Here is a 72,089-nt window from a genome sequence, read left to right as displayed (position 1 = left end):
AGAATTTACACATACCACTTTCCAGATTATGCTCAGCAAGTACTACGTGTAAATTCTAATTAATGCCAATTAATGCTGATAGCTGGTTTCTAACATCAAATTATCAGCACTGATTAGCTTGTTAACAAATTAGGTTATGCGCATTGTTATGGAACGTACTTCAATTTCCACATGGAAATCCTGGCATGATATATAGAACCCTGTGCTTAGTGTGTAACCTACCCCACAATAAATGGTCTGCCCATACTCCAACCTTGTCTCTGCCCCTTTAAACGTATGCATCATGCCACTTACCCAAGAGCTTAACCAATTGCACAAGAGCTTAACCCATAGTGTTTAATGCATTTATATGCATTGGCGCTAATTTTCTCAGCACTAATGCATATAAACAGTGCATTAGTCCTGGAGTCTTGTTATAGAATTTTATAGAATTACATCCTACATGCATAAGTAGGAGACATGTCTATGTCCCACCCATGCTCAACTAATGAGTGTGCCCCCTTGCATACCCCTGCCCTCTTGCATTCATGCATTATTCCAATTAAACACTGTTAAAGAAAAGAATTTAGGTGCCCTATGGGCACTGTCCTGTGCTAGGATTCTGCACATTTACATATACAAGGGTCTGAAAAGGTGGGGTCTTAGTTACAGAATGCCCCTGTATGTGTTAGATGTGATTGCTCCATTATTAGTCCTTGACTGCTTGGATATTTAGTTCCAGAATGGAGATAGGTGCTGGCATTGAAATTCTGGGCATAATTCAGCCTACAATATTCTCATACATTTTCTGCCTTATTCAATCTTGTGAACATGTGAGTCTAACTGGCAGTTCTCTGATCTCACTTCTAAATAAGCCCAACAACCCCACCACCATCCAACTGCCTCCCCCCTCCCAAAAAAAAACCCTTTCTTTGTAAGAAAATTCAGACTTACCTCCAGCAGCCTCACATCAAATGTTGCTGTTGACCTAATGATGAAATACTGCAGAAATGATCTACATCCAGTAGGTTATATATCCTTCAGCCTTATCTCACACTAATGAACAACAGAGCAAGCACATTGACCAACACAGCCTTTGCAATCTGTGTCTAAGGAATTATCACACTGGGGAATATCAACACAAGATCTAATCATTCATTTTCCTGAACAAGGGTTTCTGCGTCTGTACAAGAATCTCCTGATGAGCTGTGGGTCATCGAACTCTGAGACAGGTCTATTGGGATCTGGTCCCTGGGCAGATAAACTACAAAATATTGTTCAGAATCTTAAAAAATTATAATATTTTATGTCAAAATACATAAATACTAATAAAATAAGTATAATAAATTATAATATCCCTGTAACTCTTGTAGATTTCATAAAGTTTTATTACCAATTAATTACCAAATATGTTTAATGTAGTGTGTCGCTCGCACATAACAAAATAACAGTGGAAACAAATAAAGAATGATCAAATGATCTCAAACTCAGAAATTATAAACTGATCCCCTCTCCCCCCCTCCCCCCTGAGGACCAGGCAGCATGCTTGCCTGCCCTCTCAACAACATTTGTTTTCACCGTTGTCCGTATCACCATGGGATATTTGCTTTGTCACAGTTTCAGGGGTATTATTATTATTATTATTTATTGCATTTATATCCCACATTCCCCCACCTATTTGCAGGCTCAATGTGGCTTACATAGATTTGTTAACATAATACAATGAATATGCATGAGATAAATTTACATACAATGGAGGTAGTGCATGAAAATTTATCTCATGCATGTTCATTTCGGACAGCCAGAAAACTTGACTGGCTGGGTGTTTCCCGAGGACTGGGTTCAGAACACAGGCTGTAAAGTAATAAGTCAAGAGGAACTGAATCGATAATTCCAAAGCCTATGTTTATTTAAAGAAAGTTAAATTACAAAATCAAATGATTCAAATAGCAACTGAACATACAGAAGACATTTCTAAGATAACTTTTCAGTTTCATTACGTGCTGAGCACAGAGTTAACAGCATTCTTAGTAACCTGGCCACACACACACACACACACACACATATCCCATCAAAGCAGTGTGACACCCTAGGGGCCACTGCAGTGGACTTCATTTAAAAGGTCCCAGGTACACATCTTACACTTATCCCCTTATATTTTAAGGTGAGCCCTCCAAAGCCTACCAAAAACCCACTGTACACCACTACAATAACCCACCTATAGGTGGGTACAGCAGGTTTTTTGGGGGGATTTGGAGGGCTCACACTTTCCACCACTAATGTAACAGTTAGAATAGGTTATGGTCCTGGGTTCCCTTTTGCACAGTGAATGGAGCACTATGCTTCTCCAGGGACCTACTTGCTGTTCTAATAGGACTGGCCATAACATCTGAAGCTGTCATGGAGGCTGGTATGTACTGTTTCATTCACATCTTTGAGGGGGTGGGAGGGGGTCAGAGACCACTGGCTGAGTATGGGGGTCATACCTTATTCCGTCTAGTGGTCATCTGGTGATTCAGGGCACTTTTTCATGACATACTTATTCTGAAAACAGGTCTAGCCCCAAACGTCTTACAGTCCTGGGTGTTTTTATTTTGTTTCATTCTGGCAGTAAAACATCCTAAATTGTTGATGAGTCATGGTGAGTGAGGGGATTAGGAATAACAACAATAGTACTTGAGAGCACCTGCTATCATGGTCAGGGCAAGATACATACGTCTTTAGTGGGTCTTCACAAGGGCTTTTTTCAGGGCCACCTTTAACTCTCTGCTTCTCAAACTATAAATCAGAGGGTTTAGCAGTGGGAGAGTGACTATGTACATTGCAATAGGCAACTTGTTTGGTTCTGCAGTATCCATTGACCCAGGGTGTATATACACTTCTATCATAGTCCCATATGCCATAAGAATGACTGTAAGGTGGGAAGAACAGGTGGAGAAGGCCTTGCTTTTGCCCTTTGAAGAGCGGATTTTCAGGATGGTGGAAATGATAAACACGTAGGATGTCAGGGTTAAGAGAAATGGAATTAAGGCTGCAAATAAACCTAGTATATAATTCATCATTTCCATTATTGAGGTATCTGAGCAAGAAAGTTTCACCACTGCTGCAATTTCACAGAAGAAATGATTTATTACATTGGAGTCACAAAAAGGAAACTGGGATATAACAATATGGTGTGGCAGTGGATCTAACAAACCTACTACCCATGAGGCAGCTGCCAGAACAGCACATGCCCTCTTATTCATGATGTTGAGGTAATGCAAGGGGTTGCATATTGCAATGTAACGGTCATATGACATGGACGTGAGAATTGCAAATTCTATACATACACATATTGAATAGCAGTACATCTGTAGAAAGCATCCCGCAAAAGATATATTACAGTCATTTGCCAGGAGGATTGTCAGCATTTTTGGCACAATGGAAGTCAAAGAGCAGATGTCTAAGACAGACAGGTTGGTCAAGAAGAAATACATGGGGATGTGAAGATGTCGATCAGCACATACTATGCAGATAACGAGGAGGTTCCCCAGCATAGCCATCAGGTAGAGGAGTGAGAAGAGAAAGAAGAAGGGGAGCTGCAGATCTGGAAACTCTGGGAATCCAAGAATCAGGAATTCTGTCACTCTGGTATGATTCACCATTTCATTGCTTTAAAGCTTCAAGGAAGAAGAAGAGAAAGAATGAAGGAAAACAGATAGAAATTAGGAAACAATAATGTGACCAAACATACTCCAAAAACAGAGAAGCAATAAACCAGATGAACTAAGAACAGATGCAAGTAAAACATGAGTTTTATACTTTTATAGAAATCAGCATTGATAGTGTCACAGAGCTGACTGGGTTCTGATTGAACATGAATACAGGCTTCAATCTTGTTGTCTTTCTCATACCATCTAGGTTTAAACCACCTACTATCCAACAGACTGTGCACTGTCAACTTGATCTCCTCTCATGTCCATCAGTATTTTAAGCAACTAATAGCTTGTTACTGAGATTCTCTATTTAGGTGCCCCAATACCATTCAGTGAATGTCTACTCTACAATACCAGATTCCATTGTGTAATACTAGGATAACTCAGTGTCGATGTGCCTTACATAAGTACATTAGTAATGCCACACTGGGAAAAGACCAAGGGTCCATCGAGCCCAGAATCCTGTCCACAACAGCGGTCAATCCAGGCCAAGGGCACCTGGCAAGCTTCCCAAACGTACATTCTATACATGTATGTGTCAACAATTCAACCAGCAATAGATCTGGCAGAACTGTGATGGTTTGGTTTGAAAATGGTAGGGATGTGTGTGACTGACAGCTACAGGGGAAATTTAATAACTTGGCACCATCTGTAAGGCATTGTATTGGCAAACATTGATCGCCAATTCTATAATGGGATCTTGATGACAAAACACAATTATAGACTGTTATTGTAATGCACATTTTTTATGTTAAACATTCATAACGTTTGGACTAGATTCTATTTATGGTGCCTGAAAAATCATCGCTGGAATGATTTCTGCTTAAGCTTAGTCTATAAACCGTGCCTAGAATTAGGTGTGGTTTATATTACACACCTAAGCAGGTTTATAGAATATGCCTTTGGTCCATGCCAGAATCTAACTCTAAGTGCATTCATTCACACCAAGGAAATCTTGGTGTAAATACGGGTGCCCAAGTTAGGCACCAAGAAGATGTATTCTGTAACCCTGCCCATAAACCACATTGATTACTGAAATGGAATCTATGCGGGATGCAAACTACACACCTTAAATAAACTTCAAACTGCTCAAAACATGGCAGCTAGGCTTATATTTGGAAAAACGCGGTTTGAAAGCCCAAAACCCCTCAACGAAAAGCTACACTGCCTCCCAATCAAATAACACATTGCATTCAAAATCTGCACCTGGGTTCACAAAATTATCTATGGGGAAGCCCCGGGATACATGACAGATTTAATCGGCCTACCAACTAGAAACACATTCAAATCATCACGAACCTATCTAAATCTGCACTACCCAAGCTGCAAAGGCCTTAAATACAAATCAACTTATGCATCCAGTTTTTCCTTCATCAGCACACATCTATAAAACACATTACCAAAAGCCTTAAAAATGATGTACAACCACCTAAACTTCCGGAAAACTATAAAAACTAACCTGTTTAAAAAGGCATACCCTACTGATCCAACTTAACTGCCTCAAATCGGCAACACAACGAACTGAAGTAATCTATGGACCCAATACAACTCTACCGCCATATGATTCCCTAATGTGACTATGCCACATGAAAACTTTATCTTACCCGTACTCACTGTGTATTTGTTCACATCGGAGTCAGCAAACGCTTTTCCGGTACTTTGTAAGCCACATTGATCCTGCAAATAGGTAGGAAAATGTGGGATATAAATGTAACAAATAAATAAATAAACCACCCATCTATCCCAATGGATATGTTCCCTTTTGGTAGCCCATATTAGAATTTACAACTTTCCAGATTATGCTCAGCAACTGCTACATGTAAATTCTAATTAATGCTGATAGCTAGTTACAAACATGCAATTAACAGCACTGATTAGCTTTTCAACAAAATTAGGCTATGCACATTATTATGATTCAATTTCCACACGGAAATCCTGGTGTGAATTATAGAATCCTGTGCTTAGTGTGTAACTTACCCCACAATAAATGGTCTGCCCATACTTCAACCTTGTCTATACCCTCTTACACTTATGCATGATGCCACTTACACCAGAGCTTAACCCATAGTGTTTAATGCATTTATACGCATTGGCGCTACTTTTCTCAGCATTAATGCATATAAACAGTGCATTAGTCCTGGTGTCTTGTTACAGAATTTTATAGAATTACATCCTACATGCATAAGTAGGAGACATGTCTATGTCCCACCCATGCTCAACTAATGAGTCTGCCCCCTTGCATACCCCTGCCCTCTTGCATTCATGCATTATTCCAATTATACACACTGTTAAAGAATAGCATTTAGGTGCCCTATGGGCACTTTCCTGTGCTAGGATTCTGCAAATTTATTTATTTATTAAATTTATATCCCACATTTTTCCACCTATTTGCAGGCTCAATGTGGCTTACAACTTTCTGTCATGACTTCTGCCATTTCAGAATAAAGATGCAATTGGTAATAAATATATAACATGGATGACAAAGTGAACAGTCAAGTAACAAAGGGAAAAACATACAATAGGTATCACATATTGAACATGAATGACATACTAAAATTAACCAATACGGTATAGGGAGAAAATGCTCCGATTGTTAAGTAAATGATAGTGAATTATGGTTCAACCATGAGTCTTTATGGTATATCATGTTAAAGAGATGTGTCTTCAGTGCTTTGCGGAAGTTAATTATGTTGTGAATTATTTTCAGGTTAAGTGGTAGAGCATTCCACATTTGCGAACTCAAGTATGAAAAGCTTGACGCGTGTATTAATCTGTATTTTAGAACCTTTACAGCTGGGGAAGTTAAGATTTAGGAATGTGAATGCTGTTCTTTTAGCATTCCTAGGTGGTAAATCAATAAGGTCTAAGATGTAGGTCGGGTCATCACCGTGAATTATTTTATGCACCAGAGTGCAAATTTACATATTAAAGGGTCTGTAAAGATGGGGTCTTAGTTACAGAATGCCCCTGTATGTGTTAGATGTGATTGTTTCATTATTAGTCCTTGACTGCTTGGATATTTAGTTCCAGTATGGAGATAGGTGCTGGCATTGAAATTCTGGGCACAATTTAACCTACAATATTCTCATACATTTTCTGACTTATTCAATCTTGTGAACATGTGATTCTAACTGGCAGTTCTCTGATCTCACTTCTAAATAAGCCAAACAACCCCACCACCATCCAACTGCCTCCCCCCCCCCCCCCCCCCCCAAAAAAAAAAAACCCTCTCTTTTCAAGATAAGTCAGGCTTACCTCCAGCAGCCTCACATCAAATGTTGCTGTTGACCTAATGATGAAATACTGCAGAAATGATCAACATCCAGCACGTTATTTATCCTTCAGCCTTATGTCACACCAATGAACAACAGAGAAAGTACATTGACCAACACAGCCTTTGCAATCTGTGTCTGAGGAATTACCACACTGGGGAATATCAACACAAGATCTAATCATTCATTTTCCTCAACAAGGGTTTCTGCATCTGTACAAGAATATCCTGATGAGCTGTGGGTCATCAAACTCTGAGACAGGTCTACTGGGATCTGGTCCCTGGGCAGATAAACTACAAAATATTGTTCAGAATCTTAAAAATTATATAACATTTTATTATTCTGTTAAAATCCATAAATACTAATAAAGAAAATAAATTATAATATCCCTGCGACTCTTATAGAATTCATAAAGTTTTATTACCAATTACCAAATATGATTATTGTAATGTATCACTGGCATATAACAAAACAACAGTGGAAACAAATAAAGAACTATCAAATAATCTCAAACTCAGAAATTATAAACTGATCTGTATATAGATCAGTAGCAACTATTTAGACTTGTATCTCAATTCCTATTCGATAAGTGTGGTAGGGGTAAAAATATCTAGGGCACAAAGTTACTCTGCACATCACACCACACTTTACAAAGTAAAATGTACAGTATGTCATCTGCATAATTACAAACACTTTAAATTTAATTCATGAATAAGTGTGGCCAAAGGACTGAGAAATATATTGAAAAGAGGAAACCCTACCGCATACCACATTGAAGAGGAATTGCATCAGATGAGGTAGTAGGACTAGAAGCTGTATAGCAATGGTCAACAAGATAGAAAGAAAACCATGACGACACTGTGCCCACAAGACCTTGGTCCTTCAAACTTCAAAGTAAGAGATCATGTTAGACAATGCTGAGGACATATCCAAAGAGACCGGGATGGTGATGGGACCTGCGTCCAAAGAAGAGTGTAGTTCACCTAGGAGAGCTGTTATATTGTGGATCCAGTACTATGATGTGTTCTAAAACCAGTTTGACAAGGATGAAGTGCAGAAATCTAGGTGACACGTTGCAGAAGCTGATAAAAACTATTCTCTAAGCTATCTTAGAAATGATACGCAGATGTGATACCAGACAACAGTTCCCAGGAAGAGAGGGGTCTTAAAGTAGGTTTTTCAAAAGAGGCCTAACCAATGCATGTTTCCATGATGAAGGAACACTTTGATGAATCATAGGTTAAAGCAAAGGGGCAAGGACAAGTCTGGGAAAGCGGAGCCAACTGGAAGGTAAAGGATCCAGCTGGCAAGTAGTAAGTCGCATAGAGAACATAATCTGAATAGCTGAGTTAGATAGAAGCATGAATGCTGACCATGTGGATGAGGAGACAGGCTCAATGGGCAAAAGGGAAGAAGGGGAAGGACAGGAAGAGTTTGAAACCAACAGAGTACCTCATAGTTGGTCTACCTTAATAGAGCAATAAAAAGCTAAGGACGCCCCATTAAGTAGGCGACTACTTGAGCTACTTTTCACAAAGGGCACCAAGAATGACGGATGTGTACAGTTTGCGTTTTTAGCAAACACAACCTGTTCATTATAAAGTTTATTTACAAACATTAAGCAGAGGTGATGTTTACACCATTGTCATTCGGCAAAACAAAGTTGACATCACAGCAGTTACAGGCCACCGTGAAACCAGGGTTTCTTGCATGTATTTGGAGATGATTTCCTAGATAGATAAGCTGGATGAGAAAAATAAGAAGAATATCCAGCTTATAATCGAAAGAGAAAAACGCCTATATTTCGACCCAAATCGGGAGATGGGCGTTTTTCTTGCAAAGGCGCCCAAATCGGTATAAATCGAAAGCCGATTTGGGCGTTTCCAACTGCACTCCGTCGCAGAAACAAATAATGTTGACAGAGGCGTGTCAGAGGCAAGACTGGGGCGTGGTTATCAGCCAAGGAGAGATGGGCGTCTGTAGCTGATAATCAAAAAAAATGCGTTTTTACCGCGATTTTGGGTCACTTTTTTTGGACCCTTTTTTTTCACGAACAGGTCCCAAAAAATTGCCCCAACTGCCCAGATGACCACTGGAGGGAATCGGGGATGACCTCCCCGGACTCCCCCAGTGGTCACTAGCCCCCTCCCACCCAAAAAAAAACCACTTTAAAAACTTTTTTCCCAGCCTGTATGCAAGCCTCAAATGCCGTACCCACCTCCATGACAGCAGAATGTGTTTGATCCTCTCACAGCCTTTCCCTGGGTCAGATGTGGCTCTCGGGTGCACTACAGGGTCACATCAGCATTGCATTGTGGTGGGTGTAGGGTATTGGGCTCCGTGATTTCATTAGCTTGTGTTACAGTCTCACAATGTTGGTAGCTGGTAGGCTCTTCTCCCATGGTGCTTTTCCCCCTGCCTACTGGGTCAGAGTGTGCCCTGTTGTGTTTCCTGATGTAGTCCATGCGGTAGTGGCCATTTTTGTAAGCCAGTTTTAGTTCCCTTTCCTGTGTTAGCCACGTTAGACAACTTAGTTCTTCCCTTGAATGTGGCTGAAAGAGGGCATTGTACAGCATTCTGCCAGCTCTGACCTACTGCTAATCTCAGTACCAGGGAGACTCGTTGCCAGTGGGGCACAACCTCTGATCTGCAGTTAAATGTGAGTAAACATGCTTATTCCAATAAAGGACGTTTTCGGAGAGATTAGTCTTCAGGTGTCAACTGGTGTGCCAAGGTTATACAGCAGCAACAAGTCCTAGAGGCCTGCGTGTATGCAGGTCCCTGGAGCACTTTTAGTGGGTACCGCAGTGCACTTCAGACAGGTGGACCCAGGCCCATCCCCCCCACCTGCAACACTTGTGCTGATAAATGGGAGGCCTCCAAAACCCACTGTACCCACATGTAGGTGCCCCCTTCACCCGTAAGAGCTATGGTAGTGTTGTACATTTGTGGGTAGTGGGTTTTCGGGGAGGGGGGTTGGGAGCTCAGCACCCTTGGTAAAGGAGCTATGCATGTAGGAGCTTTTTCTGAAGTCCACCGCACTGACCTAGGGTGCCCAGTTGGTGTCCTGGCATATCAGGGGGGCCAGTGTACTACCAATCCTGGCCCCTCCCATGACCAAATGGCTTGGATTAGGACATTTTTGAGCTGGGCGTTTTTAGTTTCCATTATCGCTAAAAAAAAAAAAAACGCCCAGCTCAAAAACGTCCATTTTTTCAAAAATACGGTTCGGCCCACCCCTTCACAGACCCGTTCTCAGAGATAAACGCCCATGGAGATAGGCGTTTACGTTCGATTATGTCCCTCCACATCTTATTCCAATAGAGATGCATCTCCTGAAGTTTAAAAGCAATTTCCCAGCAAATAACTTACCAATGAAGTTGGTTCGGTTGAAGTGAAGGGAATGGGCTTTGAATTGGGTGGTGCTTCATGAAGGGATTTGTCTTCAGAGGGACAGGTTTCTAGGGGGTATTAAGACAGGTAGTGGTCTACTAGGAAGGGGACCGAATTAGGTAGGATCTTCTGGGGGGGGGGGGGGAAACGGAAGGTTACTGTTTGGTTGTAGCAAGCATTTACTGTTGCAGAGACTTCATATTAGGTGGAAGGAAAGGGTAGCTGTAGTATTGGACTTCCAGTAGAGCAGCTGCAATTAACACAACCTACCAGCAGTCATGACAGGTAACCTACAATACTGACCCATGTGTTTGTCATCACAGTTATTCACCTGCCCTATTAGATCTGCGAACCATCCCCCTACCCAAGTTAAACAGCTGGCATGGTTCTTATTACAGCATTGACTCTATTTAACTCATGGTAATCATCAGAAAGGGTCTCTGCTGATGTCTACAACAAAATAAAACCAATGTTTTAGCTGTTTTAAACACCTAAGTAAATGAGTCTCTGAATCTCTACTCTGCTATAAAGCAGCTCAACCCAGTCCTTGGAACATACTCAGTCATTCAGGTTTTCAGGATGCTTACAATGAATATGCATGAGATAAATTTACATACAATGGAGATAGTGCATGAAAATTTATCTCATGCATGTTCAATTCGGACAGCCAAAGAACTTGACTGGCTGGGTGTTTCCCGAGGACTGGGTTCAGAACCCAGGCTGTAAAGTAATAAGTCAAGAGGAACTGAATCGATAATTCAAAAGCCTATGTTTATTTACAGAAAGTTAAATTACAAAATCAAATGATTCAAATAGCAACTGAACAAACAGAAAACATTTCTAAGATAACTTTTCAGTTTCATTACGTGCTGAGCACAGAGGTAAGATAACTGGTTAACTATATAGTTTTTTTTCCAGATCAGTAATGGCAGAGGCCCAAAACAAGCCCAGCTTTTACCACATAAAAGACAATCATTTCATAAAGCAAATTGCACAATTAAAGCACATTTACAATTGGAAAATCACTGATATAGGTGCTCATTTTCAAAGCACAGAGACTTACAAAGTTACATGGATTGGCATTTTAGCTATGATGCCCCAATCCGACTTTGGATGCTTTGCAGAAAACCTGAAAAAGATCCATCTTTTGCTTCAGAAAATTCCTAGACACATTCTGTTTAGTGGGTCTATCTTTTTAGACCATTTTGGAAAAAAGGAAATGTCCAAATGAAAAAAACGCACAAAATCAAGCTATTGGAAAATAGGAGGAGCCAGCAATCTTAGTAACCTGGCCACACACACACACACACACACACACACATATCCCAGCAAAGCAGTGTGACACCCTAGGGGTCACTGCAGTGGACTTCACATAAAAGGACCCAGGTACACATCTTACCATTATCCCCATATATTTTAAGGTGAGCCCTCCAAAGCCTACCAAAAACCCACTGTATAACACTACAATAGCCCTTAATGATTGTAGTTGTCACCTATAGGTGGGTACAGCAGGTTTTTTGGGGGGATTTGGAGGGCTCACACTTTCCACCACTAATGTAACAGTTAGAATGGGTTATGGTCCAAGGTTCCCTTTTGCACAGTGAACTGGGCACTACTTGCTGCTCTAGTAGGACTGGCCATAACACCTGAAACTGTTATAGAGGCTGGTATATATTGTTTCATTCACATCTTTGAGGGAGTGGGAAGGGGTCAGAGACCACTGGGTGAGTATGGGGGGGGGGGGTCTTACCTAAATCCCTCCAGTGGTCATCTGGTGATTCAGGGCACCTTTTTATGACATAGTCATTCTGTAGCCCAAAAAGTCTTAGTTACAGTCCTAAGTATTTTTAGTTTGTTTCATTCTGGCAGTAAAACATCTAAAATGGTTGATGAGTCATTGTGAGCAGACCAGTGAGGGGATTAGGAATAACAATAGTATTTAAGAGCACCTGCTATCATGGTCAGGAAAAGATACATTTGTCTTTAGTGGGTCTTCGTGAGAGCTTTTTTCAGGGCCACTTTTAACTCTCTGCTTCTCAAACTATAAATCAGAGGGTTTAGCAGTGGGAGAGTGACTATATACATTGCAATAGGTAACTTGTTTGGATCTGCGGTATCCATTGCCCCAGGGTGTATATACAGTCCTATCATAGTCCCATATGCCATAAGAATGACTGTAAGGTGGGATGAACAGGTGGAGAAGGCCTTGCTTTTGCCCTTTGACGAGCGGATTTTCAGGATGGTGGAAATGATAAACACGTAGGATGTCAGGGTTAGGAGATATGGAATGAAGACTGCAAATAACCCTAGTATATAATTCATAGTTTGAATTATTGAGGTATCTGAGCAAGAAAGTTTCACCACTGCTGCAATTTCACAAAAGAAGTGATTTATTACATTGGAGTCACAAAAAGGAAACTGGGATATAACAATATGGTGTGGCAATGGTTCTAATAAACCTACTACCCATGAGGCAGCTGCCAGAACAGCACACGCCCTCTTATTCATAATGATGAGGTAACGCAAGGGGTTGCATATTGCAATGTAACGGTCATATGACATGGCAGTGAGAAGAGCAAATTCTATACATACACATATCGTATAGCAATACATCTGTAGAAAGCATCCCGCAAAAGATACATTACAGTCATTTGCCAGGAGGATTGTCAGCATTTTTGGCACAATGGAAGTCAGAGAGCAAATGTCTAAGACAGACAGGTTGGCCAGGAAGAAATACATAGGGACGTGGAGGTGTTGATCAGCACATACTATACAGATAACGAGGAGGTTCCCTAGCACAGCCATCAGGTAGAGGAGTGAGAAGAGAAAGAAGAAGGGGAGCTGTAGCTCTGGAAACTCTGGGAATCCAAGAATCAGGAATTCTGTCACTTTGGTATGATTCATCATTTCACTGCTTTAAGGAAGAAGAAGAGAATGAAGGAAAACAGATAGAAATTACGAAACAATGTGACCAAACATATCACAAAATTCTCCAAAAACACTGAGGTAATAAACTACATCAATTAACAACACATGGAAATAAAACATGTCTTTTATAATTCTGTAGAGATCAGCTTTGATAGTGTCACTGAGCTGGCTGGGTTCTGATTGAACATGAATACCACCTAGGTTTTAACCCATCTATTATCTCATCAGACTGTGCACGGTCAACCTGATCTTACCTCATGTCCATCAATATTTTAAGCGACTAATACAATGGTTCCCAAACCTGGTCCTGGAGGCACCCCAGCCAGTCAGGTTTTCGGGGCGTCCACAATGAATAATCATGAGAGATATTTGCATGCACTGCTTCCATTACATGCAAATCTCTCTCATGAATATTCATCGTGGATATCCCAACTACCTGACTGGCTGAGGTGCCTCCAAGATCAGGTGGGGGAACCACTGGACTAATAGCGAGTTACTGAGCGATCAATTCCTTAAGGAAGCATCTCTATTTATGTGCCCCAATGTCATACAGTGACTGTCTATTCTACAATACCAGATTATATTGTGTAATACTAGGATTAAGCCAGCATTGATGAGCCTTGCATGTATTTGCCCACATTTGCACTAGTAGAAGTGCAATGTTTTGAAAATGGAAGGGACATTTGTAACTGACAGCTAAAGGAGTAATTTTATAACTTGGTACCATCTGTTAGGCATTCGATTGACACATACTGATCGCCAATTCTATAATGGTATCGTGTTGTGATAAATATTTATGAATTTTTGACTAGATTCTATTTATGGGGCCTGAAAGATCATCACTGAAAAAAATTTATCTATAAACTGCGCCTAGATTTTGGTGTGGTTTATAGAACATGCCTATGGGCCATGCCAGAACCTTAATCTAAGCACATTCATTACTGGAAGGCATATTCTATAACCCTGCATGTAAATTTTTAGAATGCCCATGGCCATGTCCCTTTTCGGTAGAGCGTATTAGAATTTACACATACCACTTTCCAGATTATGCTCAGCAAGTACTATGTGTAAATTGTAATTAATGCCAATTAATGCTGATAGCTGGTTACAAACATCAAATTATCAGCACTGATTAGCTTTTTAACAAATTAGGTTATGCGCATTGTTATGGAACGTGATTCAATTTCCATAAGGAAATCCTGGCGTAAATTATAGAATCCTGTGCATAGTGTGTAACTTACCTCAGAATAAATGGTCTACCCATACTCCAACCTTGTCTCTGCCCTCTTAAACTTATGCATCATGACACTTAAGGAAGAGCTTAACCCATAGTGTTTAATGCATTTATACGCATTGGCGCTAATTTTCTCAGCATTGTATATAAACAGTGCATTAGTCCTGGTGTCTTGTTACAGAATTTTATAGAATTACATCCTACATGCATAAGTAGGAGACATGTCTATGTCCCACCCATGCTCAACTAATGAGAATGACCCTTGCATACCCCTGCCCTCTTGCATTCATGCATTATTCCAATTATACACACTGTTAAAGAAAAGAATTTAGGTGCCCTATGGACACTTTCCTGTGCTAGGATTCTGCAAATGTACATATACAAGGGTCTGTAAAGGTGGGGTCTTAGTTACAGAATGACCCTGAATGTGTTAGAGGTGATAGCTCCATTATTAGTCCTTGACTGCTTGGATCTTTAGTTCCAGTATGGAGTTAGGTGCTGGCATTGAAATTCTGGGCTCAATTCAGCCTACAATATTCTCATACATTTTCTGACTTATTCAATCTTGTGAACATGTGATTCTAACTGGCAGTTCTCTGATCTCACTTCTAAATAAGCCCAACAACCCCACCACCATCCAACTGCCACCCCACCCCCTCCAAAAAACCCCTTTCTTTGCAAGAAAATTCAGGCTTACCTCCAGCAGCCTCACATCAAATGTTGCTGTTGACCTAATGATGAAATACTGCAGAAAAGATCTACATCCAGCAGGTTATATATCCTTCAGCCTTATCTCACACCAATGAACAACAGAGCAAGTACATTGACCAACACAGCCTTTGCAATCTGTGTCTAAGGAATTATCACACTGGGGGATATCAACACAAGATCTAATCATTCATTTTCCTGAACAAGGGTTTCTGCGTCTGTACAAGAATATTCTGATGAGCTGTGGGTCATCGAACTCTGAGACAGGTCTATTGGGATCTGGTCCCTGGGCAGATAAACTACAAAATATTTATTTATTTATTGCATTTGTATCCCACATTTTCCCACCTCTTTGCAGGCTCAATGTGGCTTACAATACATCATGAATGGTGGAAATATAATTAGAAAATATACATTTAGTGTTACAGAAAGATCTTAGGTAACATGATAGTGAAAAAACATGTTAGTAATATAACAAGCAGGTATTGTGAGACCGTTCTGAATATATATATATATATATATATATATATATATATATATATTAAAAGTAACATCCATCTAAATGCATTATAAAGTACAAAGTAACTGGCATTCCATAAGAAGAACCATAAGACATCAAACATAGAAAGACAATACTAGTACAGATCATAAAATCAAATTAAGTATACAACGGGTATACAAAAATGGAAGAGGCATAAAAATAAACACACAAAATCAAGCTACTGGAAAGAAGGAGGAGCCAGCATTCTTAGTAACCTGGCCACACAGACACACATCCATCCCTGCAAAGCAGTGTGAGACCCTAGGGTCCACTGCAGTGGACTTCACATAAAAGGACCTAGGTACACATCTAACCATTAACCCCTTATATTTTATGGTGAGCCCTCCAAAACCTACCAGAAACCCACTGTACACCACTACAATAGCCCTTATGACTGCAGTTGTCACCTATAGGTGGGTACAGTAGGCTTTGGGTGGGATGTGGAGGGCTCACACTTTCCACCACTAATGTAACAGTTAGAATAGGTTATGGTCCTGGGTTCCCTTTTGCACAGTGAACTGGGCACTATGCTACTCCAGGGACCTACCTGCTGGCCATAACATCTGAAGCTGTCATAGAGGCTGGTATGTACTGTTTCATTCACATCTTTGAGGGAGTGGGAGGGGTCAGAGACCACTGGCTGAGTATGGGGGTCATACCTTAATCCGTCCAGTGGTCATCTAGTGATTCAGGGCACCTTTTTATGACATAGTCAATCTGAAAACAGGTCTAGCCCCAAAAGTCTTACAGTCCTGGGTGTTTTCATTTTGTTTCATTCTGGCAGTAAAACATCCAAAATGGTTGAGGAGTCATTGTGATCAGACCAGTGAGGGGATTAGGAATAACAACAATAGTACTTTAGAGCACCTGCTATCATGGTCAGGGCAAGATACATATGTCTTTCTTTAGTGGGTCTTCATGAGGGCTTTTTTCAGGGCCACTTTTAACTCTCTGCTTCTCAAACTATAAATCAGAGGGTTTAGCAGTGGGAGAGTGACTATATACATTGCGATAGGCAACTTGTTTGGTTCTGCGGTATCCATTGCCCCAGGGTACATATACACTCCTATCATAGTACCATATGCCAGAAGGATGACTGTAAGGTGGGATGAACAGGTGGAGAAGGCCTTGCTTTTGCCCTTTGAAGAGCGGATTTTCAGGATGGTGGAAATGATAAACACGTAGGATGTCAGGGTTAGGAGAAATGGCATGAAGACTGCAAATAACCCTAGTGTATAATTCATAGTTTGAATTATTGAGGTATCTGAGCAAGAAAGTTTCACCACTACCGCGAGTTCACAGAAGAAGTGATTTATTACGTTAGAATTACAAAAAGGCAACTGGGATATAACAATATTGTGTGGCAATGGATCTAAGAAACCTACTACCCATGAGGCAGCTACTAGAAGGGCACATGCCCTCTTATTCATGATGTTGAGATAACGCAAGGGGTTGCATATTGCAATGTAACGGTCATATGACATGGCAGTGAGAAGAGCAAATTCTGTAGCAACACATATCATATAGCAGTACATCTGTAGAATGCATCCCCAAAACGATATGTCATAGTTCTTAGCCAACAGAATTGTCAACATTTTTGGCACAATGGTAGTCAAAGAGCAGATATCTACGATAGAAAGGTTGGCCAGGAAGAAATACATGGGGATGTGGAGGTGTCGATCAGCACACACTATGTAGATAACGAGGAGGTTACCCAACACAGCCATCATGTAGAGGAATGAGAAGAGAATGAAGAGGGGGAGCTGCAGCTCTGGAAACTCTGGGAACCCAAGAATCAGGAATTCTGTCACACTGGAATGATTTACCATTTCACTGTTTTAGAGCTTCAAGGAAGAAGAAGAGACAGAATGAAGGAAAACAGATAGAAATTAGGAATCAATGTGACCAAACATATCACTAAATACTCCAAAAACACAGTTGATCTAGTAATCCAAATCAACTAAGAACAAATGTAAGTAAAACATGTCTTTGATAATTCTGTACAGGTCAACTTTGATAGTGTCACTGAGCTGTCTGGGTTGTGAATGTACATGAACTCAGGCTTCGATCTTGATATATTTGCTATACCATCAAGGTTTAAACCATCTATTATCTCAGCAGAATGTGCAGTGTCATCCTGATCTCCCTTCATGTCCATCAATATTTAAAGCAACTAACAGCTTGTTACTGAGCGAGCAATTCTTTAAGGGAACATCTGTATTTACGTGCCCCAATGCCATTCAATGAATGTCTATTCTACAATACCAGATTCCAATGTTTAATACTAGGATAACCCAGTATCGATGTGCCTTACATTTAAGTGTCCACAATTACACCAGCAATAGATCTGGCTGATCTGTGATGATTTGAAAATGGTAAGGACGTGTGTAACTGGGCACCACGTATTAGGCATTCTGCTTGCACACAATGACCACCAATTCTTGGTACCAAAATGCTCTTATAGAATACATGCCAAGTCAGTCATGAAAATATATATCAGATGCCTAAGGAAGATCCACTACAAGTATTAAAGTTTCTAAAAGGGGGGACAAAAGAGAGTTGATTATAGGCTGAACATACAGCCGAGTTAAATTTCAGTGAGACTAACCACAACAGTGGCTCTATACATCATGGATACTCTCTATGAATGCACCCACTAATTTAATTATATTTTATTTTTCTTCACTTCTTAATAGAAAATAATTTAAAGGAAAACAAAAGGATGTTCAATAGGGATCCATATACTCAACATTACTCACTAATCAAAGGAAAATGCTTGTCTTCTTGAAGGCTTGATACCAACAATGCATAAGTTCATACACGTAACCAGAGCACTGGAATAAGGAGCAAACAAGAGCGGACTTACCCTAAATCAATGAGTCGCTATTCCATTGAATGTTCCAAACCTTAACTCATTCATTCAACACTCACACACACTCCTTACTACCTAACCACGTTGTGCTCTGTTGTCTCGTTTTTGCATGCTTACCACAATGGTTCTAATTTACAACATAATCATATATAGTCTGACGAGATTATAACAGATCAGTTCATTAACAACTTCTTTACAATTTTGTTCTTTTCCCTTTAGATATTAAGGACTTTGAATGTCTTCAATTACATAAGTACTGTTGTTCCCCTTGTCAGTTGTGACTACAACTGACTATAGCTCATCCTTCCTCAATTCTCTAACGTTAATATGAACATTCAATTTCAGTCACAACTTTTTCAATGTAATGTTAGCTTCCTCTTCCATAGGAATTCATTAACTCTTATATCTTATCTGTTCTTTCTTTTGTCTTCCAATTATACTCCTCAAGTCACCTCTCTTTCACATTGCGTCTCTCCTCTCGCTTGAGGTATATTGTATAAGAAGAAGACATGTCTATGTCCCACCTATGCTCCACTAATGAGTTTGCCCCCTTCCATACACCCCCTTGCATTAATGCATTATTCCACTTATGTACACTGGTACAGAATAGGATTTAGGTTTCCCTACTGACATCTTCCCATGCTAGAATTCAGCAAACTTAGGTGTAAAAAGGTCTGTAAAGGAGGGATCTCAGTTACAGAATGGTCCTATATGTGCTAAATGATTGTCCCATTATTAGTCCTTGACTGCTTGGATATTTAGTTCCAGTATGGAGATAGGTGCTGGCATTGAAATTCTGGGCACAATTCAGCCTACTAAATATTTTCATGCATTTTCTTACTTCCTCAGTCTTGTAAGCATGTGAGTCTACCTGGCTGATCTCACCTCTAATTAAGCACAACATTCCCACCATCATCTAATCCTTCCCCCTCCCCATCAAAACTGTCTTTGAAAGAAAATTCAAGCTTACCTCTTGTAGGCTCATATGAAGTGTTTTTCAGGACCCGATGATGAATTAGCGCAGAAATTATCCAAATCTAGTAGGTTATATATCCTTCGGCCTTACATCATACCAAGAATACAAGTACATTGACCAACACAACATTTTCAATCTGTGTCTGAGGAATTATCACACTGGAGAGTATCAGCAGAGGGTCCAATCTTACACTTTCCTGAACAAGGGTTTCTGCATCTGTGCAAGAATATCCTGATACGCTGTGAAGTCATCACAGTCCTAAACAGGTCTATTGGGATCTGCTCCCTGGGCAGGTAGACCATGACGTTTTGTTCAGAGTCTTAAAAATTATAATGTTTTTATTATTCTGTTAAAATACACAAACACTAGTAAAAATAAAGATTAAAAACAAATTATAATATCCCTCTGATTCCTGTAGAGTTCATTAGGTTAAACCAATTTGCTTTACCAAAAACTATAAAAGCGTTCAAAAACCATCTAAATTTCAGGAAATCTCTTAAGACCATCTTATTTGGAAAGGCCTACCCCCCTGGACTCAGCCTGTGTCTCCACTGCATGATACACATCAATTTTATGTCAATTTTGGGCACGTCCACCCTTCCCTTCTCTTCCTGCTCCTTTCATTCCTTCCCCTTGCCTTTCCGGTGTAATGTAAGCCACATTGAGCCTGACGCAGTTGGGAAAATGTGAGGTATAAGTGTAATAAAAAATAAATATGTGGCTAGAACTCATTGTTATGTGTCACTGGCACGTAGCAAAATAATAAGAGGAAAAAAGTAAAAAAACTATCAAATGATTTCTAACTCAAAAGTTATAAACTGATCTCTATGTATAGATCAGTGAGAACTAATGAGACTTACATCTCAACTGCCATTCAATGAGTGCAAAAAGGGTAACAACAGCCAGAACTTTACACATTAATTTGTTGGTCTTCCAGAACACGAGTCCATCTGGCATTGCTCTGACCTCTGGTGAATCAAGAGGCCGGTGCCAACATAGTGCATGGATCAGTTCTAATCCACAGGGTGCAGGGAGGGTTGTATTCCACAATGCTCTGCGCTTCTCCCAAAATCCTCGGCGCCTTGCAGTCTTTTACTCAGGCAACACCCGGGGGTCAAATATGCCTCCTCTCCTTCCTTGGCTTTAGCCCCCATAAAACACCCAGCTCCAACCTAGGCAGCTGCCTGGTCCTGCTGCTCAGGTATCCATCTCTCCCGGGAACCCTCCCCAGCTGCCCTCCCCTAGATTTTGCCCACTGCCTGTGACAATAGTTCCACAAGGGGGTGAGTCTCTCAGCGTTTCCCCAAGTCCTCACTAGATTCCAAACTGTATCAAACTTATAGTCTGAAGCAGTCCCTTCTCCCAATCTGCCTTTCTCTTCCCTCCCTCCCTTCCTCCCCTGTAAGGGAAACAGAGTAGCTGTGCTCTTTCACCCCCCTTTCTTCCAGGTTCCTCCACCTTGGCCCAGTTAAAGAGCACACTTGCTTCTAAACAGAAATGAAATAGTCCTCTGGTTTTCCCTTATTTTCCTTTAACACAGTCACAATCTACAGAATCCAGCTTCAACCTTTGCTTCACTCCCCTCCTACTAGCAGGTTAGGGAAAGTAAGGGTCTCACCCTTTCTCTGTCAGCACCAACACCTGACCACCTCCCACTTGACCCAGGTTGAAACCTTCATTTATTAATTCACTGCTCACATAGCCACCTTTTCCCTCCCTTCATTAGGCCGGAGAACCAAGCTGCTGTCAGCCATTTTAGCTCTCTACCTTTAACTCTAGCCAAAGTAGAAATGTCCAAAGGCTCCTCTCCCATGCTCCCCTCTCTCTCCCCACCGGTTGCCAATCCATAGGCTTGTCTACAATCTCTCCTCCAGCTGCCCATCATCCACTTGATTAATCCTTCCAAGATCCTCCTCCCTCCCCTTAGCATTCTGGGACTGGTAGTGTGGATAACTCTTCCTGGCTCTACCCTGTATCTCCCTCAAGGACTGCTGGGAATTGTAGTCCTTGGGGGTCACTGAGGAAGGTGACCAGCTGCTTTTTCTGACCTGTTTGATCCTTGGGGACCGGAATCTGAGGCTTTGCCCTCCCGTGTGTGGATTTAGGACACCCTAAAGGAGACCTTCTCTCTCCTGCCTTAGCTGTTTCCCACTCCATGCCCCCGTACTCTTTACCAGTACAGCAAGGTTTGAATGAATTTGGCACTCAGGACCGGACCAAGGTAAGATGTTGCCTGAAGCCGAGCTGACATGCCGCACCCCTCGTCATGGTGACATTCCAAACACAACAGCAGCAGTGATTCCCATATGCTGCCCTGATGCCACTGGCACACGCTTCTTCCTTTCATTGCGGCTGCCTGAGCGAACAAGGAAGTTACTTCAGGCGGCCGCAGTAGAGGGAAGAGGCGGGTGCCAGACGCAGCGGTAGGGCAGTGTATGGAATTGCAGCTACTGCCTGGTTTGGAATGGGACTGTGATGAGGTAAAACATTGTAAAGTGGCCCCAGAAATGAAACTCCTGAAAAGTGCTGCGTGAGGCCTCCACCTCAGGTGGCCTAGTGGTCAGGCCACCCCTGTTGGCACTCAGCTCTTTTGAGAACCCCTGCTGCAAAGTAACATAGCCGCCGAGGGGGGGGGGGGCCGGTGCCGCACTCCAACCCGCCCTCCATCATCGACTGTCTGCCCCCTTCATTGAAATCGCAGTCTCACCTCCGTGAAAGCAGCACTGCAGGCAGCAGAACTCCTCCGTACGGCCCTCCTTCTCTCCCTATGTCCCGCCCTAGTCTGACATAACTTCCGCGAGGGTGGGACACAAGGAGGGAAGGAGGGCCGAAGGGAGACGTTCTGCTGCCTGCAGTGCTGCTTTCACGGAGGTGAGACTGCGATTTCAATGCAGGGGGCCCAGCCCGGTGGCGGACGGGGGGGGGGGGAGCGGCGGCAGGAGCAGTGGCTGCGGTGACCTCGGGGGGGTAGAGGGGGGAGCGGCCTTGCCCCCAGCCCAGTCTCTCGGCGGCCCTGAAAAGTAATAAGTCAAGAGGAAGTGCGTTGATCATTCAAAAGCCTGTGTTTGTTTGCAGAGTTACTTTACAAAATCCAAAGATTCAAATAGCAACTGAACATATAGCAGAATTTTCCAAGATAACGTCTCAGTATCATTATGTGCTGAGCACAAAGTTAAGATAACTGGTTAAACATATAATTTATTTTTATAGATCAGTCATGTTAGAGGCCCAAAACAAGCCCACCTTTTACCACATAAAAGAGAATCATTTAATAAAGCAATTTGCACACATAAAGCATATTTCCAATTGGAAAATGACTGATATAGGTGCTCAATTTCAAAGCACATAGACGTGCAGAGTTACGTGGATGGGCATTTTCAATATGATGTCCAAACCTGAAAAACATCTTTCTTTTTTGTTCAGATATTTCCTAGATATATTATGTTTAGTGCTTCTATCTTTTTGGACCATTTTAGAAAAAAAAAAAAAAAAAGAAACCGTCCAAGTGAAAAACATACAAAAATCAAGCACTTGGGACATAGGAGGAGGAGCCAGCATTCTTAGGGCCCCTTTTACTAAGCCACGTATGTCTGCGCCAAAATGGACTTACCACCTGACTAGCGCATGGCTCTTCTGGTAATTAAATTTTTGTCACTGGTCTGCTAGGCGCGTCTTAAAAATATATATATATTTCTGATACACGTAGGTCCTTACCACCCAAATCCTTTACCACCGGTTCTATGGCTGGCGGTAATATCAGAGACCCAAAATGGACACGTGGCAATTTTGATTTTGCCGCACCTGCATTTTCAAGGAAAATTTTTTTTAAAACACATTTTTGTTACGTGCGCTAAAAAATAAATCTGTGCGCACCCAAAACCCGAGCCTACACTACCGCAGGCCATTTTTTGCTATGAAAGGAGCCCTTAGTAGCCTTGCCACAAAGACATCCCAGCAAAGCAGTGGAATACCCTAGGGGGCACTGCAGTGGACTTCAAAGAAAAGGCCCAGGTACACATCTCACTATTATCCCTTTATATTTTATGTTGAACCATCCAAAACCCCACTGTACTCAACTTTACATCTCTACAATAGCCCTTGTGAATGTAACTGTCAACCTATATGTGGGTACAGTAGGTTTCTGGTGGGTTTTGGAGGGCTCATACTATCCACCACTATTATAACAGTTAAGTGGGTTAGGGTCCTGGGTTCCCTTTTCTACAGTGCACTGCAATGACCACTATGCTACTCCTGAGATCTACTTGCTGCTCTAATAGGACTGGCCATAACATCTGAAGCTGTCATAGAGGCTGGTATGTACTGTTTCATATCATATCTTTGAGCGGGGTGGGAGGTGGTCAGAGACCACTGGGTTAATATAAGGGTCATACCTTATTCCCTCCAGTGGTCATCTAGTGATTCAGGGCACATTTTTATGACTTACAGGCTTATTTTCAAAAGAGAAGGGCGCACATCTTTCAACACAAAATCGGAAGATCACAGGATCGCCCAAATCGGCATAATCAAAAGCCAATTTTGGGCATCCTCAACTGCTTTCCGTTGCAGAGACAACCAAAGTTCATGGGGGCGTGTCGGAAGCATAGCAACGGTGGGACTGGGGCGTGATTAACACATGGGCGTCCTCGGACGATAATGGAAAAAAGAAGGGTGTCCCTGACGAACACTTGGATGACTTTATTTGATCCTTTTTTTTTTACGACCAAGCCACAAAAATGTGCCCTAAATGACCAGATGACCACCGGAGCGAATTGAGGATGACCTCCCCTGTCTCCCCCAGTGGTCACTAACCCCCTCCCACCCTCAAAAAGAATTTAAAATATTTTTTCCAGCCTCTGCCAGCCTCAAATAACATACCCAGCTCCATGACAGTAGTATGCAGGTCCCAGGAGCAGTTCTAGGGAGTACTGCAGTGCACCTCAGGCAGGCGGACCCAGGCCCAACCCCCCTACCTATTACACTGCCAATTGAAAACAATTTACAACCTAATCAACTTTCGTAAATCTTTGAAGACTCATCTCTTCAACAAGGCATACCACAATGATCCATAAAAAGAACTATAACGCATCACCACTTATTTGATATTCTGAATGTTTTCTTTTTATAACTGACTGCTTAATACTATTTCGTCATCCATGTTCTTTATGTTCCACCAATTGTAACTTTTATTCTGAAATGGCGAATGCCATGACGGAACATTGTAAGCCACATTGAGCCTGCAAATGGGGGGGAAATGTGGGATACAAATGCAACAAATAAATAAATAAATAACAATTTTGGTGGTAAATGTGAGTCTTCCAAAACCCACTGTACCCACATCTAGGTGCCCCCCTTCATCCCTAAGGGCTATGGTAGTGGTGTATAGTTGTGGGGAGTGGGTTTGGGGGGCACAGCACACAAGGTAAGGGAGCTATGAACCTGGGAGCTTTTTCTGAAGTCCACTGCAGTGCCCCCTAGGGTGCCCAGTTGGTGTCCTGGCATGTCAGAGGGACCAGTGCACTATGAATGCTGGCTCCTGCCACAACCAACTGGCTTGGATTTGGTCGCTTCTGAGATGGGCGTCCTCGGTTTACATTATCGCCGAAAATCGGGGACAACCATCTGTAAGGTCGACCTAAATGTTGAGATTTGGGCGTCTCAGACTATATTATCAAAACGAAAGATGGACACCCATCTTGTTTTGATAATACGGGTTTCCCCGCCTCTTCGCGAGGACGTCCTCAGGAAACTTGGGCACCCCGTTCCATTATGCCCCTCCCTGTCATTCTGAAAAGAGATCTAGCCCAAAAAGTCTTAGTTATAGTTCTGGGTGTTTTTATTTTGTTTCATTCTGGCAGAAAAACATCCAAAATAGTTGCTGAGTCATTGTGAGCAGACCAGAGAGGGGATTAGGAATAAGTTCAATAGTACTTTAGAGCACCTACAAGATACATTTGTCTTTAGTGGGTCTTCAAGAGGGCTTTTTTCAGGGCCACTTTTAACTCTCTGCTTCTCAAACTATAAATCAGAGGGTTTACCAGTGGGAGAGTGACTATATACATTGCAATAGGCAACTTGTTTGGTTCTGCAGTATCCATTGCCCCAGGGCTCATATACACTCCTATCATAGTCCCATATGCCAGAAGGATGACAGTAAGGTGGGATGAACAGGTGGAGAAGGCCTTGCTTTTGCCCTTTGAAGAGCGGATTTTCAGGATGGTGGAAATGATAAACACGTAGGATGTCATGGTTAGGAGAAATGGAATGAAGACTGAAAATGACCCTAGTGTATAATTCATAGTTTGAATTATTGAAGTATCTGAGCAAGAAAGTTTCACCACTACTGCCAGTTCACAGAAGAAGTGATTTATTACGTTAGAATTACAAAAAGGAAACTGGGATACAACAATATTATATGGCAATACTGTTAATGAACCTGCTATCCATGAGGCACCAGCCAGAAGAGCACACACTCTCTTATTCATGATGTTGAGGTAATGCAAGGGGTTGCATATTGCAATGTAACGGTCATAAGACATGGCAGTTAGAAGAATAAATTCTGTAGATACACACACCATATAGCTGTACATCTGTAGAATGCATCCCCAAAAAGATATGTCATAGTTTTTTGCCAGCAGAATTCCCAACATTTTTGGCACAATGGAAGTCAAAGAGCAGATATCTAGTGCAGATAGGTTGGTCAAGAAGAAATACATGGGGATGTGGAGGTGTCGATCAGCACATACTATGTAGATAACGAGGAGGTTCCCCAACACAGCCATCAGGTAGAGGAATGAGAAGAGAATGAAGAGGGGGAGCTGCAGCTCTGGAAACTCTGGGAACCCAAGAATCAGGAATTCTGTCACACTGGAATGATTTACCATTTCACTGTTTTAGAGCTTAAGGAAGAAGAAGAGACAGAATGAAGGAAAACAGATAGAAATTAGGAATCAATGTGATCAAACATATCACTAAATACTCCAAAAACACAGTTGATCCAGTAATCCAAATCAACTAAGAACAAATGTAAGTAAAACATGTCTTTGATAATTCTGTACAGGTCAACTTTGATAGTGTCACTGAGCTGTCTTGGTTGTGAATGTGCATGAATTCAGGCTTCGATCTTGATATATTTGCTATACCATCTAGGTTTAAACCATCTATTATCTCAGCAGAATGCGCAGTGTCATCCTGATCGCCTTTCATGTCCATCAATATTTAAAGCAACTAACAGCTTGTTACTGAGCGAGCAATTCTCTAAGGGAACATCTGTATTTACGTGCCCCAATGCCATTCAATGAATGTCTATTCTACAATACCAGATTCCAATGTGTAACACTAGGATAACCCAGTATCGATGTGCCTTACATTTAAGTGTCCACAATTACACCAGCAATAGATCTGGCTGATCTGTGATGATTTGAAAATGGTAAGGACGTGTGTAACTGGGCACCACGTATTAGGCATTCTGTTTGCACACAATGACCACCAATTCTTGGTACCAAAATGCTCTTATAGAATACATGACAATTCAGTCGTGAAAATATATATCAGATGCCTAAGGAAGATCCACTACAAGTATTAATGTTTCTAAAAGGGGGGACAAAAGAGAGTTGATTATAGGCTGAACATACAGCCGAGTTAAATTTCAGTGGGACTAACCACAACAATTGCTCGATATATCATGGATACTCTCTATGAATGCACCCACTAATTCAATTATATTTTATTTTCGTCACCTATCCACACCCATCCTGTTAGAATATCAATGATATGCTTTGATGTCCCCATGCATACTTCCTACCCACCCCCCTCCTCCCACCCTGTCAGACTATCATAGTAATGCTTGAATGTTTTCACTTATATACACTGTCAGCTAGCACATTTGCTTATTTCCGATCTGAGGAAGAAGGGAAACCTTCGAAAGCTAATCAAGAAATGTATTAAGTTATGTCCAATAAAAAAAGTATCATCTTATTTTCTTTTCCATGTTTTATTTTGTTTGATTTCTATTGATAACCTTAAGAGTGGACTAACACGGCTACCACACTCCTCTACTTAAAAGAAAATAAATCAAATGAAAACAAAAGAATGTTCAATAGGCATCCATATACTCAAGAGGACTCCCTAATCAATGGAAAATGCTTATCTTCTTGAAGGCTTGATACCAACAATGCTTAAGTTCATACACGTAACCAGAGCACTGGAATAAGGAGCAAACAAGAGCAGACTTACCTTAAATCAATGAGTCGCTATTCCATTCCAAACATCCAATCTAAGCATAATACATTTATGAATTTTGTGTACAACATGTGCCTATGATCCAACCATGTCTATGCCTCTTGCAGGATGTCGCTTATGCTCAAGCTTAAGTAATAGTGTTTAATGCACCTATATGCATGAGTACTAATTATCTCAGCATTAATGCATATAAACAGTGCATCAGTCCGGGCATCTTGTTATAGAATTTTATAGAGTTATCTCCTATATGGTATAAGAAGAAGACATGTCTATGTCACACCCATGACCACTAATGAGTTTTCCGACTCACATACACCCCCTTGCATTAATGCATTATTCTGCTTATGCACACTGGTACAAAATAGGATTTACGTGCCCTACTGGCACTTTCCCATGCTTGCATTCAGCAAATTTAGATGCACACGCGTCTGTAAAGATGAGGTCTTAGTTACAGAATGCCCCTGTATATGTTAGATGTCATTGCTCCATTATTAGTCCTTGACTGCGTGGATATTTAGTTCCAGTATGGAGATAGGTGCTGACATTGAAATTCTGTGTACAATTCAACCTACTAAATATTTTCATGCAATTCCTTACTTACTCAGTCTTGTAAGCATGTGAGTCTACCTGGCTGATCTCACTTCTAAATTACGCACAACAATCCCACCATCATCCAATCCCCATCAAAACTGTCTTTGCAAGAAAATTCAAGCTTACCTCTTGTAGACTCATGTCAAGTGTTTCTCAGGACCAGATGATGAATTAGCGCAGAAATTATCTTTATCAAGTAGGTTATATATCCTTCGGCCTTACATCATACCAAGAATACAAGTACATTGAGCCAACACAACATTTTCAATCTGTGTCTGAGGAATTATCACACTGGGGAGTGTCAAAATAGGTTCCAATCTTTCACTTTCCTGAACAAGGGTTTCTGCATCTGTGCAAGAATATCCTGATGCTATGTGAAGTCATCACAGTCCTAAACAGGTCTATTGGGATCTGCTCCCTGGGCAGGTAGAGCATGACGGTTTGTTCAGAATCTTAAAAATTATAATATTCTTATTATTTTGTTAAAATACACAAATACTAATAAAAATAAAGATTTTAAAAAAAATTATAATATCCCTGTGATTCCTGTAGAGTTCATTAGGTTAAACCAAAACTCATATGTCTTTTGTTATGTGTCACTGGCACGTAGCAATAACAGAGTAAACAAGTAAAAAAAGATCAAATGATTTCAAACCCAAAAGTTATAAACTGATCTCTATGTATAGACAGGTGAGAACTATTGAGACTTATATCTCAACTGCCATTCAATGAGTGTGAAAAGGGTAACAACAGCCAGAGTTTACACATTAATATGTTGGTCCTGCCAGAACACGAGTCCATCTGACACTGGCATCTGCTCTGATCTCTGGTGAATCAAGTGGCCGGTGCCAACATAGTGCATGGATCAGTTGTAATCCACAGGGTGCAGGGAGGGTTGTAATCCACAATGCTCTGTAATTCTCCCCAATTCCCCTTTGCCTTGCAGTCTTCTACTAAGGCAACACCCGGGGGTCAAATATGCCTCCTCTCCTTCCTTGGCTTTAGCCCCCCTCAAACACCCAGCTCCAACCTAGGCAGCTGCCTGGTCCTGCTGCTCAGGCATCCATCTCTCCCGGGAACCCTCCCCAACTGCCCTCCCCTAGTTTTTGCCCATTGCCTGTGACAATAGTTCCACAGTGGGGAGAATCTCTCAGCGTTTCCCCGAATCCTCACTAGATTCCAAACTGTATCAAACTTAGAGACTGAGGCAGTCCCTTCTCCCAGTCTGGAAGGAAAATGGAGTAGCTGTGCTCTTTCACTCCCCTTTCTCCCAGGTTCCTCCACTTTGGTCCAGTTAAAGAGCACACTTGCTTCTAAACAGAAATAAACAGTCCTTGGTTTTCCCTTGTTTTCCTTCAACACAGTGTAACGCTCCCGGCCGCTGGGTGATGCAGAAATGCAGCCCTCTGCTGGCCGGGGTCTCGCTTACTAGTCTCTTCGGAGTTCCCTTGTCCCCCAAGCCAAGCTATGTATTGCAATTGGCCAGGCAAACTGCTCAGCCACAGACTTCCAATCAAAGCAGTTCACTTGGTGGTAAATCCCTAGTAACTCCAGCAAAAACAGCACAGAAGCAAACAGTTCAAACCAGGGGGTTTCCTTTATCTTCCCCCTCCCTTCAGAATAAGTCCAGCAAGCACAGCACCGAAACAAACAGTTCAAAACACAAGGGGTTCCTTTATCTTCCCCACCTCAGCATATTCTTCAACTAAGCTCTCTTCAGGCTCCCTGGTACTTGGCTTCAGGGCAATCTGTAAAGCCATGTGCCCTTCCTGCTCTCTACCCAGCCTCATTGGCCCGAGGCTCCTGAGCAGGACTTTGGCTGGTCTTCTCCTAGTCACTTGCAAGCACCCACCTCTATATCTGGGGCTTCTGCCTTAGTCAGGGTGACTGCTCAGGCATGTCTTCCTTCGGCTGGGAATCCTCCCCTGTCCCGTTCAGTGTGCCCCGGTCACCCCTCTGATTCACGGGCTGTGACCCCTCGCACTCTCCTGGAACTTCAACTAGGATTCTCCAGCCTTCACAGACATGCAAATGAGATAGTCATCAAAATGCAAATTCAATTTATTGAACTATACGGCAGTCTTGTGGAACTCACTTCTTTCCAGCCGTTAGTCATCTTAGTACAAATTCTCTCACTGAGCCCATCTACTGTGGGAGACCTGGGTCTCAGTGTAAAACAGCCACCACCCCTGGATAGGACTTTCTTCACTCACATTGACTGTACAGTCCTATCCTCCACCCCACGGCTGTTTGTTCTTTTAAACACTTCAGTAGCAATCACAATATTTTGGGGACTTCTAACCCCAGGCTTCTGCAGCCTGCTTTACCTTGCCCGTACTAGGGACACACAGTCCCTTGAACACACAGTTCATCTTCTCTGCACCGGGATCATACAGTCCAGGCTTCTGGCCTCCAGGCTCCCATCTTCTCTCCCTTGGGCAAAACTTCTCTCTTTCGGGCAAATCCCTCCCTCTACTGAGAGGAAGCTATTTATGAGGTGTCCACTTAACCTCCCCACCTCTTGAGACCTCGCCCCTCTGGTTCCAGAAAGCTCTGGCCTAGAAGACTCTTCTCACTCCCCCAGCTATCTCTCTGGAGCTCCCTCTACTGGCCCATATATGCCAATACTCATCTCGATCCCTGGAGCTCCCTCTAGTGACCAGAATGGGCATTTTCCCGATTTCAGTGGGAGAGCGCCCTCTGGCGGCCTCCTCCTGTAAGGGCAGACACTGTGTTTATCACAACAGTCACAATCTACACAACCCATCTTGTTCAACCTTTGCTTCACTCCCCTCCTACTTACAGGTTAGGGAATGTAAGGATCCCACCAACTGACATAGCCACCTTTTCCCTCCCTTCATTAGGCCAGAGAACTAAGCTGCCGTCAGCCATTTTAGCTCTCTACCTTTAACTCTAGGCAAAGCAGAAATGTCCATAGGATCCTCTCAAATGCTCCCCTCTCTCTCTCCAGCGGTTGCCAATCCATAGGCTCATCTACAATCCTCTCCTCCAGCTGCCCATCATCCACCTGATTAATCCTTCCCAGATCCTCCTCCCTCCCCTTAGCATTCTGGGACTGGTAGTGTGGATAACTCTTCCTGGCTCTACCCTGTATCTCCTTCAAGGGCTGCTGGGAATTGTAGTCCTTGGGTCTCATTGTTCTCCCAGAGGAAGGTGACCAGCTGCTTTCTCTGACCTGTTTCATCCTTGGGGACCGTAATCTGCGGGCTTTGCCCTCCCATGTGGGTTTAGGACACCCTAAAGGAGACCTTCTCCCTCCTGCCTTAGCTGTTTCCCACTCCATGCCCCTGTACTCTTCACACAGTACAGCAAGGTTTGAATGAATTTGGCACTCAGTTAAGATGTTGCCTGAGGCAGAGCTGACATGCCGTCCCCCTCGTCATGGTGACATTCCAAACCCAACAGCGGCAGTGATTCCCATATGCTGACCTGCTGCCACTGGCATAGGCCTCTTCCTTTCACTGCGGCTGCCTGAGCGAACAAGGAAGTTACTTCAGGCGGCCGCAGTAGAGGGAAGAGATGGGTGCCGGATGCAGCGGAAGGGCAGTGTATGGAATTGCAGCTGCTGCCTGGTTTGTAATGTGACTTTGATGAGGTAAAACATTGTAAAGTCGTCCCCGAGATGAAACTCCTGAAGAGTGCTGCCTGAGGCCCCTGCCTCAGGTGGCCTAATGGTCAGACCACACCTGTTGGCACTCAGTTCTTTTGAGAACCCCTTCTGCAAAGTAATAAGTCAAGAGGAAGTGCATTGATGATTCAAAAGCCTGTGTTTATTTGCAGAGAGTTACTTTACAAAATCAAAAGATTCAAATAGCAACTGAACATATAGCAGACTTTTCCAAGATAATTTCTCAGTATCGGTATGTGTTGAGCACAGAGTTAAGATAACTGGTTAAACATATATATATATTTTTTACAGATCAGTCATGTTAGAGACCCAAAACAAGCCCAGCTTTTACCACATAAAAGAGAATCATTTAATAAAGCAATTTGCACACATAAAGCATATTTCCAATTGGAAAATGACTGAAAGAGGTGCTCATTTTCAAAGCACATAGACGTACAGAGTTACACGGATGGGCATTTTCAATATGATGTCCAAATCTGAGTTTGGATGTTTTGCAGAAAACCTGAAAAACATCTCTCTTTTTTGTTCAGATATTTCCTAGATATATTATGTTTAGTGCTTCTATCTTTTTGGACAATTTTAGAAAAAAAAAAAAGGTCCAAGTGAAAAACACACAAAATCAAGCCCTTGGGACATAGGAGGAGCCAGAATTCTTAGGGCCCTTTTTACTAAGCCGAGTAAGGCTCCACCAGAATGGACTTACCACCTGACTACCGCGTGGCTCTTCTGGTAATTTCATTTTTGGCGCTGGTCTGCTACGCGCGTCTTAAAAAACATATATATTTTTTATTTTTGGATGCACGTAGCAGATGCCCGCCAAGTGACATCTGACGCACGTAGGTCCTTAACACCCAAATCCTTTACCACTAGGTCTATGGCTGGCGGTACGATCAGAGACCCAAAATGGGCACGCGGCAATTTTGATTTTGCCGCATCTGCATTTTCGAGGAAAATGTTTTAAAAACACATTTTTGGTAGGTGCGCTAAAAAATAATTCCGTGCACACCCAAACCCCGAGCCTACACTACCGCAGGCCACTTTTTGCTCTGACTTAGTAAAAGGGGCCCTTAGTAGCCTTGGCACAAAGACATCCCAGCAAAGCAGTGGAGCACCCTAGGGGACCACTGCAGCGGACTTTAAATAAAAGGTCCCAGGTACACATCTCACTATTATCCCTTTATAATTTTATGGTGAGACCTCCAAGACCTACCAAAACCCCACTGTACTCAACTTTACACCCCTACAATAGTCCTTGTGAATGTAACTGTCAACCTATATTTGGGTACAGTAGGTTTCTGGTGGGTTTTCGAGGGCTCATACTTTCCACCACTAGTATAACAGTTAGAGTGGGTTAGGGTCCTGGGTTCCCTTTTCTACAGTGCACTGCAATGGCCACTATGCTACTCCAGGGACCTACTTGCTGCTGTAACAGGACTGGCCATAACATCTGAAGCTCTCATAAAGGATGGTATGTACTGTTTCATTCATATTTTTGAGGGGGTGGGAGGTGGTCAGAGACCACTGGGTGAGTATGGGGGTCATACCTCAATCCCTCCAGTGGTCATCTAGTGATTCAGGGCACCTTTTTATGACTTACAGGCTTATTTTCGAAAGAGAAGGGCGCACATCTTTCGACACAAATCGGAAGATGGGCGTCCTTCTCACAGGGTCGCCCATATCGGCATAATCAAAAGCCTTTTTTGGCGTCCACAACTGCTTTCCGTTGTGGGGATGACCGAAGTTCACGGGGGCGTGTCGGAAGCATAGCGAAGGCGGGACTGGGGTGTGATTAACACATGGGCGTCCTCAGCCGATAATGGAAAAAAGAAGGGTGTCCCTTGACGAACAGTTGGACGACTTTACTTGGTTTTTTTTTTTTTTTACGACCAAGCCACAAAAATGTGCCCTAAATGACCAGATGACCACCGGAGCGAAACGAGGATGACCTCCCCTTACTCCCCCAGTGGTCACTAACCCCCTCCCACCCTCAAAAAGAATTTAACATATTTTTTCCAGCCTCTATGCCAGCCTCAAATTTCATACCCAGCTCCATGACAGCAGTATGCAGGTCCCAGGAGCAGTTCTAGGGGGTTCTGCAGTGCACTTCAGGCAAGCAGACCCAGGCATATCCCCCCTACCTATTACACTGCCAATTAACTTCAAAACAATTTACAACCTAATCAACTATCGTAAATCTCTGAAGACTTCTCTCGTCAACAAGGCATACCACAATGATCCATAATAAGAACTATAATGCATCACCACTTATTTGATATTCAGAACGTTTTCTTTTTATAACTGACTGCTTAATACTATTTATTCATCCATGTTCTTTATGTTCCACCAATTGTAACTTTTATTCTGAAATGGCGAATGCCATGACGGAACATTGTAAGCCACATTGAGCCTGCAAATGGGTGGGAAAATGTGGGATACAAATGCAACAAATAAATAAATAAATAACAATTTTGGTGGTAAATGTGAGTCCTCCAAAACCCACCACAAACCCACTGTACCCACATCTAGGTGCCCCCCTTCATCCCTAAGGGCTATGGTAGTGGTGTACAGTTGTGGGGAGTGGGGTTGTGGGGATTGGGGGGGCACAACACACAAGGTAAGAGAGCTATGCACCCTGGGAGCTTTTTCTGAAGTCCACTGCAGTGTCCCCTAGGGTGCCCAGTTGGTGTCCTGGCATGTCAGAGGGACCAGTGCACTACGAATGCTGGCTCTTCCCACGACCAAATGGTTTCAATTTGGTTGTTACTGAGATGGGCATCCTTGGTTTCCATTATCGCCGAAAATTAGGGACGACCATCTCTAAGGTCGACCTAAATGTAGAGATTTGGGCGTCCCAGACTGTATTATCAAAACGAAAGATGGATGCCCATCTTGTTTGGATAATACGGGTTTCCCCGCCTCTTCGCGGGGATGTCCTGCGAAGACGTCCTCAGGAAAACTTGGGCACCCCGTTCAATTATTCCCCTTCCTGTCATTCTGAAAACAGATCTAGCCCTGGGTGTTTTTATTTTGTTTCATTCTGGCAGAAAAACATCCAAAATAGTTGCTGAGTCATTGTGAGCAGACCAGAGAGGGAATTAGGAATAAGTTCAATAGTACTTTAGAGCACCTACAAGATACATTTGTCTTTAGTGGGTCTTCATGAGGGCTTTTTTCAGGGCCTCTTTTAACTCTCTGCTTCTCAAACTATAAATCAGAGGGTTTAGCAGTGGGAGAGTGACTATATACATTGCGATAGGTAACTTGTTTGGATCTGCAGTATCCATTGCCCCAGGGCTCATATACACTCCTATGATAGTCCCATATGCCAGAAGAATGACTGTAAGGTGGGAAGAACAGGTGGAGAATGCCTTTCTTTTGCCCTTTGAAGAGCGGATTTTCAGGATGGTGGAAATGATAAACACATAGGATGTCAGGGTTAGGAGAAATGGCATGAAGATTTCAAATAACCCTAGTATATAATTCATAGTTTGAATTATTGAGGTATCTGAGCAAGAAAGCTTCACCACTGCTGCAATTTCACAGAAGAAGTGATTTATTACATTAGAGTCACAAAAGTAAACTGGGATATAACAATATGGTGTGGCAGTGGATCTAACAAACCTACTACCCATGAGGCAGCTATTAGAACAGCACACACCCTCTTATTCATGATGTTGAGATAACGCAAGGGGTTGCATATTGCAATGTAACGGTCATATGACATGGCAGTGAGAAGAGAAAATTCTGTACCTATGCATATCACATAGCAGTACATCTGTAGAAAGCATCCCCCAAAAGATATGTCATAGTTCTTAGCCAGCAGAATTGCCAACATTTTTGGCACAATGGTAGTCAAAGAACAGATATCTAAGGCAGAAAGGTTGGCCAGGAAGAAATACATGGGGATGTGGAGGTGTCGATCAGCACATACTATGTAGATAACGAGGAGGTTCCCCAACATAGCCATCAGGTAGAGGAATGAGAAGAGAATGAAGAGATGAAGCTGCAGCTCTGGAAACTCAGGGAACCCAAGAATCAGGAATTCTGTCACACTGGAATGATTCATCATTTCACTGTTTTAAAGCTTCAAGGAAGAAGAAGAGACAGACTGAAGGAAAACAGATAGAAATTAGGAATCAATGTGACCAAACATATCACTAAATACTCCAAAAACACTGATGAACTAAACCAGATCAACTAAGAACAAATGCATGTAAAACATGTTTTTTATAATTCTGTAGAGGTCAGCTTTGATAGTGTCACTGAGCTGTCTGGGTTGTGAATGTACATGAATTCAGGCTTCGATCTTGATATATTTGCTATACCATCTAGGTTTAAAACATCTATTATCTCAGCAGAATGATCAGTGTCATCCTGATCTCCCTTCATGTCCATCAATATTTAAAGCAACTAACAGCTTGTTACTGAGCGAGCAATTCTTTAAGGGAACATCTGTATTTACGTGCCCCAATGCCATTCAATGAATGTCTATTCTACAATACCAGATTCCAATGTGTAATACTAGGATAACCCAGTATCGATGTGCCTTACATTTAAGTGTCCACAATTACACCAGCAATAGATCTGGCTGAACTATGATAATTTGAAAATGGTAAGGACGTGTGTAACTGGGCACCACGTATTAGGCATTCTGTTTGCACACAATGACCACCAATTTTTGGTACCAAAATGCTCTTATAGAATACATGCCAAGTCAGTCGTGAAAATATATATCAGATGCCTAAGGAAGATCCACTACAAGTATTAATGTTTCTAAAAGGGGGGACAGAGAGTTCAGTATAGGCTGAACATACAGCCGAGTTAAATTTCAGTGAGACTAACCACAACAATGGCTCTATACATCATGGATACTCTCTATGAATGCACCCGTTAATTTAATTATATTTTATTTTTCTTCACTTCTTAATAGAAAATAATTCAAATCAAAACAAAAGGATGTTCAATAGGCATCCATATACTCAAGAGGAGTCACCTATCAAGGGAAAATGCTTATCTTCTTGAAGGCTTGATACCAACAATGCATAAGTTCATACACGTAACCAGAGCACTGGAATAAGGAGCAAACAAGAGCAGACTTACGTTAAATCAATGAGTCGCTATTCCATGGAATGTTCCAAACATCCACTACAAGCATAATACACAACTGTCATGCCAAACGTTTATGAATTTTGCGTGCAACATGTCCCTATGAACCAACCATATCTATGCCTCTTGCATTTATTCATGATGTCGCTTATGCTCAAGCTTAAGTAATAGTGTTTAATGCACCTGTATGCAATAGCTCTATCTCAGCATTAATGCATATAAACAGTGCATCAGTCCTGGTATCTTGTAATAGAATTTTATAGCGTTATCTCCTATATTGTGTAAGAAGGAGACATGTCTATGTCCCACCAATGAGTTTGCCCCCTTCCATACACCCTCTTGCATTAATGCATTATTCCACTTATGCACACTGTTACAGAATAGGATTTAGGTGCCCTACTTGCATCTTCCCAAGCTAGAATTCAGCAAATTTAGATGCATACGGGTCTGTAAAGGAAGGATCTCAGTTACAGAATGGTCCTATATGTGTTAAATGATTGTCCCATTATTAGTCCTTGACTGCTTGGATATTTAGTTCCAGTATGGAGATAGCTGCTGGCATTGAAATTCTGGGCACAATTCAGCCTACTAAATATTTTCATGCATTTTTACTTACTTCCTCAGTCTTGTAAGCATGCGAGTCTACCTGGCTGATCTCACTTCTAATTATGCACAACAATCCCACCATCATCCAATCCCTCCCCCTCCCCATCAAAACTGTATTTGCAAGAAAATTCAAGCTTACCTCTTGTAGGCTCATATCAAGAGTTTCTCAGGACCCGATGATGACTTAGCGCAGAAATTATCTATATCCAGTAGGTTATATATCCTTCGGCCTTACATCATACCAAGAATACAAGTACATTGAGCCAACACAGCATTTTCAATCTGTGTCTGAGGAATGATCACACTGGGGAGAATCAGCATAGGTTCCAATCTTTCACTTTCCTGAACAAGGGTTTCTGCATCTATGCAAGAATATCCTGATGCTATGTGAAGTCATCACAGTCCTAAACAGGTCTATTGGGATCTGCTCCCTGGGCAGGTAGACCATGATGTGTTTTTCAGAATCTTAAAAATTTAAATGTTTTTATTATTCTGTTAAAATACACAAATACTAATAAAAATAAAGATGATAAAAAATTATAATATCCCTCTGATTCCTGTACAGTTCATTAGGTTAAACCAAATTAATATGTGGCTAGAACTCAGATGTTTTTGTTATGTGTGACTGGCAAATAGCAGAAAAACAGAGGAAACAAGTAAAAAAAAAAAAAAAACTATCAAATGATTTCTAACTCAAAAGTTATAAACTGATCTCTATGTATAGATCAGTGAGAACTAATGAGACTTATATCTCAACTGCCATTCAATGAGTGTGAAAAGGGTAACAATAGCCAGAGCTTTACACATTAATATGTTGGTCCTGCCAGAACACGAGTCCATCTGGCACTGCTCTGACCTCTGGTGAATCAAGTGGCCGGTGCCAACATAGTGCATGGATCAGTTGTAATCCACAGGGTGCAGGGAGGGTTGTATTCCACAAAGCTCTGCACTTCTCCCCAAAATCCTCTGCGCCTTGCAGTGTGTGGGTTTGTAATCCACAGGGTACAGGGAGAGCTGTAATCCACAATGCTCTGCAATTCTCCCCAAAATCCTCTGCGCCTTGCAGTGTGTGGGTTTGTAATCCACAGGGTACAGGGAGAGCTGTAATCCACAATGCTCTGTAATTCTCCCCAAAATCCTCTGCGCCTTGCAGTGTGTGGGTTTGTAATCCACATGGTACAGGGAGAGCTGTAATCCACAATGCTCTGTAATTCTCCCCAAAATCCTCTGCGCCATGCAGTGTGGGTTTGTAATCCACAGGGTACAGGGAGAGCTGTAATCCACAATGCTCTGTAATTCTCCCCAAAATCCTCTGCGCCTTGCAGTGTGGGTTTGTAATCCACAGGGTACAGGGAGAGCTGTAATCCACAATGCTCTGTAATTCTCCCCAAAATCCTCTGCGCCTTGCAGTGTGGGTTTGTAATCCACAGGGTACAGGGAGAGCTGTAATCCACAATGCTCTGTAATTCTCCCCAAAATCCTCTGCGCCTTTCAGTGTGGGTTTGTAATCCACAGGGTACAGGGAGAGCTGTAATCCACAATGCTCTGTAATTCTCCCCAAAATCCTCTGCGCCTTGCAGTGTGTGGGTTTGTAATCCACAGGGTACAGGGAGAGCTGTAATCCACAATGCTCTGTAATTCTCCCCAAAATCCTCTGCGCCTTGCAGTGTGGGTTTGTAATCCACAGGGTACAGGGAGAGCTGTAATCCACAATGCTCTGTAATTCTCCCCAAAATCCTCTGCGCCTTGCAGTGTGGGTTTGTAATCCACAGGGTACAGGGAGAGCTGTAATCCACAATGCTCTGTAATTCTCCCCAAAATCCTCTGCGCCTTGCAGTGTGGGTTTGTAATCCACAGGGTACAGGGAGAGCTGTAATCCACAATGCTCTGTAATTCTCCCCAAAATCCTCTGCGCCTTGCAGTGTGTGTGTTTGTAATCCACAGGGTACAGGGAGAGCTGTAATCCACAATGCTCTGTAATTCTCCCCAAAATCCTCTGCGCCTTGCAGTGTGGGTTTGTAATCCACAGGGTACAGGGAGAGCTGTAATCCACAATGCTCTGTAATTCTCCCCAAAATCCTCTGCGCCTTGCAGTGTGGGTTTGTAATCCACAGGGTACAGGGAGAGCTGTAATCCACAATGCTCTGTAATTCTCCCCAAAATCCTCTGCGCCTTGCAGTGTGGGTTTGTAATCCACAGGGTACAGGGAGAGCTGTAATCCACAATGCTCTGTAATTCTCCCCAAAATCCTCTGCGCCTTGCAGTCTTCTACTCAGGCAACACCCGGGGGTCAAATATGCCTCCTCTCCTTCCCTGGCTTTAGCCCCCCTCAAACACCCAGCTCCAACCTAGGCAGCTGCCTGGTCCTGCTGCTCAGGCATCGATCTCTTCCGGGAACCCTCCCCAGCTGCCCTCCCCTAGTTTTTGCCACTGCCTGTGACAATAGTTCCACAGTGGGGAGAATCTCTCAGCGTTTCCCCGAGTCCTCACTAGATTCCAAACTGTATCAAACTTAGAGACTGAGGCAGTCCCTTCTCCCAGTCTGCCTTTCTCTTCCCTCCCTCCCTTCAGCCCCTGTAAGGGAAACAGAGTAGCTGTGCTCTTTCACCCCCCTTTCTTCCAGGTTCCTCCACCTTGGTCCAGTTAAAGAGCACACTTGCTTCTAAACAGAAAAGAAACAGTCCTCTGGGTTTCCCTTGTTTTCCTTTAACACAGTCACAATCCAGCTTGTTCAGCTTCAACTTTGCTTCACTCACTTCCTACTAGCAGGTTAGGTAATGTAAGGGTCCCACCCTTTCTCTGTCAGCACCAACTCCTGACCACCTCCCACTTGACCCAGGTTGAAACCTTCATTTATTAATTCACTGCTCACATAGCCACCTTTTCCCTCCCTTCATTAGGCCAGAGAACCAAGCTGCTGTCAGCCATTTTAGCTCTCTACCTTTAACTGTAGCCAAAGCAGAAATGTCCATAGGCTTCTCTCAAATGCTTCCCTCTCTCTCTCTCTCCACCGGTTGCCAATCCATAGACTCATCTACAATCCTCTCCTCCAGCTGTCCATCATCCACCTGATTAATCCTTCCCAGACCCTCCTCCCTCCCCTTAGCATTCTGGGACTGGTAGTGTGGATAACTCTTCCTGGCTCTACCCTGTATCTCCCTCAAGGGCTGCTGGGAATTGTAGTCCTTGGGTCTCACTGTTTTCTCTGAGGAAGGTGACCAGCTGCTTTCTCTGACCTGTTTGATCCTTGGGGACCGGAATCTACGGGCTTTGCCCTCCTGTGTGGGTTTAGGACACCCTAAAGGAGACCTTCTCCCTCCTGCCTTAGCTGTTTCCCACTCCATGCCCCCGTACTCTTCACACAGTACAACAAGGTTTGAATGAATTTGGCTCTCAGGGCCGGACGCAGCGTAAGATGTTGCCTGAGGTGGAGCTAACATGCCGCCCTCCCCAGGCTGAGATGCCGCCCCCCCCCCCCCTCGTCATGGTGACATTCCAAACCCAACAGCGGCAGTGATTCCTATATACTGCCCTGCTGCCATTGGCATACGCCTCTACCTTTCACTGCGGCTGCCTGAGCGAACAAGGAATTTACTTCAGGCGGCCGCAGTAGAGGGAACAGGCGGGGTGCCGGAAGCAGCAGTAGGGCAGTGTATGGAATTGCAGCTGCTGCCTGGTTTGGAATGTGACTGTGATGAGGTAAAACATTGTAAAGTCGCCCCCCACCCCCACGGAGATGGAACTCCTGAAGAGTGCTGCCTGAGGCCCCCACCTCAGGTGGCCTAATGGTCAGACCACACCTATAGGCACTCAGCTCTTCTGAGATCCCCTGCTGCAAAGTAATAAGTCAAGAGAAGTGCATTGATGATTCAAAAGCTTGTGTTTATTTGCAGAGTTACTTTACAAAATCCAAAGATTCAAATAGCAACTGACCATATAGCAGACTTTTCCAAGATAACTTCTCAGTATCAGTATGTGCTGAGCACAGAGTTAAGATAACTGGTTAAACATATAATTTATTTTTAACAGAACAGTCATGTTAGAGACCCAAAACAAGCCCAGCTTTTACCACATAAAAGAGAATCATTTTATGAAGCAATTTGCACACATAAAGCGTATTTCCAATTGGAAAATGACTGATATAGGTGCTCAATTTCAAAGGACATAGTCATACAGAGTTACCTGAATGGGCATTTTCAATATGATGTCCAAATCTGAGTTTGAATGTTTTGCAGAAAACCTGAAAAACATCTTTCTTTTTTGTTCAGTTATTTCCTAGATATATTATGTTTAGTGCTTCTATCTTTTTGGACCATTTTAGAAAAAAAAGGTCCAACTGAAAAAGACACAAAATCAAGTCCTTGGGACATAGGAGGAGGAGCCAGCATTCTCAGGGCCCCTTTTACTAAGCCACGTAAGGCTGCGCCAAAATGAACTTACCACCTGACTACCATGTGGCTCTTCTGGTAATTTCATTTTGGGCGCTGGTCTGCTAGGCGCGTCCTAAAAATATATTATTTTTTGGGACACACATAGCAGATGCCCACCAAGTGGCATCTGACGCACGTAGGTCCTTTACCACTAGGTCTTTGGCTGGCGATAAGATCAGAGACCCAAAATGGGCACGTGGCAATTTTGATTTTGCCACACCTGCATTTTCGAGGAAAATATTTTTAAATGATATTTTTGGTAGGTGTGCTGAAAACGAATTCTGTGCGCACCCAAAACCCGAGCCTACACTACCGCAGGCCACTTTTTGCTATGACTTAGTAAAAGGGGCCCTTAGTAGCCTTGGCACAAAGACATCCCAGCAAAGCAGTGGAGCACCCTAGGGGACCACTGCAGTGGACTTCAAATAAAAGGTCCCAGGTACACATCTCACTATTATCCCTTTATATTTTATGGTGAGCCCACCAAAACCTACCAAAACCCCACTGTACTCAACTTTACACCCCTACAATAGCCCTTGTGAATGTAAATGTCAACCTATATTTGGGTACAGTAGGTTTCTGGTGGGTTTTGGAGGGCTCATACTTTCCACCACTAGTATAACAGTTAGAGTGGGTTAGGGTCCTGGTTCCGTTTTCTACAGTGCACTGCAATGACCACTCGGCTACTCCAGGGACCTACTTGCTGCTGTAATAGGACTGGCCATAACATCTGAAGCTGTCATAGAGGCTGGTACGTACTGTTTCATTTACATCTCCCTCCACTCTCTATCTCAGTTGGTAACACCCTCATCGTCCTCGTCTCATCTGCCCGCAACCTCGGTGTCATCTTTGACTCCTCCCTCTCCTTCTCTGCGCATATCCAGCAGATAGCCAAGACCTGTCGCTTCTTCCTCTATAACATTAGCAAAATTCGCCCTTTCCTCTCTGAGCACACCACCCGAACTCTCATTCACTCTCTCATTACCTCTCGCCTTGACTACTGCAACCTACTCCTCACTGGTCTCCCACTTAGCCATCTATCCCCCCTCCAATCCGTTCAGAACTCTGCTGCACGTCTTATGTTCCGCCTGGACCGATATACTCATATCATCCCTCTCCTCACTTCACTGGCTTCCAATCAGGTACCGCATACAGTTCAAGCTTCTGCTACTAACCTACAAATGCACTCGATCTGCAGCCCCTCCCTACCTCTCTACCCTCATCTCCCCTTACGTTCCTACCCGTAACCTCCGCTCTCAAGACAAATCCCTCCGTTCAGTACCCTTCTCCACCACCGCCAACTCCAGGCTCCGCCCTTTCTGCCTCACCCCATGCTTGGAACAAACTCCCTGAGCCCATACGCCAGGCCCCCTCCCTGCCCATCTTCAAATCATTGCTCAAAACCCACCTCTTCAATGTCGCCTTCGGCACTTAACCACTACACCTCTACTCAGGAAATCTAGACTGCCCCAACTTGACATTTCATCCTTTAGATTGTAAGCTCCTTTGAGCAGGGACCGTCCTTCCTTGTTAATTTGTACAGCGCTGCGTAACCCTAGTAGTGCTCTAGAAATGTTAAGTAGTAGTAGTAGTAGGTGGTCAGAGACCACTGGGTGAGTATGGGGGGGGGGGGGTCATACCTTAATCCCTCTATTGATTATCTAGTGATTCAGGGCACCTTTTAATGATGTGGAGGCGCATAATCGATAGGGCACCCAAGTTTTCCTGAGGGCATCCTTGCAGGACGTTCCCGCAAAGGGGCGGGGAAACCCGTATTATCGAAACAAGATGGGCGGCCATCTTTCGTTTCGATAATACGGTCGGGGACGCTCAAATCTCCACATTTAGGTCAACCTTAGAGATGGTCAACATAAATGTTGAGATGGTCGTCCCGGTTTTTGGCCATAATAAGTAGAGGAGTGTGGTAGCCGTGTTAGTCCACTCTTAAGGTTTTCAATAGAAATCAAACAAAATAAAACATGGAAAAGAAAATAAGATGATACCTTTTTTATTGGACATAACTTAATACATTTCTTGATTAGCTTTCGAAGGTTGCCCTTCTTCGTCAGATCGGAATAATAGAATAATAATAATAATAATAATAATAGAAGAATAATAATAGAATAATAGAAACCCAAGACGCCCATCTCAAAAATGACCAAATCCAACTCATTTGGTCTTGGGAGGAGCCAGCATTTGTAGTGCACTGGTCCCCCTGACATGCCAGGACACCAACTGGGCACCCTATGGGGCACTGCAGTGGACTAACTGATGCACTAACTGAAAGGAAAAAGCCCTTCCCTTCCGATCCCTTAGCAATTCGGAAAGGAACGGGCATGCATGAAGGAAATCGCATGCAAATGAGCTGCTCGCTGTTAGCTCATTTGCACATGATTTCCTTCCTAAGAAGGGGAAGCCAGTGCTGAGCAGCCAGGCGTTATGCGTGGCTGCTCTGCGCATGCCAAAGATGGTTTCATACACGCAGACAAGCTGCGTATATAATAGCCATCTACAACCTTAAAAAAAAACACAAGTCCAGGTGAAAATGTCCAAGTGCTCATCAGGGACATATTTTTGCAGTTGAGGACATCCAAAACGTGGATGTTTCTGTGAGAAGGATGTCCTGTGCCTCTGACACCCCCTTTATTTATTTATTTGGATTTTGAATCACATGTAGCAGCAGTGGGATTTGAACTGGCCACCTCTGGATTGCAAGACCAGTGCTCTAACCTCTAGGCCAGTCTTCCACTCCACTCAATTGAAGTTTGGCTGTCATGTTCAAAATGTCTGAAAGAAGGACGTTGACGCCTTTGCTATGCCTCAGTTGACACTCCCCCCCCCCCCCCCCCCCCCCCCCCCCCCCCCCGGGACCAGCAAACTGCTGCGATGGACCTGAGTATGATATTTGAGGCTGGCAAAAAAAGTTGTTTTTTTTCAAGGTGGGAGGGGTTTAGTCACCACTGGGGGAGTCAGGGGAGGTCATCCCCGATTCCCTCCGGTGGTCATCTGGTCAGTTCGGGCACCTTTTTGAGGCTTGGTCGTAAGACAAAATGGACCAAGTAAAGTCGGCCAAGTGCTCGAGGACACCCATTTGTTAGGCACGCCCCAGTCCTGCCGTCGCTACACCTCCGACACGCCCCCGGGAACTTTGGTCATCCCCGCCACAAGGAAACAGTTGGGGGCGCCCAAAATCGGCTTTCGATTATGCCGATTTGGGCGAACCTGAGAGAAGGAAGCCCATCTCCAGATTTGTGTCGAAAGATGGGTTCCCTTCTCTTTCGAAAATAAGCCTGTCATTCTGAAAACAGATATAGCCCAAAAAGTCTTAGTTATAGTCCTGGATGTTTTTATTTTGTTTCATTCTGGCGGTAAAACATTCAAAATGGTTGATGAGTCATTGTGAGCAGACCAGTGAGGGGATTAGGAATAACAACAATAGTACTTTAGAGCACCTGCTATCATGGTCAGGGAAAGATACATTTGTCTTTAGTGGGTCTTCATGAGGGCTTTTTTCAGGGCCACTTTTAACTCTCTGCTTCTCAAACTATAAATCAGAGGGTTCAGCAGTGGGAGAGTGACTATATACATTGCGATAGGTAACTTGTTTGGTTCTGCAGTATCCATTGACCCAGGGTTAATATACACTCCTATGATAGTCCCATATGCCAAAAGAATGACAGTAAGGTGGGATGAACAGGTGGAGAAGGCCTTGCTTTTGCCCTTTGACGAGCGGATTTTCAGGATGGTGGAAATGATAAACACGTAGGATGTCAGGGTTAGGAGAAATGGAATGAAGGCTACAAATAACCCAAATATATAATTCATAGTTTGAATTATTGAGGTATCTGAGCAAGAAAGTTTCACCACTGCTGCAACTTCACAGAAGAAGTGATTTATTAGATTAGAGTCGCAAAACGGAAACTGGGATATAACAATATGGTGTGGCAATGGATCTAAGAAACCTACTACCCATGAGGCAGCTACTAGAACAGCACATGCCCTCTCATTCATGATGTTGAGGTAACGCAAGGGGTTGTATATTGCAATGTAGCGGTCATATGACATGGCAGTGAGAAGAGCAAATTCTGTACCTATGCATATCGCATAGCAGTACATCTGTAGAAAGCATCCCCAAAAAGATATGTCATAGTTCTTAGCCAGCAGAATTGCCAACATTTTTGGCACAATCGCAGTCAAAGAGCAGATGTCTAAGACAGACAGGTTGGCCAGGAAGAAATACATGGGGATGTGGAGGTGTTGATCAGCACATACTATGTAGATAACGAGTAGGTTCCCCAATACAGCCATCAGGTAGAGGAATGAGAAGAGAATGAAGAGGGGGAGCTGCAGCTCTGGAAACTCTGGAAACCCAAGAATCAGGAATTCTGTCACACTGGAATGATTTACCATTTCACTGTTTTAGAGCTTCAAGGAAGAAGAAGAGACAGAATGAAGGAAAACAGATAGAAATTAGGAATCAATGTGATCAAACATATCACTAAATACTCCAAAAACACAGTTGATCCAGTAATCCAAATCAACTAAGAACAAATGTAAGTAAAACATGTCTTTGATAATTCTGTACAGGTCAACTTTGATAGTGTCACTGAGCTGTCTGGGTTGTGAATGTACATGAATTCAGGCTTTGATCTTGATATATTTGCTATACCATCTAGGTTTAAACCATCTATTATCTCAGCAGAATGATCAGTGTCATCCTGATCTCCCTTCATGTCCATCAATATTTAAAGCAACTAACAGCTTGTTACTGAGTGAGCAATTCTTTAAGGGAACATCTGTATTTACGTGCCCCAATGCCAGTCAATGAATGTCTATTCTACAATACCAGATTCTAATGTGTAATACTAGGATAACCCAGTATCGATGTGCCTTACATTTAAGTGTCCACAATTACACCAGCAATAGATCTGGCTGAACTGTGATGATTTGAAAATGGTAAGGACGTGTGTAACTGGGCACCATGTATTAGGCATTCTGTTTGCACACAATGAGGCATATTTTCAAAGCACTTAGCCTTCCAAAGTTCCATAGGTTTCTATGGAACTTTGGAAGGCTAAGTGCTTTGAAAATATGCCCGAATGTCCACCAATTCTTGGTACCAAAATGCTCTTATTGAATACATGCCGAAAAATGAAAAAGTCAGTCCCTAAGGAAGATCCACTACAAGTATTAATGTTTCTAAAAGGGGGGGACAAGAGAGAGTTCAGTATAGGCTGAACATACAGCCGAGTTAAATTTCAGTGAGACTAACCACTACAGTGGCTCTATACATCATGGATACTCTCTATGAATGCACCCACTAATTTAATTATATTTTATTTTTCTTCACTTCTTAATAGAAAATAATTCAAATGAAAACAAAAGGATGTTCAATAGACATCCATATACTCAAGAGGACTCACTAATCAAAAGAAAATGCCTGTCTTCTTGAAGGCTTGATACCAACAATGCATAAGTTCATACACGTAACCAGAGCACTGGAATAAGGAGCAAACAAGAGCGGACTTACCTTAAATCAATGAGTCGCTATTCCATGGAATGTTCCAAACATCCACTACAAGCATAATACACAACTGTCATGCCAAACATTTATGAATTTTGTGTGCAACATGTCGCTATGATCCAACCATGTCTATGCCTCTTTATTCTTGATGTCGCTTATGCTCAAGCTTAAGTAATAGTGTTTAATGCACCTGTATGCATTAGTGGTCATTACATAGTAGATGACGGCAGAAAAAGACCTGCATGGTCCATCCAGTCTGCCCAAGACAAACTCATATGTGTATACCTTACCTTGAATTTGTACCTGTCCTTTTCAGGGCACAGACCATATAAGTCTGCCCAGCAGTATTTCCCGCCTCCCAACCACCAGTCCCGCCTCCCATCACCGGCTCTGGTACAGACCGTATAAGTCTGCCCTCCCCTATCCACGCCTCCCAACCACCACCCCCTCTTCCCCCCACCTGCTCCGCCACCCATTATCTCAGCATTAACGCATATAAACAGTGCATCAGTCCTGGTATCTTGTCTATGTCCCACCCATGCTCCAGTAATGAATTTGCCACCTTCCATACACCCCCTTGCATTAATGCATTACTCCACTTATGCACACTGGTATAGAATAGGATTTAGGTGCCCTACTGGCATCTTCCCATGCTAGATTTCAGCAAATTTAGATGCACACGGGTCTGTAAAGGAGGGATCTCAGTTACAGAATGGTCCTATATGAGTTAAATGATTGTCCCATTATGAGTCCTTGACTGCTTGGATATTTAGTTCCCGTATGGAGATAGATGCTGGCATTGAAATTCTGGGCACAATTCAGACTACTAAATATTTGCATGCATTTTTACTTACTTCCTCAGTCTTGTAAGCATGTGAGTCTACCTGGCAATTCTCTGATCTCACTTCTAAATATGCTCATTTTTCTTAATTATTCAATCCTGTAAACATGCGAGTGTACATGGCTGATCTCACTTCTAATTATGCACAACAATCCCACCATCATCCAATCCCTCCCCCTCCCCATCAAAACTGTCTTTGCAAGAAAATTCAAGCTTACCTCTTGGAGACTCATATCAACTGTTCCTCAGGACCTGATGATGAATTAGTGCAGAAATTATCTAAATCCAGTAGGTTATTGATCCTTCAGCCTTACATCATACCAAGAATACAAGTACATTGACCAACACAGCATTTTCAATCTGTGTCTGAGGAATTATCACACTGGGGAGAATCAGCAGAGGTTCCAGTCTTTCAGTTTCCTGAACAAGGGTTTCTGCATCTCTGCAAGAATATCCTGATGTGAAGTCATCACAGTCCTAAACAGGTCTATTGGGATCTGCTCCCTGGGCAGGTAGAGCATGATGGTTTTATTATAATATCCCTCTGATTCCTGTAGAGTTCATTAAGTTAAACCAAATTAATATGTGGCTAGAACTCATATGTTTTTTGTTATGTGTCACTGGCACATAGCAAAATAACAGAGGATTCAAGTAAAAACAAACTATCAAATGATTTCAAACTCAAAAGTTATAAACTGATCTCTATGTATAGATCAGTGAGAACAAATGAGACTTACTGTATAGCTCAAGTGCCATTCAATGAGTGTGAAAAGGGTAACAGCCGCCAGAACTTTACACATTAATATGTTGGTCCTGCCAGAACACGAGTCCATCTGACACTGGCACTGCTCTGACCTCTGGTGAATCAAGTGGCCGGTGCCAACATAGTGCATGGATCAGTTGTAATCCACAGGGTGCAGGGAGGGTTGTGTTCCACAAAGCACTGCACTTCTCCCAAAATCCTCTGCGCCTTGCAGTGTGGGTTTGTAATCCACAGGGTACAGTGAGAGCTGTAATCCACAATGCTCTGTACTTCTCCCCAAAATCCTCTGCGCCTTGCAGTGTGGGTTTGTAATCCACAGGGTACAGTGAGAGCTGTAATCCACAATGCTCTGTAATTCTCCCCAAAATCCTCTGCGCCTTGCAGTGTGGGTTTGTAATCCACAGGGTACAGTGAGAGCTGTAATCCACAATGCTCTGTAATTCTCCCCAAAATCCTCTGCGCCTTGCAGTGTGGGTTTGTAATCCACAGGGTACAGTGAGAGCTGTAATCCACAATGCTCTGTAATTCTCCCCAAAATCCTCTGCGCCTTGCAGTGTGGGTTTGTAATCCACAGGGTACACTGAGAGCTGTAATCCACAATGCTCTGTAATTCTCCCCAAAATCCTCTGCGCCTTGCAGTGTGGGTTTGTAATCCACAGGGTACAGTGAGAGCTGTAATCCACAATGCTCTGTAATTCTCCCCAAAATCCTCTGCGCCTTGCAGTGTGGGTTTGTAATCCACAGGGTACAGGGAGAGCTGTAATCCACAATGCTCTGTAATTCTCCCCAAAATCCTCTGCGCCTTGCAGTGTGGGTTTGTAATCCACAGGGTACAGGGAGAGCTGTAATCCACAATGCTCTGTAATTCTCCCCAAAATCCTCTGCGCCTTGCAGTGTGGATTTGTAATCCACAGGGTACAGGGAGAGCTGTAATCCACAATGCTCTGCAATTCTCCCCAAAATCCTCTGCGCCTTGCAGTGTGGGTTTGTAATCCACAGGGTATAGGGAGAGCTGTAATCTACAATGCTCTGTAATTCTCTCCAAAATCCTCTGCGCCTTGCAGTCTTCTACTCAGGCAACACCTAGGGGTCAAATATGCCTCCTCTCTTTCCCTGGCTTTAGCCCCCCTCAGACACCCAGCTCCAACCTAGGCAGCTGCCTGGTCCTGCTGCTCAGGCATCCATCTCTCCCGGGAACCCTCCCCAGCTGCCCTCCCCTAGTTTTTTCCCACTGCCTTTGACAATAGTTCCACAGTGGGGCAAGTCTCTCAGCGTTTCCCCGACTCCTCACTAGATTCCAAACTGTATCAAACTTATACACTGAGGCAGTCCCTTCTCCCAGTCTGCCTTTCTCTTCCCTCCCTCCCTTCAGCCCCTGGAAGGGAAACAGAGTAGCTTTGCTCTTTCACCCCCCTTTCTCCCAGGTTCCTCCACTTTGGTCCAGTTAAAAAGCACACTTGCTTCTAAACAGAAATGAAACAGTCCTCTGGTTTTCCCTTCTTTTCCTTTAACACAGTCACAATCTACACAATCCAGCTTGTTCAGTTTCAACCTTTGCTTCACTTCACTCCCCTCCTACTAGCAGGTTAGGGAATGTAAGGGTCCCACCCTTTCTCTGTCAGCACCAACTCCTGACCACCTCCCACTTGACCCAGGTTGAAACCTTCATTTATTAATTCACTGCTCACATAGCCACCTTTTCCCTCCCTTCATTAGGCCAGAGAACCAAGCTGCTGTCAGCCATTTTAGCTCTCTACCTTTAACTCTAGGCAAAGCAGAAATGTCCATAGGCTTCTCTCAAATGCTCCCTCTCTCTCTCTCTCTCTCCACCGGTTGCCAATCCATAGACTCATCTACAATCCTCTCCTCCAGCTGTCCATCATCCACCTGATTAATCCTTCCCAGATCCTCCTCCCTCCCCTTAGCATTCTGGGACTGGTAGTGTGGATAACTCTTCCTGGCTCTACCCTGTATCTCCCTCAAGGGCTGCTGGGAATTGTAGTCCTTGGGTCTCACTGTTTTCTCTGAGGAAGGTGACCAGCTGCTTTCTCTGACCTGTTTGATCCTTGGGGACTGGAATCTACGGGCTTTGCCCTCCCGTGTGGGTTTAGGACACCCTAAAGGAGACCTTCTCCCTCCTGCCTTAGCTGTTTCCCACTCCATGCCCCCGTACTCTTCACACAGTACAACAAGGTTTGAATGAATTTGGCACTCAGGGCCGGACGCAGCGTAAGATGTTGCCTGAGGTGGAGCTAACATGCCGCCCTCCCCAGGCTGAGATGCCCCCCCCCTCGTCATCGTGACATTCCAAACCCAACAGCGGCAGTGATTCCCATATACTGCCCTGCTGCCATTGGCATACGCCTCTACCTTTCACTGCGGCTGCCTGAGCGAACAAGGAATTTACTTCAGGCGGCCGCAGTAGAGGGAAGAGACGGGTGCCGGACGCTGCAGTAGGGCAGTGTATGGAATTGCAGCTGCTGCCTGGTTTGGAATGTGACTGTGATGAGGTACATATAAGTACATAAGTAATGCCATACTGGGAAAAGACCAAGGGTCCATCGAGCCCACCATCCTGTCCACGACAGCGGCCAATCCAGGCCAAGGGCACCTGGCAAGCTTCCCAAACTTACAAACATTCTATACATGTTATTCCTGGAATTTTGGATTTTTCCAAGTCCGTTTAGTAGCGGTTTATGGACTTGTCCTTTAGGAATCCGTCCAACCCCTTTTTAAACATTGTAAAGTCGCCCCCGAGATGAAACTCCTGAAGAGTGCTGCCTGAGGCTCCCGCCTCAGGTGGCCCAATGGTCAGACCACACCTGTAGACACTCAGCTCTTTTGAGAACCCCTTCTGCAAAGTAATAAGTCAAGAGGAAGTACATTAGTACATAAGTAGTGCCATACTGGGAAAGACCAAAGGTCCATCTAGCCCAGCATCCTGTCACCGACAGTGGCCAATCCAGGTCAAGGGCACCTGGCACGCTCCCCAAACGTTGATGGTTCAAAAGCCTGTGTTTATTTGCAGAGTTACTTTACAAAATCCAAAGATTCAAATAGCAACTGACCATATAGCAGACTTTTCCAAGATAACTTCTCAGTATCAGTATGTGCTGAGCACAGAGTTAAGATAACTGGTTAAACATATAATTTATTTTTAACAGAACAGTCATGTTAGAGACCCAAAACAAGCCCAGTTTTTGCCACATAAAAGAGATTCATTTCATGAAGCAATTTGCACACATAAAGCGTATTTCCAATTGGAAAATGACTGATATAGGTGCTCAATCTCAAAGCACATAGACGTACAGAGTTACACGGATGGGCATTTTCAATATGATGCCCAAATCCGACTTTGGATGTTTTGCAGAAAACCTGAAAAACATCTTTCTTTTTTGTTCAGATATTTCCTAGATATATTATGTTTAGTGCTTCTATCTTTTTGGACCATTTTAGAAAAAAAAGGTCCAACTGAAAAAGACACAAAATCAAGTCCTTGGGACATAGGAGGAGGAGCCAGCATTCTTAGGGCCCCTTTTACTAAGCCACGTAAGGCTGCGCCAAAATGAACTTACCACCTGTCTACCATGTGGCTCTTCTGGTAATTTCATTTTTGGCGCTGGTCTGCTAGGCGCGTCCTAAAAATATATTATTTTTTGGGACACACGTAGCAGATGCCCACCAAGTGGCATCTGACGCACGTAGGTCCTTTACCACTAGGTCTTTGGCTGGCGATAAGATCAGAGACCCAAAATGGGCACGTGGCAATTTTGATTTTGCCACACCTGCATTTTCGAGGAAAATATTTTTAAATGATATTTTTGGTAGGTGTGCTGAAAACGAATTCTGTGCGCACCCAAAACCCGAGCCTACACTATCGCAGGCCACTTTTTGCTATGGAGCACCCTAGGGGACCACTGCAGTGGACTTCAAATAAAAGGTCCCAGGTACACATCTCACTATTATCCCTTTATATTTTATGGTGAGCCATCCAAAACCTACCAAAAATCAACTGTACTCAACTTTACACCCCTACAATAGCCCTTGTGAATGTAAATGTCAACCTATATTTGGGTACAGTAGGTTTCTGGTGGGTTTTGGAGGGCTCATACTTTCTACCACTAGTATAACAGTTAGAGTGGGTTAGGGTCCTGAGTTCCCTTTTCTACAGTGCACTGCAATGACCACTAGGCTACTCCAGGGACCTACTTGCTGCTGTAATAGGACTGGCCATAACATCTGAAGCTGTCAAAGAGGTTGGTATGTACTGTTTCATTCACATCTTTGAGGGGGTGGGAGGTGGTCAGAGACCACTGGGTGAGTATGGGGGTCAAACCTAAATCCCTCCAGTGGTCATCTAATGATTCAGAGCACCTTTTTATGACTTACAGGCTTATTTTTGAAAGAGAAGGGCGCACATCTTTCGACACAAATCGGAAGATGGGCGTCCTTCTCACAGGGTCGCTCAAATCAGTATAATTGAAAGCCGATTTTGGGTGTCCTCAGCTGCTTTCCGTTGCGGGGATGACCAAAGTTCACAGGGGAGTATAGGAGGCATAGCGAAAGCGGGACTGGGGCGTGATTAAGAGATGGGTGTCCTCGGCCGATAATGGAAAAAAGAAGGGCGTCCCTGACGAACACTTGGACGACTTTATTTGGTCCTTTTTTTTACGATCAAGCCACAAAAATGTGCCCTTAATAACCAGATGGCCACCGGAGCGAATCGAGGATGACCTCCCCTTACTCCCCCAGTGTTCACTAACCCCAATGAAAAAAAAATTAAATATTTTGTCCAGCCTCTATGCCAGCTTCAAATATCATACCCAGCTCCAATAGATCAGTATGCAGGTCCCAGGAGCAGTTCTAGGGGGAACTGCAGTGCACTTCAAGCAGGCGGACCCAGGCCCATCCCCCCCTACCTATTACATTTGTGGTGGTAAATGTAAGCCCTCCAAAACCCACTACAAACCCCATATCTAGGTGCCCCCTTCATCCCTAAGGGCTATGGTAGTGGTGTACAGTTGTGGGAAGTGGGGTTTGGGGGGCACAGCACACAAGGTAAGGAGCTATGCACCTGGGAGCTTTTTCTGAAGTCCACTACAGTGCCCCCTAGGGTGCCCGGTTGGTGTCCTGGCTTGTGAGGGGGACCAGTGCATTATGAATACTGGCTCCTCCCATGACCAAATGGCTTGGATTTGGTCGCTTATGAGATGGGCGTCCTCGGTTTCCATTATCGCCGAAAATCTGGAACGACCATCTTTAAGGATGACCATCTTTAAGGACAACCATCTCTAAGTTCGACCTAAACGTTGAGATTTGGGCGTCCCAGACTGTATTATCAAAACGAAAGATGGACGCCCATCTTGTTTCGATAATATGGGTTTCCCCGCCTCTTCACGGGGACATCCTGCGAAGATGTCCTCAGGAAAACTTGGGCACCCCATTCGATTATGCCCCTCCCTGTCATTATGAAAACAAGTCTAGTCCAAAAAGTCTTAGTTATAGTCCTGGGTGCTTTTATTTTGTTTCCTTCTGGCAGAAAAACATCCAAAATAGTTGCTGAGTCATTGTGAGCAGACCAGAGAGAGTTCAATAGTACTTTAGAGCACCCTCAAGATACATTTGTCTTTAGTGGGTCTTCATGATGGTTTTTTTCAGGGCCACTTTTAACTCTCTGCTTCTCAAACTATAAATCAGAGGGTTTAGCAGTGGGAGAGTGACTATATACATTGCTATAGGTAACTTGTTTAGATCTGCAGAATCCATTGCCCCAGGGTGTATATACACTCCTATCATAGTCCCATATGCCAGAAGGATGACAGTAAGGTGGGATGAACAGGTGGAGAAGGCCTTGCTTTTGCCCTTTGAAGAGCGGATTTTCAAGATGGTGGAAATGATAAACACGTAGGAAGTCAGGGTTAAAAGAAATGGCACTAAGACTACAAATAACCCTAGTGTATAACTCATAGTTTCAATTATTGAGGTATCTGAGCAAGAAAGTTTCACCACTGCTGCAATTTCACAGAAGAAGTGATTTATCAGATTAGAGTCACAAAAAGTCAACTGGGATATAGCAATATTGTGTGCCAATGGATCTAACATACCTACTACCCATGAGGCAGCTGCCAGAACAGCACATGCCCTCTTATTCATGATGTCGAGATAACGCAAGGGGTTGCATATTGCAATGTAACGGTCATATGACATGGCAGTGAGAAGAACAAATTCTATACATATACATATTGAATAGCAGTACATCTGTAGAAAGCATCCCGCAAAAGATATGTCATAGTTCTTAGCCAGCAGAATTGCCAACATTTTTGGCACAATGGTAGTCAAAGAGCAGATGTCTAAGACAGACAGGTTGGCCAGGAAGAAATACATAGGGATGTGGAGGTGTCGATCAGCACATACTATGCAGATAACGAGGAGGTTCCCTAACATAGCCATCAGGTAGAGGACTGAGAAGAGAATGAAGAAGGGGAGCTGCAGCTCTGGAAACTCTGGGAACCCAAGAATCAGGAATTCTGTCACTCTGGTATGATTCATCATTTCACTGTTTTAAAGCTTCAAGGAAGAAGAAGAGACATAATGAAGTGAAACAGAAATTAGGACTCAATGTGACCAAACATATCACTAAATACTCCTAAAACACTGATGAACTAAACCAGATCAACTAAGAGCAAATGCAAGTAAAACATGTCTTTTATAATTCTATAGAGGTCAGCTTTGATAGTGTCACTGAGCTGGCTGGGTTGTGAAGGAACATGAATACAGGCTTCGATCTTTGCTAGTCCATCTAGGTTTAAACCATCTATTATCTCAGCAGACTGTGCACCATCAACCTGATCTCCCCTTTATATCCATCAATATTTAAAGCGACTAACAGCTTGTTACTGAGAGGGCATTTCTTTAACGGAACATCTTCATTTAGGTGTCCCAATGCCATACAGTGACTGTCTATTCTACAAAACGAGATTCCATTGGGTAACACTAGAATAACCCAGTACTGATGTGCCTTACATGTATGTGTCCAAAGTTACACCAGCGATAGTTAGAAAATGGTTGGGACGTGTGCAACTGACAGTTACAGGGGTAATTTTTATAACTTGGCACCATTAACTATGCATTCTATTGCCGCACACTGACCACCAATTCTATAAAGGGATCTTGGTGCCAAAAAGTCCTTATAGAATGCTAGTGTATTATTATTATTAACATTTGTATAGCGCTACCAGACGCACGCAGCGCTGAACACCTGACACAGAGAGGCAGTCCCTGCTCGATAGAGTGTAATACATGATTGTCATGTTTGAGTAACTTGCCCCCCAACAAATGATCTGCCCATACTCCAACGATGTCTATGCCCCTTGCACTTATGCACAAGCTTAAATAATAATGCAGTTATATGCGTTAGCACTAACTTTCTCAGCATTAATGCACATTAACAGTGATGTTTTCCTGGCATCTTTTTATTTAATTTTATAGAATTACCTCCTACATGCTTAAGTGGAAGACATGCATATGTCCCACCAATGCTCCATCACTGTTACATCAGTAGTAATGCCCAGCTTCTATCACCGTCTCTTCATTTCAAAAAACTCAAACCTCAGACTACATATTACTATTGGATCTGGCCAATGCACATTCAACCACCACACTGGCAAATATCACTTAAGCCAAGCGCCGATCAGGGTGGGCATGTAATCATCATTGATCCCATATCATATTTTATATTTTTTCATTATGCTTTTTCCGTTACAGTTCATTTATATTATTGTGACCAATTCTCTGAAAAGATACATCTTAAAGTACTTAGCTTGATGTAATTTTCTTCATTCTTTAGCATTCATTAGGAGTTTTCAAATAATATACTCCATAATTATTGAGGAGACATAGCACACCGACATGAATCCATGTTTCGCCATAGGCTGTATCAAGGTCAGTCTCCAAGCAGGTTCCTTTCATCGCGAATTTCAGATTATGGAGTATCGAGCATTGTTTTAAATGCAGATTGACTAATAAAGTGTACATTCATCTATCACTGATCTGCTGTTTTTTCTTCCGTCATGTTTACTAAGGTACATAAGCAAATAAGTACGTAAGTGTTGCCATATTGGGACAGACCGAAGGTCCATCAAGCCCAGCATTCTGTTTCCAACAGTGGTCAAATCCAGGTCACAAGTACATTTTATGCTGCTTATCCCAGAAATATATTGATTTCAGCCGATAATACTTGATTTATGCCCTTGACAAAGCCAGAGACCGCGAAACAGGGTCCTGTCGGGCGTACAACGGCATCGGAGTTGCCAGTTAAACTTTATCAAGTTTTGATGAAACTTGGGAAGCTCCAGCATCAGAAAACAATTGGATTTAACCTGGAGCCCGCAAGCTAAGTACCTTTAGTGCATTATTTGCGTTTTTTTTGCAATAATGTTGAATTTTTGAAATATTTGAACAGTAGTACATATTTCGATTTAAGTTTGTATGTGTATATGAGCACTTTTTTGTACTACTGGATGGCTGGAGGCTATCAATGATTAGAAACATATACAGTCCTTAGAACCAGACCAATAAATGGTATATATGGACGTTTGAGATACTATGAAACAACCTCCGTAGCCAACTAGTCTTCTATTGCAATAGATCTTAATCTGACCAGTGTTGTGTAGTTATACAAAGTCTTTTTGAGATTAAGTGCAGCCATTCTTTTGTATTTTTGTATCCCAGAAATAAGCAGTGGATTTTCCCAAGTCCATTTGATTAATGGCTTATGGACTTTTCTTTTAGGAAGCTATCCAAACCTTTTTTAAACCCCGCTAAGCTAACTGCTTTTACCACATTCTCTGGCAATGAATTCCAGAGTTTAATTGAGTGAAGAAATATTTTCTCTGATTCATTTTGAATTTACTACTTTGTAGCTTCATTGTGTGCCCCCTAGTCCTAGTATTTTTGGAAAGAGTAAACAAGTGATTCATGTCGACCCGTTCCACTCCACTCAATATTTTATAGACTTCTATCATATCTCCCCTCAGCCTTTTCTGCAAGCTGAAGAGCCCAAACCGTTTCAGCCTTTCTTCATAGGGAAGTCGTCCCGTCCCCTTTATCATTTTCGTCGCCTTTCTCTGTACCATTTCTGTTTGCACAATAACTTTTTTGAGATGCAGTAGCTTTTTTAGCATGTGGTAAAAATTAGCTCATGCTCAACGCTAGTGGTGCCCGTATATTCCTATTGGTGTCTATAGCACTTAGAACAGGCTAATCATTAGCACACGATAAAAATGCTAGCTTGCCTCTAGCTAGGATTAGTAAGCAGAGCCCTTAGTATCGGTACAGAGAAAGGTGCTGGCAATGAAATTCTGGGCACAATTCAGACTGCAATATTCCGATCCATTTTCTTACTTTCAATCTCGTAAACTTGTGAGTTTACCTTGCAGTTCCTTGATCTCACTTCTAGTTATGACCAACAACCTCACCACCATCCAAACTCCCCCACAAAACTCTCATTGCAAGAAAATTCAGGCTTACCTCCTGCAGCTTCGCATCGAGTGTTGCTCTGGACCTAGTGATGAATTACTCTAGAAATGGTCTACCTCCAGTAGGTTATTTATTCTTCAGGCTTACGTCATACCAAAGAATAACATAGCACTTGCAATTTGTGTCTAAGGAATTATCACACTGAGGAATATCAGCACAGGTTCCAATCTTTCACTTTCCTGAACAAGGGTTTCTGCATCCGTGCAAGAATGTCTTGAGGAGCTGTGAGTCATTACATTTCTTGACAGATCTGTTGGGATCTGGTCCCTGGGCAAGTAGACCATGAAGTTTTTTCAGAATCCTACAAATTTTAATATTCTTATTTTCCAGTTAAATACATAAAAACTAAAAAAAAAAAAAACTTATAATAGCCCTCGGACTCTTGTAGAGTTCAATAAGTTTTATTAACCCATTAAGTACCAAATTAACGTGTGGCTAAAACTGATATGTCATTTGTAATGTTTATCACTGGTACATAACAAAGTAACAGTGGAAACAAGTAAAGAATTACCAAATAATTTCAAAATCTAAATTTTAGACTTATACGGTCTGTGCTGGGGCTGGTGGTTGGGAGGCGGGACTAGTGCTGGGCAGACTTATACGGCCTGTGCCGGGGCTGGTGGTTGGGCGGTGGGGATAGTGCTGGGCAGACTTATACGGTCTGTGCCAGAGCTGGTGGTAGGAGGCAGAGATATTGCTGGGCAGACTTATATGGTCTGTACCAGAGCTGGTGGTAGGAGGCGGGACTGGTAGTTGGGAGGTGGGGATAGTGCTGGGCAGACTTATAGAGTCTGTGCCAGAGCTGGTGGTAGGAGGCAGGGATAGTGCTGGGCAGACTTATACGGTCTGTACCAGAGCTGGTGGTAGGAGGCGGGACTGGTAGTTGGGAGGCGGGGATAGTGCTGGGCAGACTTATACAGTCTGTGCCAGAGCTGGTGGTGGGAGGCGGGGTTGGGGGTTGGGAGGCGGGGATAGGGCTGGCCAGACTTATACGGTCTGTGCACTGAAGAGGACAGTACAAATAAAAACGTAGCACATATGAATTTATCTTCTTGGGCAGACTGGATGGACCGTGCAGGTCTTTTTCTGCCGTCATCTACTATGTTTACTATGATCTGTATATAGATCAGTTGCACCTAATGATACTCGTATGCCAAGTGCCCTTCAATGATCAAGAAATATATAGGATCAGCCAGACTACATTGAAGAAAAATTCCCCATATGTCCATTGTTTCCGATATTGAGAAATACCTGAAAAATCCGTTCCACTCCCAGAAAGATGCACCATAGTAGGCGGAGCCCTGCAGAGAGAAGGTCCTGACACTGGCTTAGCCCAGCTTGAGATAATCACTGTTGGGGACAAGGACAGAAGACCATGGGGAATGGGGAGGAAGAGAAAGGGTAAAAGAGAGACACAGGACCCACAGGGGTAGGGGTGAGGAGAGACCACTTTAGAGTAGTAGGGAAGAAAAACTGGACGAGGGGGGAGGTGGCTGACATTTGACATTGCTGGAGGTGTGCCTTGAGAAAGCCGGTAGGCGAAACATGTTGGTCATATTTTCCCCCTAGCCATGGCGCACTAGGGGTGGGAAGTACTGCTGGGCTGCTGCGGTAGCCCGGTGGTACTTCCTGATTAGCGAGCGGTAAGCCCGCGTTGTGCTTATCGCCACTTAGTAAAAGGGGCTCTGTGTTCACTATTCTATAAACTGCATATTACTGTAGACACAGTCTATAGAATAGCGCTGTACATGTTATTCGGACGTGCCTATATTTTAGACCCTATTTACAGAATCTGGCCCTGTGAAATTTCTTTCCATTTTGCATACATTCCTTTTATTTTTTTCCACATCATTCTGGTTTTAAAATGATGCAGAAGGGGCAACTTGCCTATAAGGAATGGCTAAAGCAGCTGGGGTTCTTCGGCTTGGAGAAAAGACAGCTGAGAAGAGATGTCATAGAGATAGAAACATAGAAACATGACGGCAGATAAAGTCCATATGACCAATCCAGTCTGCCCATCCTCTGTAACCCCTAATTCTTCCTGTTCCTAAGCGATCCCACATGCTTATCCCATGAACAGTCCTCGACTCCACCACCTCCACCGGGAGGCCATTCCACACCTCCACCACCCTTTCTGTGAAATAATACTTCCTTAGGTTACTCCTAAGCCTATTCCCTCTTAACTTTGTCATATGCCCCCTCATTCCAGAGCTCTCCTTCATTTGAAAAAGGCTCTCTTCCTGTACATAAATGCCCTTGAGATATTTAAACATTTCTATCATGTCTCCTCTCTCCCAGCGAATACATGTTGAGGTTCATAAGCCTGTCCCTATCATTTTTGCATTCAAGACCACTTACTAATTTCGTAGCCGCCCTCTGGACCGACTCCATCCTGTCTATATCTTTCCGTAGGTGCGGTCTCCAGAACTGCACACAGTACTCCAAATGAGGCCTCACCAGAGACTTATACAACAGCACTATCACCTCCTTTTTCCTGATGGTCATGCCTCTCTTTATGCACCCAAGCATCCTTCTGGCTTTGCCCGTCGCTTTTTCTAACTGTTTGAAAGCTTTAAGGTCGTCAGACACAATCACCCCCAAGTCCCGCTCTTCCTTCGCACACTGAAGCACTACACCCCCCTATACTGTACCGTTCCCTCGGAATTTTGCGACCCAAGTGCATGACCCTGCATTTTGGGGGATTAAACCTTAGTTGCCAAATATCGGTCCATTCCTCTAGCTTCGCTATGTCCATCCTCATGTCATTAACACCCTCCAGGGTGTCCACCCTGTTGCAGAGTTCAGTATCATCCGCAAAGAGACAAACCTTACCAGACAGCCCTTCCGCAATATACTGTATCTATAAAATACTGAGTGGAGTGGAACGGATAGATATGAATTGTTTGATTATGTTTTCCAAAAATTCTAGAGGGCACGCAATGAAGCTACACAGTAGTACAATTAAAATGAATCGGAGAAAATATTTCTTCACTCAATGTGTAATTAAACCCTGGAATTCATTGCCAGAGAATGTACTAAAAGCAGTTAGCTTAGTGGGTTTAAAAAAGGTTTTGATGGCTTCCTAAAAAAAAAAAAAAAGTCCATAAACCATTACTCAAATGGACTGTAGAAGGAATTGAACCCAGTTCCCCTGGTTTTCAGGACACTACACTAAACATTTGGCCCCTCCTCTGCTCTGGTTTTCTGCTTCCCTCCCACTCATTCTCTGTGGTCCGGTATTTTTCGGTCTCTCCACATCCCCCTCTCCCTCCCACTCACTCTGTGGGTCCAGCATATCGTCCACCTTTCTCCCTCAAACCCACAAACTCCTGGGTCTGGCATTTGTTCCCCCCTCCACCATCCTGTAACGTTGCCTGTCTTTGCCAGAAATTAATGTAGACCATCAGCCATCCCTGAGGCCTCCCTTTAGTCATGTCCTGCCTACAGAAAAGTTGCTATTGGAAGCGGTGGGATATGACCCAGGAAAAGCACCTGGGATGGCCAAAGGTTCACCTACACTAATCGTCAGTAACTACAAGCAAGTTTGCAGGACCAGCGGGGGGGGTGGGGGATGGGGTAGTAGAAAGACATACCAAACCCATGGTGAGTTTGTGGGTGGACGGGTTGGAGGAAGACAGCAGAGGGGATTTGGGCTAGAATACATACCAGACATGCATTGGAGGGTGGAGGAACCAGATATGAGAGTATGAGATATGCTGACTTCGGGATGGGACAAGGACATAGAGAAGAGATGTTGCATGGAGAAGGAAGCATAGAGACAAGGACACAGTGGGGAGATGGATGGTGGACATAGAAAGAGAAAAAAATGTCAAATGGACAGGAAATCCTGGAAAGATTGTTATGAAAAACTGAGAAAAGTAGAAAAGAGAACCTGGGACCAAAATGAATAGGGAAAAAAAGTGCCCAGACAACAAAGGTAGAAAAAAAAATGTTTTATTCTGAATTGAATATTTCAGCTTTGGGAAATGCACATTTCTGGTTTCTTTCATTTCAGATCCTATGTCTCTAGTATTGCTATGCATGCAGTGTCTTGACTATGGTTTCATTTTTTTTCCTTTCATACATCCTGCTCTTTCTCTGGTCTTATTCAAATCCAGTCTGAAGCCTCGAGGCAGCTTGGGATGGAAAAAGCACTGAACGTTGGGCGATCCATAATTAAGCATAAATAAAGAAATTGTAGTAGGTTCAAAGCCACCTCCTAGATCCTAAGAAACTTTGCCGAGCCCTGTAGGAACCTACGTAATTTTGTAAGTCTACGGTGCCCTTTTACTAAGTTGCGGAAAGCCTAACGCTAACATAGCGTATGCCAAATCGAGACTTCCGCTAGGTTAGTGTGGGTCCCCCAAAGTAGATGCGAAGTTGGAGTGCGCTATTTCCCTTGGTAGGAAATAATTTTCTATTTTCTAACACGGGGGGGGGGGGGGGGGCGTTCCTGGAGGTAATCGGCATTGCGGCCACATAGCCGTGCGTTGCCTGATTACTGCAGGAGTAGTGCGTGCGCCCTTTCTGCCAAGTAAACAGATGGCGTTAAGGGCTAAGGCAGTAAATAGCCTTGCGCTACTTTTCCCTAGCCACAGTAAAAAAAAACACAGGCCACTTCTTACCGTGGCTTAGTAAAAGGGCCCCTGTGTGCTTTGAAAAAGCCTTAGAAAATTGTATGAGTGAACACACACATGATATTACAGGCACCGACAAGATCAAAGGTACTTTTATGTGGCGTGCTGTGGTTTTCCAAGAAGACAAAGTGTGGACAAAGCAGTGATAAAATTGCGTCGCATGCACCCACGGAGAGTATACACAAATAACCATAACTGCATCGTTCGAAATAACTTCTCTCTACTGAAAGCTCAAAATAGCTTATTTATATCCAAATGCTGACATGAATTCACATTTTGTGTCTCAGTAGTCTTAGAGGCATCCCATCCTCCATTCAACGTCTGTTTCAATGGCACCATTCCAAAAATACGTCAGCCAGCTGTACATTGTGTCTGACCTATATCAGTCAATGATTTGAAGGAACAGAGTTCTGGGTTTTCGAAAGTCCTAGTATATGGAAGAAAATTGGTTACCGAATCATTGTGAGCAGACCAGTGAGGGGACTTGGAATAAGCCCTACAGTACTCTAGAGCAAATGATATCATGATCGGGGCAAGGTACAGACAGGCCAGTATTCAGACCATGGAAGTTGGCCAGGCTATCTCCCACGGTTCGCAGTGATTCCGGATATTCAATGCTGGGCCTTGTCTGGTGACTGGCATTGAATGTCCAGTTTATTTTTGGCCTAGCTTCAAGAAATATCCATATTCAGACTAACCCACCCAAAGATAACCCACATTATCAGGTGGCTATTTTTGGCTGATCCTGACCGGTTAAATGCTTTTGGATATCGGGAGAAAATGTCTTTAGTGGGTCTTCATTATGGCTTTTTTCAGAGCCACTTTTAACTCTCTGCTTCTCAAGCTATAAATCAGAGGGTTTAGGAGTGGGAGAATGACTATATACATTGCCATTGGTAACTTGTTTGGATCTGCAGTATCCATTGCGCCAGGGTGTATATACACTCCTATGATAGTCCCATATGCCAAAACAATAACTGTAAGGTGGGATGAACAGGTGGAGAAGGCCTTGCTTTTGCCCTTTGAAGAGCGGATTTTCAGGATGGTGGAAATGATAAACACGTAGGATGTCATGGTCAGGAGAAATGGAATGAAGACTGAAAATGACCCTAGTATATAATTCATAGTTTGAATTATTGAAGTATCTGAGCAAGAAAGTTTCACCACTACTGCGAGTTCACAGAAGAAGTGATTTATTACATTAGAATTACAAAATGGAAACTGGGATACAACAATATTATATGGCAATGCTGTTAATAAACCTGCTATCCATGAGGCACCAGCCAGAACAGCACACGCTCTCTTATTCATGATATTGAGGTAATGCAAGGGGTTGCATATTGCAATGTAACGATCATATGACATGGCAGTTAGAAGAATAAATTCTGTAGATACACACACCATATAGCTGTACATCTGTAGAAAGCACCCCCAAAAAGATATGTCATAGTTTTTTGCCAGCAGAACTGCCAACATTTTTGGCACAATGGAAGTCAAAGAGCAGATATCTAGTGCAGACAGGTTGGTCAAGAAGAAATACATGGGGATGTGGAGGTGTCGATCAGCACATACTATGTAGATAACGAGGAGGTTCCCCAACACAGCCATCAGGTAGAGGAATGAGAAGAAAAAGAAGAAGGAGAGCTGCAGATCTGGAAACTCTGTGAATCCAAGAATCAGGAATTCTGTCACTCGGGTATGATTTAGCATTTCACTGTTGTAAAGCTTCAAGGAAGAAGAAGAGACAGAATGAAGGAAAACAGAAAGAAATTAGGACCACACATATCACAAAATACTCCAAAAACACTGATGAACTAAACCAGATCAACTAAGAACAAATGCAAGTAAAACATGTCTTTGATAATTCTGTAGAGGTCAGCTTTGATAGTGTCGTTGAGTTGTCTGGGTTGTGAATGAACATGAATACCGGTTTCGATCTTGTTATCTTTGCTATACCATCTAGGTTTAAACCATCTATTCTCTCAGCAGAATGTGCAGTGTCATCCTGATCTCCTTTCATGCCCATCAATATTTAAAGCAACTAACAGCTCGTTACTGAGAGGTCAGTTCTTTAAGTGAGCATCTCCATTTAGGTGTCCCAATGCCATTCAGTCAATGTCTATTCTACAATACCAGATTATATTGTGTAATGCTAGGATAGCCCATTATGAACATGTCTTGCATATATGTGTCCACAGTTAGAACATAAGAGTAGCCATACTGGGTCAGAGCAATGGTCCATCTAGCCCAGTATCCTGTTTTCCAAGCAGTGGCCAAGCCAGGTCACAATAGGTCTAGCAGAACTGCGATGGTTTGTAAAAATGGTAGGGACATCTGTAACTGACAGTTACAGGGGTAATTTTATAACTTGGCACCATTAATTATGCATTCTATTGCCACACACTGACCACCAATTCTATCATGTATTTATTATTTAGTTATTTATTTATTTATTTGTAGCATTTGTATCCCACATTTTCCCACCTATTTGCAGGCTCAATGTGGCTTACATTTTCCATAATGGTGATCACCAATTCCGGAAGAGAAATACGTATTTAAGGTGAATGAGACAGAGAGAATTAGGAATACAGTTACAGAAAGTGCATTTTCATAATCAGAAATAAGAGATGTTGGATTAACTTCAATCATGATAGATTAACTTGGACAATCATAAATATTAAACTTCAATCTTGTTGATTAGTATGGACAATCGGGAAGTACAGAATTGTGTTTAGTGAAGATTCGGTAACTTGTATTTAGGATGGATTATTGTAGTATGCTATGTTGAATAGGTTAGTTTTCAATAATTTACGGAAATTATTTATGTCATGTGTTGTTTTTATTGATTTAGGTAGTTCGTTCCATATTTGCGTACTTCTATAGGAGAAACTGGATGCATATGTTAATTTGCATTTCACTCCTTTGCAGTTGGGGTAGTGAAGGTTCAGGAACGTGCCTGATGATTTAGTAGACTTCCTGTTTGGTAGGTCTACAAGGTCTAACATATAACCCGGAACTTCACCGTGTATGAACCAGAGTGCAGACGTTGAACGTAATTCGCTCTCTTAGTGGAAGCCAGTGTAGTTTTTCTCTTGTTTATAAAGGGATCTTGGTGCCAAAAAGTCCTTATAGAATGCTAGTGTATTATTAACATTTGTATAGCGCTACCAGACGCACGCAGCGCTGAACACCTGACACAGAGAGGCAGTCCCTGCTCGATAGAGTGTAATACATGATTGACATGTTTGAGTAACTTGCCCCCCAACAAATGGTCTGCCCATACTCCAATGAGGTCTATGCCCCTTGCACTTTCGCACAAGCTTAAATGAAAATGCTTAATGCACTTATATGCATTAGAACTAACTTTCTCAGCATTAATGCACATTAACAGTGCATTTTTCCTGGCATCTTTTTATATAATTTTATAGAATTACCTCCTACATGCATAAGTGGGAGACATGCATATGTCCTACCAATGCTGCCCCACTGCTACAGGCACTTTCCTGTGCTAGATTTCTGCAAATTTATATGCACAAGGGTCTGTAAAGGTGGGCTCCCAGATGCAGAACATCCCTATATGTGTTAAATATGATTGTCCCATTATTAGTCTTTGACTGCCTGATATTCAGCTCTATTTAACCTGGCCAGACCGGCTCCTGGCTATCTCCTTCTGAATATTCTCGGTTAGCAGATAGCAGGCTAACTGGCTACATCGCACGATATAACCGGCTAGCCGTGAATATTCAGTACATCCCCAGCTAAGTTTGCCGGCCAAATTGGGCCACCCGAATAGCAGGTTTAAACTTAAGCGGCCAGGGCTGGTTAAATTTAAACCAGACAATGATAAAGCAGATATTCAGTACTGGTCACCGAAAACAGCCCAGCATTGAATAACTGGGCTCACCTCCAACCGCAAGAGTTAGCCGAACTGTCTCCCACAGTCTGAATATCAGTCCCTGAGTGCCTGGACATTTAAGGACCTGTGCTAGCGTTTTTAGCATGTGCTAAAAGTTAGCACATGCTAAATGCTAGCGGCACCCATATATTCCTATGAGTGTCTCTAGCGTTTAGCGCATGCTAGTCAGTGCACGCTAAAAATGCTAGCGTGCCTCTAGCTTGGATTAGTAAGCAGGGCCCTTAGTACTGGTACAGAGAAAAGTGCTGGCAGTGAAATTCTGGGCACAATTCAGACTGCAATATTCCAATCCATTTTCTTACTTATTCAATCTCGTAAACATGTGAGTTTACCTTGCAGTTCCTTGATCTCACTTCTAGTTATGACCAACAACCTCACCACCATCCAAACTCCCCCACCAAAATTCTCATTGCAAGAAAATTCAGGCTTACCTCCTGCAGCATCGTATCGAGTGTTGCTCTGGACCTAATGATGAATTACTGTAGAAATGGTCTACCTCCAGTAGGTTATTTATTCTTCAGGCTTACGTCATACCAAAGAATAACATAGCTTTTGCAATTTGTGTCTAAGGAATTATCACACTGAGGAATATCAGCACAGGTTCCAATCTTTCACTTTCCTGAACAAGAAATGTGCAAGAATATCTTGAGGAGATGTGAGTCATTACATTTCTTGACAGATCTGTTGGGATCTGGTCCCTGGGCAAGTAGACCATGAACTTTTTTCAGAAACCTAAAAATTATGATATTCTTATTTTCCAGTTAAAATACATAAATACTAAAAATAAAGATAAAAACATAATATTCCTCGGACTCTTGTAGAGTTCATTAAGTTTTATTAATCTATTAAGTACCAAATTAATGTGTCTAGAACTGATATGTTTTTTTGTAATATTTATCACTGGCACATAACAAAATAACAGTGGAAACAAGTAAAGAACTACCGAATGATTTCAAAATCTAAATTTTAAACTGATCTGTATATAGATCAGTTGCACGAAATGATACTTGTATCCCAATTGACATTCAATGAGTGTAGCAGATCAAGAAATGTAGAGGATTAGCCAGACTGCATTGAAGAAAACTTTCCCATATGTCCATGATTTCTAATATTGACAAATATGTGAAAAATCTGTTCCTCTCCCAGAAAGTTGCATCATAGTAGGCAGAGCCCTTCAGGGAGAAGATCCTGACACTGGCTGAATGCAGCTTGAGATAATAACTGTTGGGGACAAGGACAGAAGACCATGCGGAATGGGAAGGAAGAAAGAGGGTGAAAGAGAGACATAGGACCCACAGGGGTGGGTGGTGGGGGTGAGGAGAGACCAGTTTAGAGTAGTAGGGAAGAAATGTTGGATGAGGGGGGAGGAGGCTGGAGTTTGGCATCGTTGGGGGGGGGGTGCCTTGAGAAAGCCGGTATGCGAAACAGGTTGGTCATATATTCCCCCTAGCCACAAGGAATTTTTATTAAGCTAAGTTAAATTTCCATAAAAATTAAAGAAGCTGGGGTGTAAAGCTTACGGCTATGAGAAGTTTGAACCCTAAGCGGCACCAATGAACTCAGTGGAAAAAGTTATTTGAATGATTTATAATGAAATTTTGATTAAGTCTCAAGGTGATGATAGAGTTGGTGAATTGGCATCTTGAGAGTGAGTTTATTTGACATAGAAGATTGTAGAACATGTGGAGGGGCATAATCGAACGGGGACGTCCATCTATAAGGGCGTCCATCTCTCAGGACATTCCGGCGAAGGGGCGGGGAAACCCGTATTATCAAAACAAGATGGACGTCCATCTTTCGTTTCGATAATAAGGTCGGGGACGCCCAAATCTCAACATTTAGGTCGACCTTAGAGGACCTTAGAGATGGTCGACCTAAATGTTGAGATGGTCGACCTTAGAGATGGTCGTCCCCGGTTTTCGGCGATAATGGAAACCAAGGATGCCTATCTCAAAAACGACCAAATCTAAGCCCTTTGGTCGTGGGAGGAGCCAGCATTCATAGTGCACTGGCCCTCCTCACATGCCAGGACACCAACCGGGCACCCTAGGGGGCACTGCAGTGGATTTCACAAATTGCTCCCAGGTGCATAGTTCCCTTAGCTTGGGTGCTGAGCTCCGCAACCCTACCCTTAGGGATGAAGGGGACACCTATATGTGGGTACAGTGGGTTTCGGGTGGGTTTTGGAGGGCTCACATTTATCACCACAAGTGTAACAGGTAGCGGGGGAATGGGCCTGGGTCCGCCTGCCTGAAGTGCACTGCACCCACTAAAAACTGCTCCAGGGACCTGCATACTGCTGTGATGGAGCTGGGTATGACATTTGAGGCTGGCATAGAGGCTGGAAAAAAATGTTTTAAAATTTTTTTTAGGGTGGGAGGGGTTTGGTGACCACTGGGGGAGTAAGGGGAGGTCATCCCCGATTCCCTCCGGTGGTCATCTGGTCAGTTTGGGCACCTTTTCAAGGCTTGGTCGTGAAAAAAAAAAGGGGACCAAGTAAAGTCGACCAAATGCTCATGAGGGACGCCCTTCTTTTTTCCATTATCGGCTGAGGACGCCCATCTCTTAACCACGCCCCCGTCCCGCCTTCGGTACACTGCCGACACGCCCCCGTGAACTTTGGTCATCCCCACGACGGAAAGCAGTTGAGGACACAAAAAAATCGTCTTTCGATTATGCCAATTTGGGTGACCTCGGGAGGAGGACGCCCATCTCCCGATTTGTGTCGGAAGATGGGCGTCCTTCCCTTTCGAAAATAAGCTAGATTGTATCAGGGCATTTTTTTTTTCCAGAAACAACAGGAAAAACTGAAATTTCAAGTTTTTAAATATGCCTTTAATAGTGTGCACTAGAGTACACACGTGGTCAAAAGAACGCAAACGGTTTCCAAAGAGAGCACATTCTTTATGAAGTAAAAGCACAGATTGTTGAAATCAACTACTTTCAACTATTATGCAATTAAACTCATTTCATTTATTTATTAGGATTTATTTACTCAAAGCAGTGTACAGGAAGAAAAGGCCAAACATAAGCAATAGACAATTACAGCAACAAAATAAATTTGGACAACAATGCACATTATGATATGAAGGGGCATTTTCGATATGATGTCTAAATCCAACTTTAGACGTTTTGCAGAAAACGTCCAAAAACTGAGTTGTAAACATGACCATTTTTGAACTGGCAAAATGTCTTCTTTTTTTTCAAAAATCACCATTTCCTAGATGTTCTTGTAAGTGGCCTAATGGTTAGAGCACAGGTCTTGCAATCCAGAGGTGGCCAGTTCAAATCCCACTACTGTTCCTTGTGATCTTGGGCAAGTCACTTAACCCGCCATTGCCTCAGGTACAAACCAAGATTGTGAGCCCTCCTGGGACACAGAAATATCCAGTGTACCTGAGTGTAACTCACTTTGAGCTACTACTGAAAAGGGTGTGAGCAAAATGGAAATTAAATAAAGACTCAGTGCATCTATCTTTTTGGAAACATTTTTTTAAAAAGTCAAAGTGATAAGTGTACAAAATTGAGCCTCTGGGATGTAGGAGAAGCCAGCAATCTTAGTAGACTGGCCACACAGACATCCCAGCAGAGCAGTGGGGCATCCTAGAGGGCATTCAGTGGACTTCACATACACATCTCACCTTTACCCCCTTATATTGTAAGCCCTACTGTACCCAACTGTACACCACTTAAAATAGCCTTTATGGCTGCAGATGTTACCTATATGTGGGAACAGTCAGGTTTTGGTGGTTTTTGAGGGCTCACACTTTCCACAAGTGTAATAGTTGGACTGGGTTATGGTCCTGGGTCCTTTCTCTACAGTTCATTGCACCGACCACTAGGCTACTCCAGGGACCTGCTTGCTGCTCTAATAAGACTAGCCTTAACATCTGAAGCTGCCATAGAGGCTGGTATGTACTGTTTCATTCACATCTTTCGAAGGTGAGGGGGGGCAGTGACCACTGGGGGAGTATAGGGGGTCATGCCTTAATCCCTCCAGTGGTCATTTGGGGCACCTTTTTGTGACTTAGCCATTCTGAAAGCAGGTCTAGCTCAAAACATCTTAATTTTAGTCCTGGACATTTTTGGTTTGTTCCGCTATGGCAGAAAAACATCCACATGTTAGGAAGGCCCTTGTGATTTGAACGCACCACAGATGAACTGCACAGAAAAACATCTACAAAATATGTGTCAAAAATAGCAATTTGGTCATTTTAGCAAGGAAAACATCCAAATGTCGATTTGTGCCATTTTTTGGACGTCTCTCTGTTTCGAAAATGAGCCCCATAGTATTCTACTTATACTGTCGACACAACGTACATTAAAATCTTTGTGTAGAGGTGGTATGAATACCAAGATCAAACAAAATATTTAATTTAGCTGCATTTGTATCTCACATTTTCCCACCTATTTGCAGGTTCAATGTGGCTTACATTGTGTTGCAATGGCGTCATCATTAACCAAAGTAAGTGGTTCAGCATACTGTTACAATTAATGTTCAAGAATAGTAGGTAAATAAGATGATTATACATAACATGTAAGTAGGAGCAGGTTAAGGTACAATATTCGATAATGATACTATGATAAAACAATCAAATTTAAGGATCAGTGATAGTTGGTTCTGGTATAGATTAGGAATCAAATCATTAAGGA

General features: G+C 43.0%; 6 protein-coding genes and 1 pseudogene across 6 annotated transcripts; all 7 read right to left on the bottom strand.

The window, feature by feature from the left end:
• Positions 1-2,699: 2,699 nt before the first annotated feature.
• LOC115457034 (olfactory receptor 8D4-like) lies at positions 2,700-3,623 on the bottom strand. Its single transcript, XM_030186457.1, has one exon. It carries the CDS (start codon positions 3,621-3,623, stop codon positions 2,700-2,702), a length of 924 nt encoding a protein of 307 aa, XP_030042317.1.
• Positions 3,624-12,322: 8,699 nt separating this feature from the next.
• Positions 12,323-13,243, bottom strand: LOC115457033 (olfactory receptor 8D4-like). Its single transcript, XM_030186456.1, has one exon. It carries the CDS (start codon positions 13,241-13,243, stop codon positions 12,323-12,325), a length of 921 nt encoding a protein of 306 aa, XP_030042316.1.
• A 3,412-nt stretch (positions 13,244-16,655) lies between these two features.
• Positions 16,656-17,579, bottom strand: LOC115457032 (olfactory receptor 8D4-like). Its single transcript, XM_030186455.1, has one exon. The coding sequence runs from the start codon at positions 17,577-17,579 to the stop codon at positions 16,656-16,658; it is 924 nt and encodes a 307-aa protein (XP_030042315.1).
• A 7,976-nt stretch (positions 17,580-25,555) lies between these two features.
• On the bottom strand, positions 25,556-26,479 carry LOC115457031 (olfactory receptor 1F1-like). Its single transcript, XM_030186454.1, has one exon. The coding sequence runs from the start codon at positions 26,477-26,479 to the stop codon at positions 25,556-25,558; it is 924 nt and encodes a 307-aa protein (XP_030042314.1).
• Positions 26,480-35,222: 8,743 nt separating this feature from the next.
• On the bottom strand, positions 35,223-36,142 carry LOC115457030 (annotated as a pseudogene).
• Positions 36,143-45,704: 9,562 nt separating this feature from the next.
• LOC115457029 (olfactory receptor 5V1-like) lies at positions 45,705-46,628 on the bottom strand. The gene has a single exon (XM_030186453.1). The coding sequence runs from the start codon at positions 46,626-46,628 to the stop codon at positions 45,705-45,707; it is 924 nt and encodes a 307-aa protein (XP_030042313.1).
• An 8,346-nt stretch (positions 46,629-54,974) lies between these two features.
• Positions 54,975-55,895, bottom strand: LOC115457027 (olfactory receptor 8D4-like). The gene has a single exon (XM_030186452.1). The coding sequence runs from the start codon at positions 55,893-55,895 to the stop codon at positions 54,975-54,977; it is 921 nt and encodes a 306-aa protein (XP_030042312.1).
• Positions 55,896-72,089: the final 16,194 nt, after the last annotated feature.

The sequence above is a fragment of the Microcaecilia unicolor genome, chromosome 14 (genome assembly GCF_901765095.1).
Source record: "Microcaecilia unicolor chromosome 14, aMicUni1.1, whole genome shotgun sequence".
Classification (NCBI taxonomy): Eukaryota; Metazoa; Chordata; class Amphibia; order Gymnophiona; family Siphonopidae; genus Microcaecilia; species Microcaecilia unicolor.
The sequence above is the reverse complement of the archived record's forward strand: the minus strand, read 5'-3'. Positions and strand labels throughout refer to the sequence as shown.

Bases quoted from the DNA above. Each gene is read 5' to 3' on its own strand.
- LOC115457031 (XM_030186454.1), bottom strand. From the start codon at position 26,479: ATGGTAAATCATTCCAGTGTGACAGAATTCCTGATTCTTGGGTTCCCA.
- LOC115457034 (XM_030186457.1), bottom strand. From the start codon at position 3,623: ATGGTGAATCATACCAGAGTGACAGAATTCCTGATTCTTGGATTCCCA.
- LOC115457033 (XM_030186456.1), bottom strand. From the start codon at position 13,243: ATGAATCATACCAAAGTGACAGAATTCCTGATTCTTGGATTCCCAGAG.
- LOC115457027 (XM_030186452.1), bottom strand. From the start codon at position 55,895: ATGAATCATACCAGAGTGACAGAATTCCTGATTCTTGGGTTCCCAGAG.
- LOC115457032 (XM_030186455.1), bottom strand. From the start codon at position 17,579: ATGGTAAATCATTCCAGTGTGACAGAATTCCTGATTCTTGGGTTCCCA.
- LOC115457029 (XM_030186453.1), bottom strand. From the start codon at position 46,628: ATGGTAAATCATTCCAGTGTGACAGAATTCCTGATTCTTGGGTTTCCA.